This window comes from Phyllobates terribilis, unplaced genomic scaffold (assembly GCF_046119375.1).
Source record: "Phyllobates terribilis strain yellow unplaced genomic scaffold, ASM4611937v1 Scaffold_291__1_contigs__length_2406647, whole genome shotgun sequence".
In the NCBI taxonomy this organism is placed as follows: Eukaryota; Metazoa; Chordata; class Amphibia; order Anura; family Dendrobatidae; genus Phyllobates; species Phyllobates terribilis.
In genome coordinates this window covers 2,161,029-2,233,117 of record NW_027363051.1, presented here as the reverse complement: position 1 = coordinate 2,233,117, position 72,089 = coordinate 2,161,029, and the positions used below count along the sequence as shown (strand labels likewise).

The 72,089-nt window shown below is 49.1% G+C and overlaps 1 protein-coding gene across 1 annotated transcript; it reads left to right on the top strand.

Moving 5' to 3' along the window:
* The first annotated feature begins 42,988 nt into the window (after nucleotides 1-42,988).
* LOC141220405 (uncharacterized) lies at nucleotides 42,989-68,181 on the top strand. The gene is made up of 4 exons (XM_073666332.1): nucleotides 42,989-43,123; nucleotides 43,443-43,625; nucleotides 45,405-45,525; nucleotides 66,447-68,181. Exons 1-4 carry the CDS (start codon nucleotides 43,040-43,042, stop codon nucleotides 67,472-67,474), a joined length of 1,416 nt encoding a protein of 471 aa, XP_073522433.1. The 5' UTR covers nucleotides 42,989-43,039; the 3' UTR covers nucleotides 67,475-68,181.
* Nucleotides 68,182-72,089: the final 3,908 nt, after the last annotated feature.

The window sequence follows — 72,089 nt, the reverse complement described above, 5'->3', positions numbered from 1 at the left end:
GGGCATGCAGAATAATGCACATCCTGTCCTAGGAGATTACAATCTAATATACAGTATACAGACTGCTCCTGAGGGCATGCAGAATAATGCACACCCTGTCCTAGGAGCTTACAATCTAATATACAATATACAGACTGCTCCTGAGGGCATGCAGAATAATGCACACCCTGTCCTAGGATCTTACAATCTAATATACAATATACAGACTGCTCCTGAGGGCATGCAGAATAATGCACACCCTGTCCTAGGAGCTTACAATCTAATATACAATATACAGACTGCTCCTGAGGACATGCAGAATAATGTACACCCTGTCCTAGGAACTTACAATCTAATATACAGTATACAGACTGCTCCTGAGGGCATGCAGAATAATGCACATCCAGTCCTAGGAGCTTACAATCTAATATACAGTATACAGACTGCTCCTGAGGGCATGCAGAATAATGTACACCCTGTCCTAGGAGCTTACAATCTAATATACAATATACAGACTGCTCCTGAGGGTATGCAGAATAATGTACACCCTGTCCTAGGAGCTTACAATCTAATATACAGTATACAGACTGCTCCTGAGGGCATGCAGAATAATGCACACCCTGTCCTAGGAGCTTACACTCTAATATACAATATACAGACTGCTCCTGAGGGCATGCAGAATAATGCACACCCTGTCCTAGGAGCTTACAATCTAATATACAATATACAGGCTGCTCCTGAGGGCATGCAGAATAATGCACACCCTGTCCTAGGAGCTTACAATCTAATATACAATATACAGACTGCTCCTGAGGGCATGCAGAATAATGCACACCCTGTCCTAGGAGCTTACAATCTAATATACAATATACAGACTGCTCCTGAGGGCATGTAGAATAATGTACACCCTGTCCTAGAAGCTTACAATCTAATATACAATATACAGACTGCTCCTGAGGGCATGCAGAATAATGTACACCCTGTCCTAGGGGCTTACAATCTAATATACAATATACAGACTGCTCCTGAGGGCATGCAGAATAATGTACACCCTGTCCTAGGAGCTCACAATCTAATATACAATATATAGGCTGCTCCTGAGGGCATGCAGAATAATGTACACCCTGTCCTAGGAGCTTACAATCTAATATACAGTATACAGACTGCTCCTGAGGGCATGCAGAATAATGCACACCCTGTCCTAGGAGCTTACAATCTAATATACAGTATACAGACTGCTCCTGAGGGCATGCAGAATAATGCACACCCTGTCCTAGGAGCTTACACTCTAATATACAATATACAGACTGCTCCTGAGGGCATGCAGAATAATGCACACCCTGTCCTAGGAGCTTACAATCTAATATACAGTATACAGACTGCTCCTGAGGGCATGCAGAATAATGCACACCCTGTCCTAGGAGCTTACAATCTAATATACAATATACAGACTGCTCCTGAGGGCATGCAGAATAATGCACACCCTGTCCTAGGAGCTTACAATCTAATATACAGTATACAGACTGCTCCTGAGGGCATGCAGAATAATGTACACCCTGTCCTAGGAGCTTACAATCTAATATACAATATACACACTGCTCCTGAGGGCATGCAGAATAATGCACACCCTGTCCTAGGAGCTTACAATCTAATATACAATATACACACTGCTCCTGAGGGCATGCAGAATAATGCACACCCTGTCCTAGGAGCTTACAATCTAATATACAATATACAGACTGCTCCTGAGGGCATGCAGAATAATGCACACCCTGTCCTAGGAGCTCACAATCTAATATACAATATACAGACTGCTCCTGAGGGCATGCAGAATAATGTACACCCTGTCCTAGGAGCTTACAATCTAATATACAATATACAGACTGCTCCTGAGGGCATGCAGAATAATGCACACCCTGTCCTAGGAGCTCACAATCTAATATACAATATATAGGCTGCTCCTGAGGGCATGCAGAATAATGTACACCCTGTCCTAGGAGCTTACAATCTAATATGCAATATACAGGCTGCTCCTGAGGGCATGCAGAATAATGCACACCCTGTCCTAGGAGCTTACAATCTAATATACAGTATACAGACTGCTCCTGAGGGCATGCAGAATAATGCACACCCTGTCCTAGTAGCTTACAATCTAATATACAATATCTGAATGTAGCTTACCGAGGGGTGGTTGCGGTGGAGCGCGGTCACAGGAGGCCGGTGTCGGCGGGCCCTGGGCTCTCATAAGATGTCTGCGCCGGTGAGCAGAGTAGCTTTTCCCATTTATTGCCCTGCAGTGGGCTTTGGGAAAATGGACGCTTGAGGCGGCGCATGTATCTCCCAAGATCTCAATCTGCACATGCGTCACCTCCAGCAGCCATTTTCCCAAAGCCTACTGCAGGGCAATCTATAGGAAAGGGGACTCTGCTCACTGGCGCCGACATCTTATGAGAGCCCAGGGCCCGCAGCATCGCCCCACTCCTGTCGCCGCCGACTGCCTAAAGCAGTGGCCCTGCCTCCTGTTACCCCGCTCCACCACCGCCGCCCCCTGGTAACCTACTGTTAAACGGACTATAAGAGGCACCACCATTTTATTTAAAAAAATGATTTTCCACCCCAAAATTTGGGGTGCGTCTTATAGTCTGCAAAATATGGCAATGGCAATGCAAGTCTATGCGCTTGTGGAAAAATTGGACCGCGCTTTGACATCGGAGTGTGGTCTGATTTTCACCGACTTGCAGAAGGGAGAAGGTGAGAAACCTTTTCTTTCTCCTCTCCATGTCCGAGAAAAACTGATACCACTCTGATGAAAGTCTGATCAGAGTCTGTCCCTCTATTATACCAGGTGCCGCTGCTTCAGTTCTGCTCTTGATTTCCTGTGGTTCCAGTTCTGGTCTTCCTGCTGCCATCAAGCCACGGCGTTCTCCGTTGTTTCTGCTCGGCCATCCTGCTGCGCCGCCGTCATCTGTCCGTGCTTCATTACTGCTGCTCATCTGAACTAGATGAGACATAACACCTATCATTACAAAAAAGAGGATTACATGATAGGTCCTATTTAAGGAATCATCCTGATGCACAAGAGAGAACACGTCGCTCAGAGATGTTTGCTGAGAATTTTTTAGGGGTAAATGATGAAGTTCTAAACTTCACCACAAACTCCCCACAGCTACACAATGTGTGAACAGGGCCTTAGTGCTAAGTGAAGAGCTACCTACATAGACTTGTCTTCCTCAAGATGCCGCCTCTGGGACACAAGATGGTTCAGGATTAGAACTTTACACATTCTGTACCAACTGTGATGTCATGTGATATCTATGATGTCATGTGCCCTGTGATGTCATGTCCCCTGTGATGTCATAATAACTGCCACTGCTGTGTTATGTATCGAGTTTCCAACATCAAGGAAGAGTTGAATTAATAAAACGAAATCGCTGGCTGCAAATAACCACCAGCCTCATTATTAATTGAGTCATGACGCAGATAATAACCGAAACATTTCCACTCTTTTATTCTAATCCGCATCATCTACTGCTCTATGACCTAAAGGGAAACACCGGCGCCATCCTGCAACTCCTGATCACCATAAACCGTCAGCTCCCGGTCACTCCTGATCCAGCAGGACCATGAGAGCGGATAATGGAGAACTGGACCCGTCTGCTATTAAATGGATGTTCTGAAAACGCTAGGTTCTGACAACATTAATGGCAAAGCTGCCCAAAAATGGAGCCAAATGGGGGGGTGTCAGCCGGCGCTCCCCTTTCTATATGCTTTTATTACAGCACATGGGTGTCATAGAGGGCAAAGCCAGCCGATTGCTGAGGGTCTTCAAGACCAGTGACACATGATCAGGTGATCTCCAGCAAGTCCTCATTCAGGGAAGGGTTGGTCCAGATTGGTAGCCCCTGTTAGGCCGGGCTCACACTGCTTTACTAAAGCCCCCAAATGATTTTCCATGGAATCTGCTCAATAACATTTTTTTGTAAATCATAGACTCATTCTAACAATCCCAGCACGGGACACAGGATCCAGCGCCATCTGCTGAGATTTTCAGGTTAATGAAGCAGTTCTGAATCCCACTACTAGCCCCCCATCTATACAATGTATGAGTGAGGTCAGAGGTGAAGAGTTCCCGACCTGGACTTGTCACCTTCCAGCAGTCAGCCTGGAATGACACAAGATGGCTCAGGAGTTACACTCTGTACATTCTATACCAATTGTGATGTCATATGATGTCTATGATGTTTATGTGCTTTGTGATGTCATCAGAACTGAGTGTTTAACCCCTTCCAACCCAATGACATACTTTGATTTTGTGAACAGGTTATTTGGATGCAACAGCGCAGACAATGAAGGGACAATAGTAATCATCCAAAACTATAACTATAGGGACACATACACACACAGCTGAAACCAGAAGTTTCCATCCACTATATAAAAAGACGCAGGTTTTTCTCAATATCTGACATGAAATCAGAATAAACCTTTCTCGTTTTAGGTCAATTAGGATTTTACCATCATTTTTAATATTTGCCAAATGCCAGAATAATGAGAGAGAGAGAAGGTTTTAAGGCATTTTTATGACTTACTGATTCCAGTGATTCAGCTCCAGGTGCGATATCACAGTGTTCAGGATCCAGCAGGATGGATCAGTGTTCTGGTCAGTATGAGGAGTGAGCCGCTGTCTGCAGCTGGAGAGATTCAGTGACCCGTGCACTGCTCTCCCGGGATGTCTAATGCTGGGAGGAGCAGTCAGCAGCACTCAGCGCACTAGCACATGACATGCTGCAAGCACGGCAGCTCACACGTGTCACTGATTACTATTCACCGCTCCTCCCAGCATTAGACATCCCGGCAGAGTACGGGAGTCACTGGATCTGTTCTGCTGCAGTGCAGACAGCAGCTCACTTCAGGGACTGACTGATCGCTGATCAATAATGCTGGATCTCTGCCTCTGCGATACCGCACCTGGAGCAACCAGGGAGAGCGGTGCTGCTGCTGGTAAGTCTAATAGTGATCGGCAGCATCGCAGCCAATCAGTGTTAGTTTTGTTTGTGGCCTCTTCCCCGTGCTAACAGCAGAGCTGAGGTAATGAGCCATGATGTGCTGAGTAACAGCGCTCCTCCCTAACTGTGTCACAGGCTGACAGTGAGAAGCACAGGGAGATGGATGGCCGCCTGCTACATCACTCACCAAACGTCAGATATATGTAGCTGAGCAGGATTATCACATAACTAAGTGACCCCCATCAACACCAACAGTGAGGGGCTTTACTCATTGGTGATAGAGGGTGAGAGGGCTCAGTCACTAAGGGAGGATTTCCCTCAATGTTTTGTTTCACCCCTGACTGACTGAACCTCCCCTGTATTACCCCGGAGTGCCCCTGTATCAACCATGACTGATGCCCACCCTGTACCACCCCTGACTGATATAATGTCCCCATTTTGGTATAATGTCCCCCATCCTGGGCTCCATGCTATAACCATGTCCCCCTTCTGGTATAATGTCCGCCATTCTGGTGTAATGTCACTCATCCTGGTATATTGTCCCCATCTTAATATAATGTTCCCAGCCTGGTATCTTATCTCCCATCCTGATATAATGTCCTTCATTCTGATAGAATTTCCCCATCCTGATATAGTGTCCGCCATCCTTATGTAATGTCCGTCATCCTGATGCAATGTCCGCCATCCCAGTGTAATGTCCACCATCCTGGTATAAGGTCCGCCATGCGGGTATAAGGTCCGCCATCCTGGTATAATGTTCCCCAGCCGGTAGCTGACTTCTGCGGGCCGCCAGCACCTGTTGCTTGCCTCTGATTGGCTGGCCGCATGTCTTGAAGTGCAGGGAGCCGGCGGGTCTCTGCGTCACAATACATTTCAGCAGAATGTGTGTCAGAGAATGCACATCCAGGTGAAATTGGTGTCGTCGGGCCACGCACAAGCATGGGTCTGGTCCCGGTTGTACCCTCTATGACCGCGATCATTACGCCCCTGCTTGTTTTGTATGTTTTAATATAACAGTAACAGTATTGCAGTATATAGTGGAAATAATGATCCCATATGAATCCAGCCTAATGCTGGATATCACAGGAGTATCAAGATGGGTGCGCACAGCTGAATGGTCACCATACCGGCACATGCCCGCTGTATGTTGCGTGTGCACAGCTGAATGGTCACCATACCGGCACATGCCCGCTGTATGTTGTGTGTGCACAGCTGAATGGTCACCATACAGGCACATGCCCGCTGTATGTTGCGTGCGCACAGCTGAATGGTCACCATACCGGCACATGCCCGCTGTATGTTGCGTGCGCACAGCTGAATGGTCACCATACCGGCACATGCCCGCTGTATGTTGTGTGTGCACAGCTGAATGGTCACCATACAGGCACATGCCCGCTGTATGTTGCGTGTGCACAGCTGAATGGTCACCATACAGGCACATGCCCGCTGTATGTTGTGTGTGCACAGCTGAATGGTCACCATACAGGCACATGCCCACTGTATGCTGCGTGTGCACAGCTGAATGGTCACCATACAGGCACATGCCCGCTGTATGTTGCGTGCGCACAGCTGAATGGTCACCATACAGGCACATGCCCGCTGTATGTTGCGTGCGCACAGCTGAATGGTCACCATACAGGCACATGCCCGCTGTATGTTGTGTGTGCACAGCTGAATGGTCACCATACAGGCACATGCCCGCTGTATGTTGTGTGTGCACAGCTGAATGGTCACCATACAGGCACATGCCCGCTGTATGTTGCGTGTGCACAGCTGAATGGTCACCATACAGGCACATGCCCGCTGTATGTTGCGTGTGCACAGCTGAATGGTCACCATACAGGCACATGCCCGCTGTATGTTGCGTGTGCACAGCTGAATGGTCACCATACAGGCACATGCCCGCTGTATGTTGCGTGTGCACAGCTGAATGGTCACCATACAGGCACATGCCCGCTGTATGTTGCGTGTGCACAGCTGAATGGTCACCATACAGGCACATGCCCGCTGTATGTTGCGTGCGCACAGCTGAATGGTCACCATACAGGCACATGCCCGCTGTATGTTGCGTGCGCACAACTGAATGGTCACCATACAGGCACATGCCCGCTGTATGTTGCGTGCGCACAGCTGAATGGTCACCATACAGGCACATGCCCGCTGTATGTTGCGTGCGCACAGCTGAATGGTCACCATACAGGCACATGCCCGCTGTATGTTGCGTGCGCACAGCTGAATGGTCACCATACAGGCACATGCCCGCTGTATGTTGCGTGCGCACAGCTGAATGGTCACCATACAGGCACATGCCCGCTGTATGTTGCGTGTGCACAGCTGAATGGTCACCATACAGGCACATGCCCGCTGTATGTTGTGTGTGCACAGCTGAATGGTCACCATACAGGCACATGCCCGCTTTATGTTGCGTGTGAAGTGGTCTCCACTCCTGAGCCAACTCCACACACGTGGACCCTGCTGTGGACGTACTGGTACTGTATGTTCATCTGTGCCAAGGGATTAATATATTTCTAATTGATTTTATGTATGTGCCTGGGGACAGGAGCACCCTGGCACCGGCTGTCTTAAAAAAGGCACGGAACAAATGCATTTATATTAAAACCATTTTTACATGCAGAAAAAGTTGCAATTTGTACAAAATTATATTACTATGCGACATTTGACCCACTGGATGTCAGCTCTTTTTTAACATTGAGACGTGTGCTACCATGCTTAAAATGTTCTGCTTAAATAATTTGCACCAAATGTATCATTAGTGACGAAATGTGATAAATATGGAATAATGGAGTTGAAGTGAGTATAAAGGATTTTGCTCAAATTCTGCCATTTTTGATAAATGTGAACCATTGTGTTTTTATGTTACACCACAATACTAGCATATTTTATCTCACAATTGGTGGGCTTGTATTATTTCTATGTAGTTACATATTGGGCCCCAGGAATAATTTCCTCTGGTGGGCCCAAGGCTCAGCAGTACGACGCTGCACCTGAGTATGGAGCTAGCATTGAAGAGCCCCCCTCTGCTCTGCAATCTTGCCCCTCTGTCTGATACACTGTGACTGGCAGCCGCCTACAGGCCTGTGTCTAGAGTCTCTGAGGGGGCAGCAGCCGCCTACAGGCCTGTGTCTAGTGTCTCTGAGGGGGCAGCAGCCGCCTACAGGCCTGTGTCTAGTGTCTCTGAGGGGGCAGCAGCTGCCTACAGGCCTGTGTCTAGTGTCTCTGAGGGGGCAGCAGCCGCCTACAGGCCTGTGTCTAGTGTCTCTGAGGGGGCAGCAGCAGCCTACAGGCCTGTGTCTAGTGTCTCTGAGGGGGCAGCAGCCGCCTACAGGCCTGTGTCTAGTGTCTCTGAGGGGGCAGCAGCCGCCTACAGGCCTGTGTCTAGTGTCTCTGAGGGGGCAGCAGCTGCCTACAGGCCTGTGTCTAGTGTCTCTGAGGGGGCAGCAGCCGCCTACAGGCCTGTGTCTAGTGTCTCTGAGGGGGCAGCAGCCGCCTACAGGCCTGTGTCTAGTGTCTCTGAGGGGGCAGCAGCCGCCTACAGGCCTGTGTCTAGTGTCTCTGAGGGGGCAGCAGCCGCCTACAGGCCTGTGTCTAGTGACTCTGAGGGGGCAGCAGCCGCCTACAGGCCTGTGTCTAGTGTCTCTGAGGGGGCAGCAGCTGCCTACAGGCCTGTGTCTAGTGTCTCTGAGGGGGCAGCAGCCGCCTACAGGCCTGTGTCTAGTGTCTCTGAGGGGGCAGCAGCCGCCTACAGGCCTGTGTCTAGTGTCTCTGAGGGGGCAGCAGCCGCCTACAGGCCTGTGTCTAGTGTCTCTGAGGGGGCAGCAGCCGCCTACAGGCCTGTGTCTAGTGTCTCTGAGGGGGCAGCAGCCGCCTACAGGCCTGTGTCTGGTGTCTCTGAGGGGGCAGCAGCCGCCTACAGGCCTGTGTCTGGTGTCTCTGAGGGGGCAGCAGCAGCCTACAGGCCTGTGTCTAGTGTCTCTGAGGGGGCAGCAGCAGCATTCTGCCACCCCTTTCACACAGCTCCAACAAGCGCCTGGGGCAAGATGCTCATCTCACCTCATGACAGAAGCAGCCCTGGTTGACATATAGAGAATGAGTAGAAGGAATGATGGTGCAGAGAACCGCTACAGTACAGACCAAAAGTTTGGACACACCTTTTCATTTTAAGATTTTTCTGTATTTTCTTGACTATGAAAATTGTACATTCACACTGAAGGCATCAAAACTATGAATTAACATGTCTTGAAGCTCATCAAGAGAATACCAAGAGTGTGCAAAGCAGTCATCAAAGCAAAAGGTGGCTCCTTTGAAGAACCTAGAATATAAGACATATTTTCAGTTGTTTCACACTTTTTTGTTAAGTATATAATTCCACATGTGTTAATTCATAGTTTTGATGCCTTCAGTGTGAATGTACAATTTTCATAGTCATGAAAATACATAAAAATCTTTAAATGAGGTGTGTCCAAACTTTTGGTCTGTACTGTATATACAATGTGTGTACATTTCAATTCCACTACATTGCAGTCTATGAGGATCCGGGAATCTGCTCCATTCTGGACATTGGAGATGATTTTTTGAGGAACATCACTGTAGAAACTGAACTGTCTAGAATGGAGAAGCTGCAGAGAGATCATCAAGAGATCCACTCCGATCCAGTCACCTCCCCAGTGATCAGCGAGAGGGAGACGCTAAAATGAGGTCCTCAAAAACTCAACTCCAATCCAGTCTCCTCACCAGTGAACCGTCTAGAGGGGAGATGCTGGAATGAGGACCACAAAGTATCCCCCCGATCCAGCCACTTCCGGGGTGAGCCGTCTAGAGAGGAGCTGATAAAATGAGGCCTCAAAAAATCACCTCCAAACTAGACGCAACCATAAACTATAAAGTTATTATAATGGTGAAGGAGCTGTGATGAGGCTGCGGTCATGTGACAGTGATGATGTCACCGCAGCTCCTCCCCCTCAGGGGTGATTGCCCCGCCCAGATCTGCAGATGATCCCGGCGCAGTCGCTCCTCCGGCTCCTCCTCCCTCTGACGTCACATAGTGGCCGCTTTCTCCAGTGATGAGGATTTCTCCGCTCCCGGAGGTTCTGTAAGTCCAGTAGTCTCATCAGGTCCACATCAATAGTAAGTTCATCTGTTTCCCCAGTCAGGGCTCGCTCTCACTTGTGATTAAATCGGATGAATGAAATCAGATAAAACATCAGACTCCATTGTTCCCATTTAGTCCTATGTTTCTCTGCTCAGTGTTGTTTTTTTTTCCAGCTCCGATCGGATTGCGATCAGGCTGGAAAAAAATTGCAGAATGGTGGATTCGGATCGCACGCATCTATATAATCTACGGGTGCGTGTGAAACATCGCACTGCACTCAGATACCACCCGAGTGCAGTGCGATTCCCGCCAATGCCAGCAACAGAGGAGATGGAGATAGTGATTTCCCCGTCCCCTCCGCAGCCGTGCGAGAGGATCAGAGCATGGAGCACTGACATTCAGCTCCCGCTCGCAGCAGAGCAGCAGCGAGTGTCATTAGCATATCGCATCGGGGGGTCTCGCATCGCATACCGTACACTAGTGGGACCCCGGCCTAAGAGATACGTCTGTGTCTTGTATAGCAGAGCGGAGTAGTACAGATACCTGTCTTTACGTAGGCTCAGGTTCTTCCGGGTGCGACTCAGCCTCAGCATCCTCCCGCGCCATCTCCTCCTCTCCATGTTGTTGTGCAGAGTTCTCGGCGCCATCTTGTGATCAGGGTCTGGAGAATTTTTAATATTTTATTTATTATTATTTTCATTTTAAACTTTATGTAAATGTTCTAATGCTGATAATTTAGTCGTCCGTTCAGATATTAAAATATTCACCCAATGACAAATGAAAGCAATTCTAAATCCATAACCCTTCTATGACCTGATCACTGTCTACATACTGAAAAAACAATGAGTATACCGACATTATCACAACATAAGAACCGAAGCCACAAATAGTAATGTGAAAGCTTCTTCCCCGGAATCCAATGTTGCTCTATCCATAAAAAACCTTCATCAAATCTCAACTTCATTCCTGACCCCGATCATTTCTATAACCATAGATGTGTTAGTGCACAATGCGGTATCTGCGCTCCAGCGAGACCACCGTGTCTGTACTGTCTGCAAGAAGAAAGAAGAGAAAGGGAACATTTGTCCCCCAGCTCTACTGACGGACTCACATTATACTCTAGATTTAGGCCTTTAGGAGACAGACGATTTACAGTCAATATCCAGAAGGCTTCGCTCCTTAATAACCTTCTCTTAATGCCGCCTCCTCTCCTAGGAGCACTCACTTGTTCTATCACCTGGGATTTTGTCTCAGACAACGATATCTACGGACTTTCTCAAAATATCCACAAGTGAATTCAGGAGACGTGACTGGGAAAAGAATCCAAAAGGTGAGTCTCCTATGAACTTCATGCTGCAACTTTAATGGAATACTGTGGAGAAAAACGCCTATCGCGAGGACTGCGAGTCCATCTGCGCCCCACTCTGTTTTCAGAGGATGGGACTTTCTGCGATCAATTCAAGCAGATTAATAAGTGTTCCCTGGATTTAATCTTGTTGACTGCTGATAGACTGCAGGCAGCAGATACAGATTTAAAAGTGGAGATTGCGAAAAATGTAAAATAAATAATATATAAATTAGGTCAATAATTTTTCCTTCCCATTTATGATATACAGAGGAGAATTAGAATGTGTTGTGGGTGAATTATGATATATGTTTTTTAGACTTTGGTGCGTATAGTTAAATGGTACGATGATTATTATCTTACTTGTTTTAACTTCTGCTTTCTCACATCTCGCCCACCCTTTAACACATTCTATGCACTCTCTCCATATCCACCCCTCCCTTCTCCCCTCTCCCATGTATAACTCTGAGGCTCTACTGATATTTCTCACCCACTCCAAACCATCCACTACCTCCATACAGCATTCAAAACGTTCATACAAATCATTGCACCACCTGCTCTTTCTCTTTTTTTTCTCCTTCTCCTAGTTGCTGGTGACATCTCCCCCAATCCTGGGCCTCCCTGCACTAGCATATATCACTCTCCTCCAGCTGCATATAGAAATCCTGCTAATCTTATTAACATCCAGTACATGCCCTCTCCTATTGCTTTCCATTGTGCTCTCTGGAACGCACGGTCTGTGTGTAACAAACTAACTTACACTCACGATTTTTTCCTCTCTAATTCCCTTAACCTTCTGGCTATTACAGAAACCTTGATCCAGCATTCAGACACCACCGCAGCTGCTGCTCTCTCATTTGGTGGGCTGAAATTTTCACATATGGCCAGACCTGAGAATAGACAGGGTGGAGGTGTTAGTTTGCTCCTTTCACCACAATGTGCTTTCCAGGTCACCCCCACCCCGGTTCCCTCACTTATATTTCCTTACTTTGAAGTTCACACTGTCAGACTCTTCAAACCCTTCTCCCTGTGAGTGGCAGCTGTGTATCGCCCTCCAGGCTCCTGCCACCAGTTCCTGGATCACTTTGCCAACTGGCTTCCGCACTTTCTATCCTGTGACATCCCCACCATCATCATGGGAGACTTTAACATCCCCATCAATGATCCCCTCTCCCAATCTGCCTCTCATCTACTTTCTCTAACCCCCTCATTCGGCCTCTCACAGGTTACTAACTCTCCTACACATGAAGACGCGAATACTCTGGACCTGGTTTTCTCCAGTCTCTGCTCGCTGCATAACTTTACTAACTCCCCTCTCCCGCTCTCAGACCACAACCTTCTTTCCTTCTCTGTTAAGAATTGTCTCCTCACCCGGGACACCCCCACTTACACTTATAGGAATACATGTACCATTAATACCCAGCAGCTTATGGACAATCTCCACAAATCTTTAGCCCCCATCTCCTCCTTCTCCTGTCCAGACTTGGCATTGTCACACTACAATAATACACTGAAGAGCGCCCTAGATGAAGCAGCACCTTCTACACGCAGAAAGACCCGACACAGACAACGGCAGCCCTGGCACACAATGCAAACACGTTTTCTTCAGTGTTGCTCAAGGTGTGCTGAGCGTCAGTGGAGAAAATCTCTTTTAGCAGAGGACTTCATCCACTATAAATTCATGCTCAAAACCTATAACTCTGCCCTTCATCTGGCCAAACAATCCTACTTCACCACCCTCATCACTTCACTGTCCAACAATCCAAAATGACTTTTTGAAACCTTAAACTCCCTCCTGAAACCTAATGCACAGGCCCCCACCACCAACCTCAGCGGGGAGGATCTGGCCACTTATTTCCTAGAAAAAAATCAACCACATCCATCAGGACATCTCAGCCCAATCTCCTCAGTGCCTGGATCCCCTTCCCTGACGCACTTCAAGCTCACTAGCCATCTTTGAGCCTGTTACAGAAGAAGAAGTTACTCAGCTTCTCATTTATTCTCGACCTATAACCTGCAACAGTGACCCCATTCCTTCACCTCTCCTGCAGTCTCTCTCCCCGGTTGTCACCACTCACCTGACTAAAATATTTAACCTCTCTCTTTCTTCAGGTATCTTTCCCTCCTCATTTAAACATGCCATCATAACCCCTTTACTTAAAAAGCCATCCCTGGACCAGAACTGCACTGCTAACTACAGACCTATCTCTAACCTTCCTTACATCCCTAAACTCCTGGAACGCTTGGTCCACTCCCGTCTAATCCGCTATCTCTCAGATAACTCTCTACTCGACCCTCTCCTCTCACAGGTTACTAATTCTCCTACGCATGAAGACGGGAATACTCTGGACCTGGTTTTCTCCCGTCTATGCTCGCTGCATGACTTTACTAACTCCCCTCTCACGCTCTCGGACCACAACCTTCTTTCCTTCTCTGTCAAGAACTGTCTCCTCAGCCGGGACACCCCCACTTACCACACTTATAGGAATACAGGTACCATTAATACCCAGCAGTTTATGGACAATCTCCACACATCTTTAGCCCTCATCTCCTCCCTCTCCTTCCTCATTTAAACATGCCATCATAACCCTTTTACTTAAAAATCCATCCCTGGACCAGAACTGCACTGCTAACTACAGACCTGTCTCTAACCTTCCTTTCATCTCTAAACTCCTGGAACGCCTGGTCTACTCCCGTCTAATCCGCTATCTCTCAGATAACTCTCTCCTCGACCCTCTACAATCAGGTTTCCGCTCCTTACACTCCACTGAAACTGCCCTCTCTAAAGTCTCTAATGATCTACTAACAGCTAAATCCAAAGGTCACTGCTCCCTGCTGATTCTCCTGGATCTCTCTGCCGCATTTGACACTGTGGATCACCAGCTCCTCCTCACTATGCTCTGCTCTATCGGCCTCAAGGAAACCGTTCTCTACTGGTTCTCCTCCTACATCTCTGACCGCTCCTTCACTGTATCTTTTGCCGACTCCTCTTCCTCTACTCGTCCCCTTACTATCGGGGTCCCGCAGGGCTCAGTCCTAAGCCCCCTCCTCTTCTCTCTATACACTGCCCCTATTGGACAAACAATCAGCAGATTTGGGTTCCAGTATCATCTCTATGCTGACGACACCCAACTATACACTTCTTCACCTGACATCACCCCTAACCTAATACAAAATACCAAGGACTGTCTGTCCGCTGTCTCTAACATCATGTCCTCCCTCTATCCTAAACTGAATCTCTCCAAAACTGAACTTCTTGTGTTTCTCCCCTCTACTAACCTAACTCTACCTGACATTGAAATTACCTTGGATGGTTCAACCATAACTCCCAGCAGCACGGCCGCTGCATGGGGGTCATATTCGACACTAACCTTTCCTTTACTCCCTATATCCGATCACTCACTCGCTCTTGTCACCTGCATCTTAAAAACATCTCCAGAATCCGACCTTTTCTCACCTTTGAAACTGCTAAAACTCTTACTGTCGCTCTTATTCACTCTCGTCTGGACTACTGCAACTCTCTTCTGATCGGTCTCCCTCTTACCAAACTTTCTCCTCTCCAATCTGTCCTGAATGCGGCAGCCAGGGTCGTATTTCTGTCCAGCCGCTTCACCGATGCCTCCACCTTGTGCCAGTCATTACACTGGTTGCCCATTCGCTACAGGGTCCAATATAAACTCATCGCTCTCACCCACAAAGCTCTCCACAGTTCTGCACCGCCTTATATCTCCTCTCTCATCTCTATCGCCCTACACGTGCCCTCCGTTCTACAAATGACCTAAGACTAACATCCCTCATAATCTGAACCTCGCACCTCCGTCTCCAAGACTTCTCTCGTGCTGCGCCAGTTCTCTGGAATGCTCTGCCCCAAACGATCCGACTGATGCCTAGCCCCCATGTCTTCAAGAGCGCTTTAAAAACCCATCTCTTTAAACAAGCCGACCACCTCAACTACTCAGTAAACCAACTTTCCCCTGTTCCCTCCTTCTAAATATTATTCAGAATCTGTTCCCTACTCTTCATCTGTCTCCACACCCTCCATGCACAAGATAACTGCACTCGATACTTGATTATTACACTTATATATACGGGCTGATGACCGGATCATGCAGCTTTATATGAAAGTCCCTATTTATTATAATTGTCAGACCTGAAATAACAAGCACTTTACACCTACTGTGTCCCCCCCATTCCCTTGTAGATTGTAAGCGGCCGGACCCTCGCTCCTAATGTAACTGTTTACACTGTCTTACCTTGTATTGAATTTATTGTCTGTACATGTCCCCGCTTAATTGTAAAGTGCTGCGGAATATGTTGGCGCTATATAAATGAAACGTATTATTATTATTAGGAATTGGGTACAGTGTAGTGGTGAACGCAATAGTTTAGGATAGAAACAGTTACTGTGTTCAGCAATAGCTGCAGAGCAGGAGGAGCCGGGGTAGTTACCAGGAGGTTTAGTGACTGCAGCAGGGGAGTAACGGGGAAGTCTGCCCAGCAACCGAAGGAGGATTGGTGATTGGCCCAGTCAAAAGGGGAGGAGATTAGGCCAGGGCTGAGCAACGTTTTTTCCTATCTGTTAGTTCTGAGGGAGGGATGTGACAGAGCAGTAGCTGGAGGTCCAGGGGGCACAGAAACCCGGTCCGACCAGCAGCAGAGGAACGTTAGTCAGGAACTCTAAAACGACTTTCCCTTAATGTTCGGGGCCTACGGTCCACAGGAGTCAGCAGAGTAACTTGTCTCAAAATCTTCCCAGAAGGGGAAGTCGGACGGGGAATAGTACAGAGGAAATGGAACGGGACTGTAAAAACTGCGAGGGTCTCAGAGGCCAAAGAGGTCGACTATGGAAGGGACATCTCAGGAGAAACAGACGGTGAATATTAACATATGCTGTGCAATGAACTGTGCACCTGGAAAAGGATGTGTCCAATACTGCGTGTTCCCTCATGGTGAAGTTGGACGGTTAAGTAAAGTTCTTTTTTATAAAGCGGAGTGGAAGTCCCCTATCGTGTGTGCGGCGGTTACTGAAGAGGAAAAACCGAAGACGGCAGAGATCTGCGACCAAAACGTGAGTGTTCTGCACCACACGCACAGCACAGGAGAATGGGGACATTTGTCTTTGTCAGGGAGCCAGGGTGTAGGAACACAACAGTCCCTCGCCACTACTACCACCCTCACAAAAAATGCATAGGCCTGATGTAATCCCAAGGAATCAAGAAGGTGTAGCTACAGTCACCACTGGCAGCACTGTGAGCGACAGCTGTAACTGCGCCCCGACACTGAGTGACGGTCGCTCTGTACTGATGCACTGCTGAGCCGGCTGCCAGTCTCAGTCCCGGGCGCAGTTACAGACGCCGCTCAGTGCTGCGTACGGTGACTGTATCTGCGTTGGCGCCTGCATGACTGAAAGCCGGCGGCTTCCGGGTGCCGCACACTCAGTACAGCAGCCGGGCACCTCCCTAATGCTATTAACCAGCAGATTAACCCCATATGTGCATGTTACTGGCGATATCCAACCACACAGGTTCCCTGTAAGGAACAATGCACAATAAATGTAAATCACTACAAATCTGAGACCTCAGAGACGTGTAACATCTTATTCTGGTCATGTCCGATACGAAACTCCTTCTATTCCCCTGTAACATGTAGACTGTGAGCAGGGCCCTCCCTTATATTGTACCATACTGATACCGGGGGGGACATCACCGGAGTAACCGTCCAGTGTGGGACGTCGGATCAGGGGACAAAGGACCCCATCAGTCACCAGAACAAGTCCTGAGACCCCAAAAAGCTCAGGAGGAACGACCCTTCATAACCCTCATTACTGATCGGCCATTATGTCATGAAGCGATGAATCTTCCTAATGTTTCTTCTGCTGTCGCCTTATGAGGCTTCGTTGTCCTCCAAACACAATCAGAAATCTGCTGATTTATCCACAGAATGTAAAATCAAACGCTGCTGACAATCACTCTCCTGTGTGAGCGATGGGGAAGGGGAGCGGAGAAGACGAGACAGTGAGGGAGTGAGAACAGCAGCACAAGAGTCACATGTACAAGGCAAAAAAAGAGGAGAAAAGCCGAAAATGGGAGATTCATCATTACACGTCATCTACAGCGAACCTGGTGTAAGAGGCCGGAGCTCCTCCATCATCACCTCCTGGTACCGATCCTGGTGTCCTTCTAGATACTCCCACTCCTCCATGGAGAGATAGACAGCGACGTCCTGACACCTTATAGGAACCTGACAACAACGACACCGTCATCACCCAGAATCCTCCAGTGCTGTCCTGTATAATGTCCCAGCAGCCACCTCTCCGCTCATCACCCAGAATCCTCCAGTGCCGTCCTGTATAATGTCCCAGCAGTCACCTCTAGGCTCATCACCCAGAATCCTCCAGTGCTGTCCTGTATAATGTCCCGGCAGTCACCTCTCCGCTCATCACCCAGAATCCTCCAGTGCTGTCCTGTACAATGTCCCAGCAGTCACCTCTCCGGTCATCACCCAGAATCCTCCAGTGCTGTCCTGTATAATGTCCCAGCAGTCACCTCTCCGCTCATCACCCAGAATCCTCCAGTGCTGTCCTGTATAATGTCCCGGCAGTCACCTCTCCGCTCATCACCCAGAATCCTCCAGTGCTGTCCTGTACAATGTCCCAGCAGTCACCTCTCCGGTCATCACCCAGAATCCTCCAGTGCCGTCCTGTATAATGTCCCAGCAGTCACCTCTCCGCTCATCACCCAGAATCCTCCAGTGCTGTCCTGTATAATGTCCCAGCAGTCACCTCTCCGCTCATCACCCAGAATCCTCCAGTGCTGTCCTGTATAATGTCCCAGCAGTCACCTCTCCGCTCATCACCCAGAATCCTCCAGTGCTATCCTGTATAATGTCCCAGCAGTCACCTCTCCGCTCATCACCCAGAATCCTCCAGTGCTGTCCTGTATAATGTCCCAGCAGTCACCTCTCCGCTCATCACCCAGAATCCTCCAGTGCTATCCTGTATAATGTCCCAGCAGTCACCTCTCCGCTCATCACCCAGAATCCTCCAGTGCTGTCCTGTATAATGTCCAAGCAGTCACCTCTCCGGTCATCACCCAGAATCCTCCAGTGCTGTCCTGTATAGTGTCCCAGCAGTCAACTCTCCGGTCATCACCCAGAATCCTCCAGTGCCATCCTGTATAATCTCCCAGCAGTCACCTCTCCGGTCATCACCCAGAATCCTCCAGTGCCGTCCTGTATAATGTCCCAGCAGTCACCTCTCCGGTCATCACCCAGAATCCTCCAGTGCCATCCTGTATAATCTCCCAGCAGTCACCTCTCCGGTCATCACCCAGAATCCTCCAGTGCCGTCCTGTATAATGTCCTAGCAGTCACCTCTCCGGTCATCACCCAGAATCCTCCAGTGCTGTCCTGTATAGTGTTCCAGCAGTCACCTCTCCGGTCATCACCCAGAATCCTCCAGTGCCGTCCTGCATAATGTCCCAGCAGTCACCTCTCCGGTCATCACCCAGAATCCTCTAGTGCCGTCCTGTATAGTGTCCCAGCAGTCACCTCTCCGTCATCACCCAGAATCCTCCAGTGCGGTCCTGTATAATGTCCCAGCAGTCACCTCTCCGTCATCACCCAGAATCCTCCAGTGCCGTCCTGTATAATCTCCCAGCAGTCACCTCTCCGGTCATCACCCAGAATCCTCCAGTGCTGTCCTGTATAATGTCCCAGCAGTCACCTCTCCGGTCATCACCCAGAATCCTCCAGTGCTGTCCTGTATAGTGTCCCAGCAGTCACCTCTCCGGTCATCACCCAGAATCCTCCAGTGCCGTCCTGTATAATGTCCCAGCAGTCACCTCTCCGTCATCACCCAGAATCCTCCAGTGCCGTTCTGTATAATATCCCAGCAGTCACCTCTCCGGCCATCACCCAGAATCCTCTAGTGCCGTCCTGTATAGTGTCCCAGCAGTCACCTGTCTGGTCATCACCCAGAATCCTCCAGTGCCGTCCTGTATAATGTCCCAGCAGTCACCTCTCCGGTCATCACCCAGAATCCTCCAGTGCCGTCCTGTATAGTGTCCCAGCAGTCACCTCTCCACTCATCACCCAGAATCCTCCAGTGCCGTCCTGTATAATGTCCCAGAAGTCACCTCTCCGTCATCACGCAGAATCCTCCAGTGCCGTCCTGTATAATCTCCCAGCAGTCACGTCTCCGGTCATCACCCAGAATCCTCCAGTGCCGTCCTGTATAATGTCCCAGCAGTCACCTCTCCGGTCATCACCCAGAATCCTCCAGTGCCGTTCTGTATAATGTCCCAGCAGTCACCTCTCCGGTCATCACCCAGAATCCTCTAGTGCCGTCCTGTATAGTGTCCCAGCAGTCACCTGTCCGGTCATCACCCAGAATCCTCCAGTGCCGTCCTGTATAATGTCCCAGCAGTCACCTCTCCGGTCATCACCCAGAATCCTCCAGTGCTGTCCTGTATAATGTCCCAGCAGTCACCTCTCCGCTCATCACCCAGAATCCTCCAGTGCGGTCCTGTATAATGTCCCAGTAGTCACCTCTCCGATCATCACCCAGAATCCTCCAGTGCTGCCCTGTATAATGTCCCAGCAGTCACCTCTCCGCTCATCACCCAGAATCCTCCAGTGCTGTCCTGTATAATGTCCCAGTAGTCACCTCTCCGGTCATCACCCAGAATCCTCCAGTGCTGTCCTGTATAATGTCCCAGCAGTCACCTCTCCGGTCATCACCCAGAATCCTCCAGTGCTGTCCTGTATAATGTCCCAGCAGTCACCTCTCCGGTCATCACCCAGAATCCTCCAGTGCGGTCCTGTATAATGTCCCAGCAGTCACCTCTCCGGTCATCACCCAGAATCCTCCAGTGCTGTCTTGTATAATGTCCCAGCAGTCACCTCTCTGCTCAGCAGCTCATTCATCTTGTTGCTGAGCTCTAGGATCTTCCTCTTCCTCTCATGTATCGGGGGGTGCGGGGGAGGCTCTGTGATGGGGTCTGGGCTCCGCCCTCCTGACTCCTGGAGATGGATGATGGGAGTCACACCCTCCCCCGGTGTCTTCCTCACTATTGTGTAATCCTGTGTATGGAGAGAGACACTTAGGGAGAAGAATTCCTTCCCGACTCCAGATCTGACAATCAGTAGAAATCCCGGGATCAATAACCGTCTCCAGTAATCTGGGGCCATAACCTGGAATATTATTACACTCAGGACAGACATCCAGGCCCCTCTACAGCTCTTATAGGGAATCCCCATGACAACTCCTCCTGGCAGAGAGCTGCACACAATCACTGCTCTTACAGTAAAGAATCCTTCTCTTCCTCTTCTGGATTTCCTCTTCCCGATGTCGGACTTGTTACATAACACAATAAAGCTGATAGAAATGTAGAGGAGTTACCTCTCCGCTCAGCAGGGAGATGATCTCCAGGGTGAAGTGTAATAATCTTCTGGTGGTCTCGTCCTCGTCCATCCTCGGGGTCATTCAGGAGAAGGAGGGATGAACACTGGATCAGCTGGAGGGATCTCGCCCTGCCGGCGTCTTAATGATAAAGAAGAAGATGGAGATCACAGGGGACGATATAACGACAATCACTGAATTCTGCCCCAAATATCCGACATTTATCAGGAAGAATCTGGAGGAAAAGACACAAACTCCACCGCGGCCTCCTCCACCGATCTGACCGCACATTATCAGCCTTGTAGGAGGACAGTCACCGTGGTAACTACACAGCCAGCGGGGGGCCGTCACCGTGGTAACTACACCTCCAGCGGGGGGGACGGTCACCGTGGTAACTACAGCGCCAGCGGGGGACGGTCACCGTGGTAACCACAACTCCAGCGGGAGACGGTCACCGTGGTAACTCCAGCTCCAGCGGGGGACGGTCACCGTGGTAACTCCACCTCCAGCGGGGGCGGTCACCGTGGTAACTCCACCTCCAGCGGGGGACGGTCACCGTGGTAACTCCACCTCCAGCGGGGGGCGGTGAGGTGAGGAGGAGCCGCTGCACATCCCCCATACAACACTGAGGAGCCGCAGTCACATGGAGCAGGAGCCTCCACAGGAACAGCTCTGATCTCACCCCACACTCTCCTCTCACAGATTCACCACAAACCCTCCCTATAATCTCACCGGAATGGCGGGAAGCGGAAACCTGCTGCTGGCTGATACCAGAGAGCAAGAGCTGCGCACAACCAGGACGGAGCTGCTGCACTGAGAGCGGGACGACCTGTGGTGACGTCACCGCCATGTGATCAGGGGGGCGGGGCTCAGGAGAGAGGTGGTGAAGGACCTGTGGTGACGTCACCGCCATGTGATCAGAGGCGGGACTGCGGAGATAACTTTAGGCCATGTGATATGATGACGTCACCGCAGCTCCTCCCGCTCGGTGTAGGTCTGTGTTGCGCTCTGTTGCTCTCTGGTGTCAGCCCCAGTGGTGATGGATGGAGTCACAGCGGAGGCTGCTGTCTGTGTACAGGGCGGGGACTCCAGCACTGAGCCCTCAGCATGTGGGGCTCCGGGCCACGAATAAGACGCCGCAGCTCAGAGAGGAGCCGCGCCCTGTGTGTACAGAGGCCAAGAAACTGCAGCAGAACCAAGACCCTGAGCCGGAGGAGACGCTGCGGAGTGTAGTAGCGCGTTCACACTGCGCCGCTTCACAGCCAGAAACCGAGAGAAAGACAACAAGGAAGTAACAAGCAGTGCTCGGCCACGCCCCCTCCTCGAAGCTCCGCCCACGCCCCCTCATCAGAGCTCCGCCCACGCCCTCGTCAGAGCTCCGCCCCCTACTCAGAGCTCCGCCCACGCCCCCTCCTCGAAACTCCGCCCACGCCTCCCCTCAGAGCTCCGCCCCCTCCTCAGAGCTCCGCCCTCCTCAGAGCTCCGCCCCCTCCTCGGTGTCACTGCAGAGTAGTGATGGGTAAAATGTGATTTTTGGGGAGCCGGCTCCTCATTTCCTGTTCCCTTTGGCTTTACGTTTGACGCCATATTCTGGGATGTTTTAGCCTTTTAGTAGAATCTCCACATCTGCCAATTTCTGACATAAAACAGAATAGTTTCCAGAATAACCGGATTTTACATTATTTGCTGTAAAAACTTTAACAAACACAAAATGAAGATGCAAAATAGCAACAAGCTAGTAATGATCAGCGCCACATTGTAAAGCTGCGTTCACACTGGGCAGGTTGGCTGTGGGCCGTCTGCAGTGTGAACTGTGGCATCTGCATCCAGGCGGATTCACCCGTCCATTGACTGCAATGAATTCCGCAGCTCGGATATTCGGCACATATTCACACGCTGCTGCTGAAGACCATTTCACACCTCATGGCAGATTCTGAAGTTTTCCAGGAAGTGAGAATGTGTTTTGGGTAGAGACCATGGCCGCTGTCGGCTTCTGTAAATGCCGTGGAACGTCCACGCTGATGATCTGCAGGGAAACTGCGCTGCAAATCCACACAGTGTGAACGCCGCCTAGAATTGTCTGCAGGGCCCATTGGATAAACTCAGTGCCATCGCTGGGATGGACTGACGCCGTTTATTTCCTCTGTTATTATCTGTTTTTTTGGGGTCCCATCAAGGAGCAATGTCTTTTGCCATCACTAATATAATGTCATTAAAGGGGTTGGATCACATGGGCATTAGTGCCATTAATTGAAGAGAACTTTGTACAATAGGTTTATTCTCCATAGACTTATTTTAAAATTCTGCTTCAATCCTGCTGGTATTCCATAAAACCCTATGGAACTGTTTACACGGGTTTCCATGGAAGTCGTCCTGTGCCGGAGCCCTATTCAGGATGCGACCATGTTGTCGGGCAGCGCTCGCTGACTGAGCGCATGGAGCATGCAGCCCCCGAGCCTGCGCTCCAGTGATGCTCCATCCAGCCATGGTGTGTCTGCAGAGAGGAGGGGCGGGGCCAGAGGGGAGGGAGGGGCGGGGCCAGAGGGGGAGGGGCCAGAGGGGGAGGGGCGGGGCCAGTGGGGAGGGAGGGGCGGGGCTGTGAGTCAGTGCTATGTGCGGCAGCAGGAGGAGCAGGCATCCTCAGGATCAGAGTGACTACTGCCGGGAGGGCGGGGCCGGAAGGGGCGGGGCCGGGAGGGGAGGGAGGGGCCAGAGGGGAGGGAGGGGCCAGAGGGGAGGGAGGGGCGGGGCTGTGAGTCAGTGCTATGTGCGGCAGCAGGAGGAGCAGCATCCTCAGGATCAGAGTGACTACTGCCGGGAGGGAGGGGCCGGGAGGGCGGGGCCAGAGGAGGGAGGGGCGGGGCTGTGAGTCAGTGCTATGTGCGGCAGCAGGAGGAGCAGCATCCTCAGGATCAGAGTGACTACTGCCTGGAGGGCGGGGCCGGGAGGGGCGGGGCCAGAGGAGGGAGGGGCGGGGCTGTGAGTCAGTGCTATGTGCGGCAGCAGGAGGAGCAGGCATTCTCAGGATCCTGGATAAGATCAGAGTGACTACTGCCGGGAGGGGCGAGGCCAGAGGGGAGGGAGGGGCGGGACCAGAGGGGAGGGGCGGGGCTGGGAGGGGCCAGAGGGGAGTGAGGGGCGGGGCCAGAGGGGACTGACTGTGGAACGTGAACTGGCAAAGAGCCGTTTACATTTCAATTGGCTCCCTGCCAGGAGACGACTCATATCATTCACTATAAAGAGCCGGCTCGTTCAGGAGCTACCCATCACTAGCTCTCAGTGCAGCAGCCTCTTCCTGTGTTGTTGTGATGCTCGGTGTCTCTCTCCCCCCCTCCGTCGTCTCTCTCCCCCCCTCCGTCGTCTCTCTCTCTCTCCCCCCTCCGTCGTCTCTCTCTCTCTCCCCCCTCCGTCGTCTGTCTCTCTCTCCCCCCTCCGTCGTCTCTCTCTCTCTCCCCCCTCCGTCGTCTCTCTCTCTCTCCCCCCTCCGTCGTCTCTCTCTCTCTCCCCCCTCCGTCGTCTCTCTCTCTCTCCCCCCTCCGTCGTCTCTCTCTCTCTCCCCCCTCCGTCGTCTCTCTCTCTCTCCCCCCTCCGTCGTCTCTCTCTCTCTCCCCCCTCCGTCGTCTGTCTCTCTCTCCCCCCTCCGTCGTCTCTCTCTCTCTCCCCCCTCCGTCGTCTGTCTCTCTCTCTCTCTCTCCCCCCTCCGTCTGTCTCTCTCTCTCTCCCCCCTCCGTCGTCTGTCTCTCTCTCTCTCCCCCCTCCGTCTGTCTCTCTCTCTCTCCCCCCTCCGTCGTCTGTCTGTCTCTCTCTCTCCCCCCTCCGTTGTCTGTCTCTCTCTCTCTCTCCCCCTCCGTCGTCTGTCTCTCTCTCCCCCCTCCGTCGTCTCTCTCTCTCTCCCCCCTCCGTCGTCTCTCTCTCTCTCCCCCCTCCGTCGTCTCTCTCTCTCTCTCCCCCCTCCGTCGTCTGTCTCTCTCTCTCTCCCCCCTCCGTCTGTCTCTCTCTCTCTCCCCCCTCCGTCGTCTGTCTGTCTCTCTCTCTCCCCCCTCCGTCGTCTGTCTCTCTCTCTCTCTCCCCCCTCCGTCGTCTGTCTCTCTCTCCCCCCTCCGTCGTCTGTCTCTCTCTCTCCCCCCTCCGTCGTCTGTCTCTCTCTCTCTCCCCCCTCCGTCGTCTGTCTCTCTCTCTCCCCCCTCCGTCGTCTGTCTCTCTCTCTCTCTCTCTCCCCCCTCCGTCGTCTGTCTCTCCTGCTGTCTCTTTGTGTTTCTCTGTCTCATAGTCAAGATCAGACGATGTCTCTGTGTTGCTGCCCTCTGCTGGTTGTTGTAGGCTCTTCGTGCAGCCTTAGATACCCTGATAAGGGCAGACAGGAACGTGCTGGGCCGGGTGGCAGAAGGGCAGATGCCCCCCGGGCCGGTCCTCCAGCAGAGGTTTTGGGCCGCCTGGGCGTCAGCCATCGTCTTAATACTGCCGCGGCCACTGTCCTCTGCACGTGCCCTCCCATCGGATCGTGCGGACTGACGGGAGGTCGCGCACAGAGGAGAGTGGCCACGGCGCTAGTGAAAGGGAGATGGCCTGTGGGCCCACAGGTAGGTAGGGATCAGTGTTGGAATGGCAGAGGTGATTTTTATTTATTTTTTAATCTGGGGCCATTATACTGGGAGGAGCACCATGCGGGGCCGTGTATACGGTACGGAGCACCGTGCGGGGCCGTGTATACGGTACGGAGCACCATGCGGGGTCGTGTATACAGTACGGAGCACCATGCGGGGCCGTGTATACAGTACGGAGCACCATGCGGGGCCGTGTATACAGTACGGAGCACCATGCGGGGCCGTGTATACAGTACGGAGCACCATGCGGGGCCGTGTATACAGTACGGAGCACCATGCGGGGCCGTGTATACAGTACGGAGCACCATGCGGGGCCGTGTATACGGTACGTAGCACCTTGCGGGGCCGTGTATACAGTACTGTATGGAGGGCTATGTGGGGCCCATTATACTGTATGGAGGGCTCTATGTGGGGCCCATTATACTGTATGGAGGGCTATGTGGGGCCCGTTATACTGTATGGAGGGCTGTGTGGGGATTACAGTTGGAGAATCATACTGTGATGGGGTCACCATTCTTTGTTTGGGGGATTGAGGGAGAGGGGTACAGTAGGGTCATCATACTGTGAGTGTGGGGTATCATACTGTGTTTGGGGGCACTTTTGTTTGCATCATACATTATCTATTTCATTCAAGGATTTTTATCCTCTATTAAATTACATATATAAATGAGGCCATTGGGCCATGTGCTTTTTATTGCTTTTACATAACATATTATAATATTCCACTATAATTTTTAAATTAGTCGTTTTATTTGATAAAGAAAAATTTCCTCATTTGTAGACATATTTTTTTTATAAATATCCAGGTTGGTCGGCGACTTTGTCCGAGCTTTGACCTTTGGCCTCTGTGTATTTGAATGTGACATCCCTGGCTGTAAAGGGAACCTGTCGCGTCCTGGCTGCGCTCTACACGGCCCCCATTGCTTTGTTAGTAATGCAATGTGCATCACACTAACAAGCTTTTTTCATTAAATTCGGTGGTAGTATAATGATTTTATAACATTATATATACATTGTCCTACCTGCTCGTTTTCAGTCATAGGGGTGTGATCCTGCTATTCAATCAGGGGTGGCGCTGCATACAGTCACTGCTGGCGCCGTCCATGTATTGGAATGTTGCTCCCAGAAAGCTCTGATATTGTGGGGCGCATGCGCATTTCTACATGTCCGGCCGCTGGTCCCGCGCCTGCGCAGTGAGGCTGTGGCTCCACAGATAATATTTCTATACTGTACATATATTTTGTGGAAGCATCATTGCCGTTTATGTTTTGTCAGGAGCAGCTTTCTTATTACAACATTACCTGATCACAGTATTTACATATGATCCACAATGGGTTAACCTCAAATGGTCTATTGTAACCGTACAATGACAACTAGTCTAGTGCTGCTGTCAGATTACTCTGGGCCAGGGGCTCCTTCCCTGTCTTAACTCTAGGGGCACCCTAGTCATCCCTGATCCCCAGGTTATTTCTGATGGTGAAGATGCTGGGGCCACCGACCTTGCTGTACTCCTGAATAAACCCTTTTCTGTCCCCTCCCCCACCCAGGGAAGTGGGGGGAGAATAATGTATATACACTGTGTTCCAAATTATTATGCAAATAATATTTTCTCAGATTTTCCCAAATTACCTATATGAATTGCAGTCATTGTAATTTTCCAGTCAAATAACTATTAGAGGACAACTGAAAGGTTTTTGTACAAACTGCCTATGATAACAGGATATTTGTAAAAAAATAAAAAAAACTCAAACTGCACTCAAAATGCATGTTCCAAATTATTATGCACAGCAGAGTTTTCAACCTTTTCATTTTAATAAAGAACAAAAAAAATGGTCATTTTTGAAATTATAAGCATTAGCAGGTTATTACACACTGAAATCAAACAGTTTTCAACTCAAAACTTTATTCTAGGTGATGTTACATTTGCACATAGGACCGCTTGTTCGAAAGGAGCGTCTGAACTCTCTCGTCCATTGAATTTGTCAGGTTTTGGATGGTTTCTGCTTCAATTGTTTTGCATGAGGACAGAATACCCTCCCAGAGCTGTTGCTTAGATGTGAACTGCCTCAAGCCATCATAGACACTCCTTTTGATGATGCTCCAGAGGTTCTCAATGGGGTTAAGGTCAGGGGAGCATGGGTGCCACACCATAAGTTTGTCCCCTTTTATGCCCATAGCAGCCAGAGATGCAGATGTGTTATGTGCAGCATGAGACGGGGCATTATCATGCATGAAAATGATCTTGCTGCGGAATGCACGGTTCTTCTTCTTGAACCATGGAAGGAAGTGTTGTTTGAGAAACTCAACATACATTAAGGAGTTCATCTTTACCCCTTCAGGGATCCTAAAAGGGCCGACAATCTCCCCATGATTCCAGCCCAAAACATTCCTCCACCTCCTCCTTGTTAGCGCCGTAGCCGTGTTTGCATGGGGTGTCCATCAACCAGCCATCCTCCACTCCATCCATCTGGACCATCGAGATCATTTCATGCATCCTTTCAATTGTACTCTAATAGTTATTTGACTGGAAAATTACAATGACTGCAATTCATATAGGTAATTTGGGAAAATCTGAGAAAATATTATTTGCATAATAATTTGGAACACAGCACAGGGATAATAAAAATACCAATCATACAGATATGTACTGACAGACAACAGAGAGGAACACCGGGGAGGAAAGGAAGGAAAAACCAAATAGGAGAGGATGGGACAATGCACACAACCGAAACACCAAGCAACAGTCAAAGATCAACACTCCATATGCCTCTACCGAACACCGAATCCTGCACTCCTCACCAGGCAGTACAAGACTTACACTGGCAATGCAGATAGCCAGAGCAAAGACTATATAGGAGAGGGGAGTGGCTGATGCTGCACAGCTGAGAACCTCCAAGAAGGAAGCTACAGAGACTCAAAGCTGAGCAGTTTAACTCCTGCACTGCTGACAGAAACCTGAACTGTTTAATATGAAGGAGAAGTGCTTCTTTTCGATGCAGGAGTACTTGAACTCAGACGCTGCTATCTTCTGACCCCGCTCTGTCGCGGTAAACCTGTGACAGCTGGGTTTTCTGTTCCATGTCTGTTCTCACTTGTTTTAAATGAGTAACTTTGCTATTTAATTAAGATACCGGTGTGTTAACTGGAACTCTGTATATAAGCAGCTGCTCACCATTGTCGATCATCATGATTAAGGGTAGATATCACCTGTCATGTGAGCTGTATCGCTGATGGCTTGTTTTATCCTCCACTGAGCACTTTGTGAATAAAGCCATTTCACAGTCCGTTGAGCTGGATTCCCCTCTCTTCTTTGGGTAACAGATATTCCCTGGACCCACTTGAAGTTGCTTCTGAGCCCATCCACCACATCACTGTAGCTGTCTTGAGGTCCACGTTAGAGGGTCCAGAACTTTTTGCAGTGCACCTCAGGAGTCAGCTGTTATTTCCCTATCAGGGCCTATATGGTGGCCTCATAGTCTCCGTCTTGATCTCGAGGGAGTGAGGCGAACACATCCAGAGCTTTGCTTCGTAGCAGTTACATATCGGGCTCACTGGTAATCAGGCAGTTGGTATTGTCTGCAGAATTTTGCAAACCTTCTCAAAAATGTGTCCCCATCAGCGTCTTTCTCCATGCTCAGGACTGGGTTTAACCCTTACTGACATTGTAAGTAATAGTACGTCCCTGTGCCCTTGGCCTTATGGACCAAGTACGTACTATTACGCACAATGTCATCGTGCCTGCACAGAAGCTGTGCGCGGTGATCGCCGCCATGTGTCGGCTGATTCTCAGCTGACACACTGTGCTATATGCCAGGAGCAATCCCGCACCGCTCCCGACACATTAACCCCCGAAATGCTGCACTTGAAGTCGATCATGGCATTCTGGGAGCAAGCAACGCCCCTCTTACCTTAAATGGGGACTCCGTGATGTGTGCTCAGGGTCCCGATCAATGCCATGGTGACCTAGCGACATCTGGGTCGCCAGACATCAGGAAGTTAGGTAGATTGTGCTCAGTGCACGTTCTACTTAACTTGTGTCTGCAGGGCTAACAGCCTGCAAAGCATAGAGATGCTGCTACTGCTGCATCTGTATGCTATGCAAGCGATGAGCCTGCAAAAAGTGAAAGTCCCATAGTAGGACAAAGTGTAAAAGAAAGTGTCAGAAAGTGAAAAAAAATATTAAAAAGAAAAAATAATTTAAAAAAAACAACTTTATATATACTGTACTAATAAATATTATGAAAAATAAATAAAAGTACACATATTTGGTATCGCCACATCCAGAACGACCTGAGCTATAAAACTGTCCCACTAGTTAACCCCTTTAATGAACATTGTAAAAAACAAAACATGAAGCAAAAAACTATGCTTTATCATCATACTGCCAAACAGAAAATGGAATAAAACACGATCAAAAAGACGAATGTAAATAAAAATGGTACCTCTGAAAACGCCATCTTGTCCCGCAAAAAAACAAGCCGCCATACAGCTCCATCAGCCAAAAAATAAAAAAGTTATAGCTCTCAGAATAAAGCGATGCAAAAAAAATTATTTTTCTATAAAATAGTTTTTATTGTGTAAAAGCGCCGAAACATAAAAAAGATATAAATGTTGTACTGCTGTAAAAGTACTGACCTGAAAGATAAAGCTGCCTTATCAATTTTACCACATGCGGAATAGCATAAAAAAAATAAAAAAAATTCCTGAATTGTTGTTTTTTGCTTATTCTGCCTCCCAAAAATCAGAAAGCGATCAAAAAATGTGTGCCCGAAAATGGTAGCGAAAAAAACATCAACTCGTCCCTCAAAAAACAAGCTGTCACATGACTGTTGGCCAAAATATGGAAAATGTATGGCCGATATATGGAAAAATGATTGCAAAAACTAGTCTTTGCAAAAAATAGCATCTTTTAGTGTGTGACCGCTGCTAAACATAAAAACCCGAAATGAATCCAGTATCGTTGTAATCACACCGACCCGAAAAATAAAGTCGTCTAATCACTTATACCGCACGAGGAACAGCGTAAAAAATAAACTCTAGGTTTAGGGTTGTGCTAGGGTTAGGGTTATGCTAGGGTTCGGGTTGTATTGGAGTTGGGATTTTTTAAAAAGTAAAGAAAAAAAAATAATGACGATATAGCGACTAGTGTTGAGCGCAAGTGCTTTCTTCTTGAGTTTGCATCGCGTGCTCGGGTATGCACCGCGTATTGCGGGTGCTCGAGTGTCATGCTCGAGTCTCCACCCCATATGTTTTGCGGCTGTTATACAGCCAAAAAAGCCTTCCGAGGATTGCCTGCCATGCACGAGCGATTCCCGGATTCCAGCGAATTTTCCATTCAAAAAGTCACACAGTGTTCTTTCCCTTCTGAACCCTGCTGTGCGCCCAGTGTATTTTTCCCACATATGTGGTATTGGCGTTCTCAGGAGAAATTGCTCAACAGTTATTGGGGTCCATTTTCTCCTGTTACCCTTATGAAAATAAAAAAATTGGGGCTAAAAAGTAGTTTTTGTGGAAAAAGTTTATTCTACCTTATAAACTTCTGTGAAGCACCTGGGGGTTCAGGGTGCTCACCACACATCTAGAGAAGTTCCTTGCGGGGTCTAGTTTCCAAAATGGCATCAGTTGTGGGCGGTTTCCACAGTTTAAGCACATCAGGGGCTCTTCAAACGCAACATGGCGTCCGCTAATTATTCAAGCAAATTTTACATTCAAAAAGTCAAATGGTGCAATTTCTCCTGTTACACTTATGAAAATGCAAAATTGGGGGCTGAAAAACATTTTTATGGGAAAAATGTGAAAATTTTATTTCTAGGACTCATTTTTATAAACTTCTGTGAAGCACCTGGGGGTTCAAGGTGCTCAGCAAACATCTAGATAAGTTCCTCGAGAGGTCTAGTTTTAAAATGGTGTCACTTGTGGGGGGTTTCCACTGTTTAGGCACATCAGGGGCTCTCCAAATGCGACATGGCGTCCGCTAATTATTCAATTAAATTTTACATTCAAAAAGTCAAATGACGCTCCTTCCCTTCCGAAACCTGCCATGTGCTCAAACAGTGGTTTTCCAACATATATGGGGGATCGGCGTGCTCAGGAGAAATTGCACAATACATTTTGGGGTCCATTTTTTCCAGTTACCCTTGCGAAAATAAGAAAAATTGGGTCTGAGGTAACATTTATGTGAAAAAAAGTTAAATGTTCATTGTTTTCTTTCACATTCCAAAAATTCCTGTGAAGCACCTGAAGGGTTAATAAACTTCTTGATTGTGGTTTTGAGCACCTTGAGGGGTGCAGTTTTAGAATGGTGTCACTTTGGGGTATTTTCTGTCATAACGGCCCCTCAAAGTAACTTCAAATGTGATGTGGTCCCTAAATGGTTTTGTAAATTTTGTTGGAAAAATGAGAAATCGCTGGTCAACTTTTAACCCTTATAACTTCCTAACAAAAAAAAATTGTGCCGATGTAAAGTAGACATGTGGGAAATGTTATTTAACTATTTTGTGTGACATATCTCTCTGATTTAAGGACATGAAAATTCAAACTTTGAAAATTGCGAAATTTTCTACATTTTTGCCAAATTTCCGATTTTTTTCAGAAATGAACGCAAGTGATATCAAATAAATGTTGCCACTATCATGAAGTACAATATGTCACAAAAAAAACAATCACAGAATCAGTGGGATCCGTTGAAGCGTTCCAGAGTTATTACCTCCATAAAGTGACAGTGGTCAGAACTGTAAAAATTGGCCCGGTCATTAACGTGCAAACCAACTTCAGGGGTAAAGGGGTTAAAGGTGTGGACATTACTGGACTCGCTGTTCAGTGGGGTGGATGGCTCCGTCTGGAGTTGGGCTAACGCCAGCTGGTGCTCTTGTTCGAGTTGGGACTGTTGCTCGGCTCTCTCAGTCTCTCACTCTTGATGTTGCTGAATCTGCATTAGTCGTCCATCACAATCGTCTGTGTCGAGTTGCAGGAAGGCCATCTGCAGGTGGTGGTCCATGCTAGGCTTACCAAGTGACAGGTTAACAAACACAGCTTATCAAGGAAAATACCAGCCAAAATATAACCTTTATTAGATCATATAATTAAAATAGTCAAAGACCAGAAAAAAAACACCCCATATGGGACAAATACGCGCAATAACACTTTTAGATAATATAAAACAAGCTGCCCAAAAAATAGGTATGGAATGATAAATCTCTATCTCACCCTAGTGATACCTTGAAAAGTGTCCCTCCCTGGCCGCGGAGGTTGGCACCCTAGCTTTGACGTAATGTGGCGCCCCTGCCCACTGACGGCTAGCCCTGGTAGACCACTTATTTCCACCAGAAACACCAGTTGACCGGAAGTCCGTCACCCACCAGACAAAATACAATGCTCTACTAATATGAAGGTAAGTCAGAGGAAAAACCAAATAGTTAGATAAACCTTAGTATGCTTAAAAGGTATATCGCGAGTGAGAGTATCACAAATAATTAAAAAGTCACATTTACCAGGCATTAAATGCTCGAAACAAGGCATAGAAATTGGCATCAATTTGTTTCAGCCTCGGTGAAGTAAACATAGTCTCTATAGGCCGTGGGATTATTATTATTATTTATTATTATAGCGCCATTTATTCCATGGCGCTTTACATGTGATAGGGATATACATAACAAAAGCATTTACATAATCTTAACAAAACGAGTCAGCGACTGGTACAGGAGGAGCGAGGACCCTGCCCACGAGGGCTCACAGTCTACAAGGGATGGGTGAGGATACAGTAGGTGAGGGTAGTGCTGGTCGTGCAGTGGTGTTTACTGCAGGTTGTAGGCTTGTCGGAAGAGGTGGGTCTTCAGGTTCCTTTTGAAGGTTTCCACGGTCGGCGAGAGTCTGATATGTTGGGGTAGAGAGTTCCAGAGTAGGGGGGAAGCACGGGAGAAATCTTGTATACGATTGTGGGAGGAGGAGATAAGAGGGGAGTAGAGCAGGAGATCTTGTGAGGATCGGAGGTTGCGTGCAGGTAAGTACCGGGAGACTAGGTCACAGATGTATGGGGGGGGACAGGTTGTGGATGGCTTTGTATGCCATGGTTAGAGTTTTGAACTGAATTCTCTGGGCAATAGGGAGCCAGTGAAGGGATTGACAGAGAGGAGAGGCCGGGGAATAGCGGGGGGACAGGTGGATTAGTCGAGCAGCAGAGTTTAGGATAGATTGGAGAGGTGCAAGAGTGCAATAATATCGGTCGATAAAAGAGTTTATTGCCTAGACAAGCGAATGATATAGTAACCTAACTTGCCCTATTAAGTCGCTAATAGGTGTCCCTGCCTTGCTGCGTAGGTTGGCACCCTAGCTTGAAGGTAACATGACGCCCCCGCTCACCAATGACTCCTAATACAATCTGATATGTGTCCTATGCTGAAGTATACCCAAATAACCACATAGCATCCATGAAGTGAAGTCAATCAGTCTGACTGTACAGACGGCAGCAAGAGCCTCCTTATTCAGCTGTCTGTACCAGACCTCCTCAACTGTAGCCATGATTGCCAAATAGAAGATTGGCGAGAAAAACAAGAAAGGGTGCAACTGCTACACGTACACTATTGTCCCGGGTAAAAAATAAAACATTGAGTCTGATCCTCAAAACTCTGCACAGAATCCTCGCAAGGACCGTGCAAGTTTTAGTGACAGGAATGATTGCTCAAACCAGATCATTGATGTTCTGTAATGTCCCACCCCTGACACCAATTGAGAGATCACCCAGATCACACTGCTGTCACCAGTTTGTCAGGGCACGCAACTCCGTCGCCTCCAATCGTCAGGACAATTACACAGTTGACTGACTAGTGATGGACGATGCTGCAGCTGCTTCCACTGCTAGGCCGGTTATTGGGCAACTAACAATGAGCGTATGGTATATACACCTCCATTTCCAATGTTTGGATATATGTTTTAGATACACCCTTACCCCTTACAGTCACTGCCAACTCCACGATAATAAAAAAGGAACCACTACTAGCTGCCACTGCCAATCGTTTATACAGGCCAATTGGATACCCGTTACAGGTAGCATAAGGCAGGCTCGGACTGGCCTGGCGGGGTGCCGGGAAATTTCCCGGTGGGCCCCGGGCCCCCTGCAGAGAAGGCAGAGCAGAATTTAAAAAAAAAAAAAAGTGGTCGCGGGCCCTTTAAGGGCGCGCGCACGCACTCTCACCGCCGCGATGCCCAGGACAGTAGCAGGAGGGGCCTGGGAGCAGGAGAGCCGAAGAGCAGAGCAGGAGCCGCACTGCAGCGTCACACTCAGCAGACAGGGTCGCACATCTGCTGAAAGTGACGTCACATCGCGCCGTGCACTGCAGTCTCCCACCTTAGGAGCGCATCTGTACTGTACAGGTAGTGAAATATTTGTGGGTGTTTGTATGAGTTTGATGAATTTGTGTGTATGTGTGTGTGTATATATATGCCTATGTGTGTGTGTGTATGCCTGTGTGTGTATATGCCTGTGTGTATATGCTGCCTGCATATGTGTGTGTGTGTGTGTGTGTATATGCCTGTGTGTATATATATATATGCCTATGTGTGTGTGTATATATGCCTGTGTGTGTATATATATGCCTGCCTGCGTGTGTGTGTATATGCCTGCCTGCGTGTGTGTGTATATGCCTGTATGTGTGTGTGTGTATATGCCTGTGTGTGTATACATATGCCTGTGTGTGTATATATATATGCCTGTGTGTGTGTGTGTATATGCCAGTATGTGTGTGTATATATATACCTGCATATGTGTATATGTGTGTATATGCCTGCATGTGTGTGTGTGTATATACCTGCGTGTGTGTGTGTGTATATGCCTGCGTGTGTGTGTGTGTGTATATGCCTGCATGTGTGTGTATTTGAGTGCCTGCATGTCTACGTGTATATGTGTCTTCACACGTGTGTGCGTACTTCCCTGCGTGTCTGCATTTTTGTGTGTGATTGTCTGAGTGTGTCTGTGCATGATTGCGTGTGCATTTCTGTGTGTGCTTGCCTGCGTGTGCACATGTCCCCATTTCTGTGAGTATCTGTATCTGCGTGTATATATTAGGGCTCTTTCACATGTCCTGATATTTACGGGACTGGAGATATGTGTCCACCTATGTGTCATCCATGTGACACGTACCGGCGCTTGGGAATCAGTGTACAGTTAGCGCTGTTCCCAAGAGCCGGGTGCTGAGGGCTGCCCTCATCATAGATCCCTGCCGGCGCTGCGATCAGCAGCAGCAGGGTCAATGATGAGAGTAGTAGTCTACTCCCGCCGTGTCCAACTGTAAAAATAGGAATAAAATAAAAAAATCCTTATACTCACCTCTCCTAAGTGTCACCCGCTGTAATCTGTGCGAGCGCTCACGCCGAGGAGAATGACTTCTGCAGCGAGCGGGCCTCGGAGCTGCGCTTAGTGATTGACAGGCCACCGCTTGTTGAGCGCAGCTCCAGGGTCCACTCGCTGCAGGAGTCATTCTCCTCGGCGTGAGTGCTCGCACGGATTACAGCGGGTGACACTTAGGAGAGGCGAGTATAAGGATTTTTTTATTTTATTCCTATTTTTACAGTTGGACACGGCGGGAGTAGACTACAGTACTACTCTCATCATGGACCCTGCTGCTGCTGATCGCAGCGCCGGCAGGGATCTATGATGAGGGCAGCGCTCAGCACCCGGTGCTTGGGAAGAGCACTAACCGTCATCAGTGTGCGGGACGTTTTGCGGCCTGTGCAGCAGGTAAAAAACAGACCACGGACACCACATGGTCTGTGGAAAGTGGAAACACACTGACGTGTGCACATTCATTTGAATGGGTCTACATGTACCAGTGTCTCTGGTACATGTGGAAACTGTCACCGCACGTACTGACGTGTGAAAGAACCCTTAGTATGTGTCTGTGTGCGCTTGTTTTATTGGGTGTAAGCTCGCTTCTGCATGTCTGTGTGGTCTTCCGAAGATTTATTCTATTTGGGGAGAGAAATTTTAGGAGACAGAATGGGGAGATGTGTGAAGAAACGGTATGGTGAACTAGGGGAGGGGTGGGAATAAGTGCAGGAACAGAATGGGGAAGGGGGATGTATAAGGAAACAGTATGGAGAGTGGGGGAATAGTGTGAGGAGACAGTATGGAGGGAGAAAAGTGTGAGGTGACACAGCACAGAGACTAGGTAGTGAGGGGGAAGGTATAGAGATGCGGCAGTATGGGGGGGAACAGTGTGAAGGCACAGAAAGGAGGGAACAGTATGCTGAGGAGGGGGGAGTGTAATGAAGGGGCACAGTATAGAGACTGGGCAGTATAGGGGGGACACAGTGTGAGAGGACAGTGTGAAGAGGGGGCCCAGTATGGTAAGGAGAGGACAGTGTGGAGAGCAGGTACCATAAGAGGGGTAGGGTGTATGTCATGTTTTGTGCAGGGAGCATTGTAAGAGTTAGGTTTATTCAGGGGCTCAGTGTAGATATTTTTATTCAGGAGCATTATAATGACACTGCTATCTTTAAGGGCATCGTGTGGGGATGAGCTGCAGAAGACCGGAGAAGATGGAAGTCTGCAGAGACGAGCTGTGGATGACAAAACTCATCATGGAGTCTGGACAAGAGGAAGAACAAAAAGAGAACAACTGTAATCAGAGATGACGTCTCAAGTAAGATCCCTGGATGTAAATGTTCATCTGTGATCCTCCCTGTGTCTCATCAGTACTGTGGTTCCTGTATGGTCCGCAGTCTGATGATGACTGATAACAACTCCCAGTATCTCTATTGTTAATTACATACTGAGAGTTGTAGGTTTATGCGATACAAAGATATATGGGGCTGACCTTACAAATGATGGTGGTTCAGATGATGTATTCATGTACTGATGTGTTTGTGCGCGTCTGCGTATCTGGAATAATATGTATTTTGTAAGATGCGTGTATGTAACTGTGCATTGTGGTGTGTAATAACATTCATATGCTTGAGGCACCTTTACTAAATCTATTAGGTACCTTTCACATGTGTTAGGGAATTCCATTTGTCTTTCCACATTTAGGAACAAACAAGTGAAATTTGCTAACCTTGTCATAACTGTCACCATTGGGATGTGCTTGTATGGAGCGGGTTCAGGAGCTGAGCCTGCTCCATACTGGGCAGATGTCGGCTGTGTTACATAGCTGGCGTCTGCCTGTAACAGCAGTGATCAGAGCTCGCCTTGATTGCTGCTGTTTTGAGTATTTAAGTGCCCATGTCAATCACTGACACCGGTATTTAGATAGCACAATGGCCGGTGCATGCAGTCAACTGCCCCCTTCAGCCCCCTGTGATGAAGTTGCAGGTTGCTGATGGGTTGCCAGTAGTGCTGAGTGAGTGTGGTCGGATAAGAGACATTACAGTCACCGCGAACTACACAGTGAGCGTGCTGCAATAACGTCCGGCATCTTGATTGTGACATCTTCTATGGAGCCCGACCTCAGGCTGAGCTTCAGTGAATGACTAACATGGCAGCCGTACCTGGCAACTAGTGCTCAGCGAGCGTGGTCGGATAAGGTGTGATCCCAGCATGCTCGGGTGTTGTCTGAGTATCTTGTAGTGCTCTGCTGATATGCTCGAGTCCCCGGGGTAGCATGTTTTGCGGCGGTAGACAGAAGCAACACATGCAGGGATTACCTAACAAACAGGCAATTCCTGCATGTGTTGCATCTGTCTACCGCCGGAAAAAATGCTACCCCGGGGACTCGAGCATATCAGCAGAGCACTACAAGATACTCAGACAACACCCGAGCATGCTGGGATCACACCTTATCCGACCACGCTCGCTCAGCACTAGTTGCCAGGTACGGCTGCCATGTTAGTCATTCACTGAAGCTCAGCCTGAGGTCGGGCTCCATGGAAGATGTCACAATCAAGATGCCGGACGTTATTGCAGCACGCTCACTTTGTAGTTCGCGGTGACTGTAATGTCTCCCTCCTTGCACCGACCCAATAACAGGAAGCGAGTGGCGGCAGGGAGAATAAAACGTAATTTTCTCTGTGTAGCCAACGCTTTTCCAATAAGCCGTCTAACCAGGCTTTACACCCTATTTACCTGCAGATTACCCCTATATCTGCAGATAAATAGCGTATTTCAAGGTGACAAGTTACCATTCAAGTGACTCTGGCAGTACGGAATGACTGTTCAATAAAGTGCTGCTGCTTGGTGCTTCACAGCGCGGCCAATCATGTAACTATAGTGCATTATGAAGAGCATAACAAGTAATAAAACCGTTTATGGTGGGCTGTAGTGTGGGCCCCTAGAGTCAGTTCCCCTGGTGGGCCCTAGGCACCCCAGTCCGACCCTGGATGAACTTACTATAGATGTGGACCTGATGAGACTGCTGGACTTACAAAACCTCCGGGAGCGGAGAAATCCTCATCACTGGAGAAAGCGGCCACTATGTGACGTCAGAGGGAGGAGGAGCCGGAGGAGCGACTGCGCCGGGATCATCTGCAGATCTGGGCGGGGCAATGACCCCTGAGGGGGAGGAGCCGCGGTGACGTCATCACTGTCACATGACCGCAGCCTCATCACAGCTCCTTCACCATTATAATAACTTTATAGTTTATAGAATCATTACAGTCTGTGAGGAAGCACTGCGGAGCCAATCACCACCCGAAGCCCCGCCCCCTGATCACATGGCGGTGACGCCACCACAGGTCCTTCACCACCTCTCTCCTGAGCTCCGCCCCCTGATCACATGGCGGTGACGTCACCACAGGCCTTTCACTTCTCCCTTGAGCCCCGCCCCCTGATCACATGGCGGTGACGTCACCACAGGTCCTTCACAGCCCCTATCCTGAGCCCCGCCCCCTGATCACATGGCGGTGACGTCACCACAGGTCCTTCACCGCCCCTATCCTGAGCTCAGCCCCCTGATCACATGGCGGTGACGTCACCACAGGTCATTCACCGCCCCTATCCTGAGCCCCGCCCCTGATCACATGGCGGTGACGTCACCACAGGTCCTTCACACCTCCTGGGCCCCGCCCCCTGATCACATGTCACATGGCGGTGACGTCACCGCAGGTCCTCCCTCTCTCAGTGCAGCAGCTCCGTCCTGGTTGTGCGCAGCTCTTGCTCTCTGGTATCAGCCAGCAGCAGGTTTCCGCTTCCCGCCATTCCGGTGAGATTACAGGGAGGGTTTGTGGTGAATCTGTGAGAGGAGAGTGTGGGGTGAGATCAGAGCTGTTCCTGTGGAGGCTCCTGCTCCATGTGACTGCGGCTCCTCAGTGTTGTATGGGGGATGTGCAGCGGCTCCTCCTCACCTCACCGCCCCCGCTGGAGGTGGAGTTACCACGGTGACCATCCCCTGCTGGAGGTGGAGTTACCACGGTGACCGTCCCCCGCTGGAGGTGGAGTTACCACGGTGACCGTCCTCCGCTGGAGGTGGAGTTACCATGGTGACCGCCCCCGCTGGAGATGTAGTTACCACGGTGACCGCCCCCCGCTGGAGGTGGAGTTACCACGGTGACCGCCCCCCGCTGGAGGTGGAGTTACCACAGTGACCGTCCTCCGCTGGAGGTGGAGTTACCACGGTGACCATCCCGCGCTGGCGGTGTAGTTACCACGGTGACCACCCCCCCGACAGTGTAGTTACCATGGTGACCGTCCTCCACTAGAGCTGTAGTTACCACGGTGACCGTCCTCCACTAGAGCTGTAGTTACCACGGTGACCGTCCTCCACTAGAGCTGTAGTTACCACGGTGACCGTCCTCCACTAGAGCTGTAGTTACCACGGTGACCGTCCTCCACTAGAGCTGTAGTTACCACGGTGACCGTCCTCCACTAGAGCTGTAGTTACCACGGTGACCGTCCTCCACTAGAGATGTAGTTACCACGGTGACCGTCCTCCACTAGAGATGTAGTTACCACGGTGACCATCCCCCGCTGGCGGTGTAGTTAGCACGGTGACCTTCCTCCGCTAGTGGTGTAGTTACCACGGTGACCATCCCCCCCCCCCCCCCCGCAGTGTAGTTACCACGGTGACCTTCCTCCTCTGGAGGTGTAGTTACCACGGTGACCACCCCCCGACAGTGTAGTTACCATGGTGACCGTCCTCCACTAGAGCTGTAGTTACCACGGTGACCGTCCTCCACTAGAGCTGTAGTTACCACGGTGACCGTCCTCCACTAGAGCTGTAGTTACCACGGTGACCGTCCTCCACTAGAGCTGTAGTTGCCACGGTGACCGTCCTCCACTAGAGCTGTAGTTGCCACGGTGACCGTCCTCCACTAGAGATGTAGTTACCACGGTGACCGTCCTCCACTAGAGATGTAGTTACCACGGTGACCATCCCCCGCTGGCGGTGTAGTTAGCACGGTGACCTTCCTCCGCTAGTGGTGTAGTTACCACGGTGACCATCCCCCCCCGGCAGTGTAGTTACCACGGTGACCGTCCTCCACTAGAGCTGTAGTTACCACGGTGACCGTCCTCCACTAGAGCTGTAGTTACCACGGTGACCGTCCTCCACTAGAGCTGTAGTTACCACGGTGACCGTCCTCCACTAGAGCTGTAGTTGCCACGGTGACCGTCCTCCACTAGAGCTGTAGTTGCCACGGTGACCGTCCTCCACTAGAGATGTAGTTACCACGGTGACCGTCCTCCACTAGAGATGTAGTTACCACGGTGACCATCCCCCGCTGGCGGTGTAGTTAGCACGGTGACCTTCCTCCGCTAGTGGTGTAGTTACCACGGTGACCATCCCCCCCCGGCAGTGTAGTTACCACGGTGACCGTCCTCCTCTGGAGGTGTAGTTACCACGGTGACTGTCCTCCGCTGGAGGTGTAGTTACCATGGTGACCGTCCTCCGCTGGTGGTGTAGTTACCACGGTGACCGTCCTCCGCTGGCGGTGTAGTTACTACTGTGACCGTCCTCCGCTAGCGGTATAGTTACCACGGTGACCGTCCCCCGCTGGCGGTGTAGTTACCACGGTGACCGTCTCCCGCTGGCGGTGTAGTTACCACGGTGACCGTCCCCTGCTGGCGCTGTAGTTACCACGGTGACCGTCCCCCGCTGGCGGTGTAGTTACCACGGTGACCATCCCCTCCCCCCCCCCCCGACGGTGTAGTTACCACGGTGACCGTCCCCTACTGGCGGTGTAGTTACCACGGTGACCATCCCCTCCTTCCCCCCGGCAGTGTAGTTACCACGGTGACCGTCCTCCGCTGGAGGTGTAGTTACCACAGTGACCGTCGTCCACTAGAGATATAGTTACCACAGTGACCGTCCTCCACTAGAGATGTAGTTACCACTGTGACCATCCCCCGCTGGCGGTGTAGTTACCACGGTGACCGTCCTCCACTAGAGATGTAGTTACCACGGTGACCATCCCCCACTGGCGGTGTAGTTAGCACGGTGACCTTCCTCCGCTAGTGGTGTAGTTACCACGGTGACCACCCCCCCCCCCCGGCAGTGTAGTTACCACGGTGACCGTCCTCCGCTGGAGGTGTAGTTACCACGGTGACCGTCCTCCGCTGGCGGTGTAGTTACCACGGTGACCGTCCTCCGCTGGCGGTGTAGTTACTACTGTGACCGTCCTCCGCTGGCGGTGTAGTTACCACGGTGACCGTCCCCCGCTAGCGGTGTAGTTACCACGGTGACCGTCCCCCGCTGGCGGTTTAGTTACCACGGTGACCGTCCCCCGCTGGCGCTGTAGTTACCACGGTGACCGTCCCCCGCTGGCGGTGTAGTTACCACGGTGATCATCCCCCCCCCCGACGGTGTAGTTACCACGGTGACCGTTCCCCACTGGCGGTGTAGTTACCACGGTGACCATCCCCTCCTTCCCCCCGGCAGTGTAGTTACCACGGTGACCATCGTCCACTAGAGATGTAGTTACCACGGTGACCGTCGTCCACTAGAGATGTAGTTACCACGGTGACCGTCCTCCACTAGAGATGTAGTTACCACTGTGACCATCCCCCGCTGGCGGTGTAGTTACCACGGTGACCATCTCCCCCCCCCCCCGGCAGTGTAGTTACCACGGTGACTGTCCCCCACTGGTGGTGCAGTTACCACGGTGACCGTCCCCCGCTGGCGCTGTAGTTACCACGGTGACCGTCCCCCGCTGGCGCTGTAGTTACCACGGTGACCGTCCCCCGCTGGCGCTGTAGTTACCACGGTGACCGTCCCCCGCTGGCGCTGTAGTTACCACGGTGACCGTCCCCTGCTGGCGCTGTAGTTACCACAGTGACCGTCCCCCGCTGGCGCTGTAGTTACCACGGTGACCGACCTCCGCTGGCGGTGTAGTTACCACGGTGACCAACCTCCGCTGGCGGTGTAGTTACCACGGTGACCGACCTCCGCTGGCGGTATAGTTACCAAGGTGACCGTCCCCCGCTGGCGGTGTAGTTACCACGGTGACCGACCTCCTACGAGGCTGATAATGAGCGGTCAGATCGGCTGAGGAGGCCGCGGTGGAGTTTGTGGCTTTTCCTCCAGATTCTTCCTGATAAATGTCGGATATTTGGGGCAGAATTCAGTGATTGTCGTTATATCGTCCCCTGTGACCTCCATCTTCTCCTTTATCATGAAGACGCCGGCAGGACGAGATCCCTCCAGCTGATCCAGTGTTCATCCCTCCTTCTCCTGAATGACCCCGAGGATGGACGAGGACGAGACCACCAGAAGATTATTACACTTCACCCTGGAGATCATCTCCCTGCTGAGCGGAGAGGTAACTCCTCTACATTTCTATCAGCTTTATTGTGTTATGGAACAAGTCCGACATCGGGAAGAGGAAATCCAGAAGAGGAAGAGAAGGATTCTTTACTGTAAGAGCAGTGATTGTGTGCAGCTCTCTGCCAGGAGGAGTTGTCATGGGGATTCCCTATAAGAGCTGTAGAGGGGCCTGGATGTCTGTCCTGAGTGTAATAATATTCCAGGTTATGGCCCCAGATTACTGGAGACGGTTATTGATCCCGGGATTTCTACTGATTGTCAGATCTGGAGTCGGGAAGGAATTCTTCTCCCTAAGTGTCTCTCTCCATACACAGGATTACACAATAGTGAGGAAGACACCGGGGGAGGGTGTGACTCCCATCATCCATCTCCAGGAGTCAGGAGGGCGGAGCCCAGACCCCATCACAGAGCCTCCCCCGCACTCCCCGATACATGAGAGGAGGAAGAAGAAGATCCTAGAGCTCAGCAACAAGATGATTGAGCTGCTGAGCGGAGAGGTGACTGCTGGGACATTATACAGGACAGCACTGGAGGATTCTGGGTGATGACCGGAGAGGTGACTGCTGGGACATTATACAGGACAGCACTGGAGGATTCTGGGTGATGACCGGAGAGGTGACTGCTGGGACATTATACAGGACAGCACTGGAGGATTCTGGGTGATGACCGGAGAGGTGACTGCTGGGACATTATACAGGACCGCACTGGAGGATTCTGGGTGATGACCGGAGAGGTGACTGCTGGGACATTATACAGGACAGCACTGGAGGATTCTGGGTGATGACCGGAGAGGTGACTGCTGGGACATTATACAGGACAGCACTGGAGGATTCTGGGTGATGAGCGGAGAGGTGACTGCTGGGACATTATACAGGACAGCACTGGAGGATTCTGGGTGATGAGCTGAGAGGTGACTGCTGGGACATTATACAGGACAGCACTGGAGCATTCTGGGTGATGAGCGGAGAGGTGAATGCTGGGACATTATACAGGACAGCACTGGAGGATTCTGGGTGATGAGCGGAGAGGTGACTGCTGGGACATTATACAGTACAGCACTGGAGGATTCTGGGTGATGACCGGAGAGGTGACTGCTGGGACATTATACAGGACAGCACTGGAGGATTCTGGGTGATGACCGGAGAGGTGACTGCTGGGACATTATACAGGAAAGCACTGGAGGATTCTGGGTGATGACCGGAGAGGTGACTGCTGGGACATTATACAGGACAGCACTGGAGGATTCTGGGTGATGACCGGAGAGGTGACTGCTGGGATATTATACAGGACAGCGCTGGAGGATTCTGGGTGATGAGCGGAGAGGCGACTGCTGGGACATTATACAGGACAGCACTGGAGGATTCTGGGTGATGACCGGAGAGGTGACTGCTGGGACATTATACAGGACAGCACTGGAGGATTCTGGGTGATGACTGAAGAGGTGACTGCTGGGACATTATACAGGACAGCACTGGAGGATTCTGGGTGATGACCGGAGAGGTGACTGCTGGGACACTATACAGGACCGCACTGGAGGATTCTGGGTGATGACCGGAGAGGTGACTGCTGGGACATATACAGGACACCACTGGAGGATTCTGGGTGATGAGCGGAGAGGTGACTGCTGGGACATTATACAGGACAGCACTGGAGGATTCTGGGTGATGACCGGAGAGGTGACTGCTGGGACATTATACAGGACAGCACTGGAGGATTCTGGGTGATGACTGAAGAGGTGACTGCTGGGACATTATACAGGACAGCACTGGAGGATTCTGGGTGATGACCGGAGAGGTGACTGCTGGGACATTATACAGGACGGCACTGGAGGATTCTGGGTGATGACCGCAGAAGTGACTGCTGGGACATTATACAGGACGGCACTGGAGGATTCTGGGTGATGAGCGGAGAGGTGACTGCAGGGACATTATACAGGATGGCACTGGAGGATTCTGGGTGATGAGCGGAGAGGTGACTGCTGGGATATTATACAGGACAGCACTGGAGGATTCTGGGTGATGAGCGGAGAGGTGACTGCTGGGACATTATACAGGACGGCACTGGAGGATTCTGGGTGATGACCGCAGAGGTGACTGCTGGGACATTATACAGGATGGCACTGGAGGATTCTGGGTGATGAGCGGATAGGTGATTGCTGGGACATTATACAGGACAGCACTGGAGGATTCTGGGTGATGAGCGGAGAGGTGACTGCTGGGACATTATACAGGACAGCACTAGAGGATTCTGGGTGATGACGGTGTCGTTGTTGTCAGGTTCCTATAAGGTGTCAGGACGTCGCTGTCTATCTCTCCATGGAGGAGTGGGAGTATCTAGAAGGACACCAGGATCGGTACCAGGAGGTGATGATGGAGGAGCTCCGGCCTCTTACACCAGGTTCGCTGTAGATGACGTGTAATGATGAATCTTCCATTTTCGGCTTTTCTCCTCTTTTTTTGCCTTGTACATGTGACTCTTGTGCTGCTGTTCTCGCTCCCTCCCTGTCTCGTCTTCTCCGCTCCCCGCCCCCATCGCTCACACAGGAGAGTGATTGTCCGCAGCGTTTGATTTTAGATTCTGTGGATAAATCAGCAGATTTCCGATTGTGTTTGGAGGACAATGAAGCCTCATAAGGCGACAGCAGAAGAAATATTAGGAAGATTCATCGCTTCTTGACATAATGGACGATCAGTAATAAGGGTTATGAAGGGTTGTTCCTCCTGAGCTTTTTGGGGTCTCAGGACTTGTTCTGGTGACTGATGGGGTCCTTTGTCCCCTGATCCGACGTCCCACACTGGGCGGTTACTCTGGTGACGTCTCTCCCCCGGTATCAGTATGGTACAATATAAGGGAGGGCCCTGCTCACAGTCTACATGTTAGGGGGGAATAGAAGGAGTTTCGTATCGGACACGACCAGAATAAGATGTTACACGTCTCTGAGGTCTCAGATTTGTAGTGATTTACATTTATTGTGCATTGTTCCTTACAGGGAACCTGTCTGGTTGGATATCACCAGTAACATGCACATATGGGGTTAATCTGCTGGTTAATAGCATTAGGGAGGTGCCCGGCCGCTGTACTGAGTGTGCGGCACCCGGAAGCCGCCGGCTTTCAGTCATGCAGGCGCCAACGTAGCTACTGTCACCGTACGCAGCACTGAGCGGCGTCTGTAACTGCGCCCGGGACTGAGACTGACAGCCGGCTCAGCAGTGCATCAGTACAGAGCGACCGTCACTCAGTGTCGGGGCGCAGTTACAGCTGTCGCTCACAGTGCTGCCAGTGGTGACTGTAGCTACACCTTCTTGATTCCTTGGGATTACAGTCTGGCCTATGCATTTTTTATGAGGGTGGTAGTAGTGGCGAGGGACTGTTGTGTTCCTACACCTTGGCTCCCTGACAAAGACAAATGTCCCCATTCTCCCGTGCTGTGCGTGTGGTGCAGAACACTCACGTTTTGGTCGCAGATCTCTGCCGTCTTCGGTTTTTCCTCTTCAGTAACCGCCGCACACACGATAGGGGACTTCCACTCCGTTTTATAAAAAAGAACTTTACTTAACCGTCCAACTTCACCATGAGGGAACACGCAGTATTGGGCGCATCCTTTTCCAGGTGCACAGTTCATTGCACAGCATATGTTAATATTCACCGTCTGTTTCTCCTGAGATGTCCCTTCCATAGTCGACCTCTTTGGCCTCTGAGACCCTCGCAGTTTTTAGAGTCCCGTTCCATTTCCTCTGTACTATTCCCTGTCCGACTTCCCCTTCTGGGAAGATTTTGAGACAAGTTACTCTGCTGACTCCTGTGGACCGTAGGCCCCGAACATTAAGGGAAAGTCGTTTTAGAGTTTCTGACTAACGTTCCTCTGCTGCTGGTCGGACCGGGTTTCTGTGCCCCCTGGACCTCCAGCTACTGCTCTGTCACATCCCTCCCTCAGAACTAACTGACAGGAAAAACCGTTGCTCCGCCCTGGCCTAATCTCCTCCCCTTTTGACTGGGCCAATCACCAATCCTCCTTTGGTTGCTGGGCAGACTTCCCCTTTACTCCCCTGCTGTAGTCACTAAACCTCCTGGTAACTACCCCGGCTCCTCCTGCTCTGCAGCTATTGCTGAACACATTAACTGTTTCTATCCTAAACTATTGCGTTCACCACCACACTGTACCCAATTCCTAATAATAATAATACGTTTCATTTATATAGCGCCAACATATTCCGCAGCACTTTACAATTAAGCGGGGACATGTACAGACAATAAATTCAATACAAGGTAAGACAGTTTAAACAGTTACATTAGGAGCGAGGGTCCGGCCGCTCGCACGCTTACAATCTACAAGGGAATGGGGGGACACAATAGGCGCAAAGTGCTTGTTATTTCAGGTCGGGCAATTATAATAAATAGGGATTTTCATATAAAGCTGTATGATCCGGTCATCAGCCTGTATGTATAAGTGCAATAATCAAGTATCGAGTGCAGTTATCTTGTGCATGGAGGGTGTGGAGACAGATGAAGAGTAGGGAACAGATTCTGAATAATATTTGGAAGGAGGGGACAGGGGAAAGTTGGTTTACTGAGTAGTTGAGGTGGTCGGCTTGTTTAAAGAGATGGGTTTTTAAAGCGCGTTTGAACACATGGGGGCTAGGCATCAGTCGGATCGTCTGGGGTAGAGCATTCCAGAGAACTGGCGCAGCACGAGTGAAGTCTTGGAGATGGAGGTGCGAGGTTCAGATTATGAGGGATGTTAGTCTTAGGTCATTTGTAGAACGGAGGGCACGTGTAGGACGATAGGCAGAGATGAGAGAGGAGATATAAGGCGGTACAGAACTGTGGAGAGCTTTGTGGGTGAGAGCGATGAGTTTATATTGGACCCTGTAGCGAATGGGTAACCAGTGTAATGACTGGCACATGATGGAAACATCGGTGAAGCGACTGGACAGAAATATGACCCTGGCTGCCGCATTCAGGATGGATTGGAGAGGAGAAAGTTTGGTAAGAGTGAGACCGATCAGAAGAGAGTTGCAGTAGTCCAGACGAGAGTGAATAAGAGAAACAGTAAGAGTTTTAGCAGTTTCAAAGGTGAGAAGAGGTCGGATTCTGGAGATGTTTTTAAGATGCAGGTGACAAGAGCGAGTGAGTGATCGGATATAGGGAGTAAAGGAAAGGTTAGTGTCGAATATGACCCCAAGGCAGCGGCCGTGCTGCTGGGAGTTATGGTTGAACCCTCCAAGGTAATTTCAATGTCAGGCAGAGTTGGGTTAGTAGAGGGGAGAAACACAAGAAGTTCAGTTTTAGAGAGATTCAGTTTAAGATAGAGGGAGGACGTGATGTTAGAGACAGCAGACAGATAATCCTTGGTGTTTTGTATTAGGGTAGGGGTGATGTAAGGGGAAGAGGTGTATAATTGGGTGTCTTCAGCATAGAGATGATACTGAAACCCAAATCTGCTGATTGTTTATCCAATAGGGGCAGTGTATAGAGAGAAGAGGAGGGGGCCTAGGACTGAGCCCTGCGGGACCCCGATAGCAAGGGGACGAGGAGAGGAAGAGGAGCCGGCAAAAGATACAGTGAAGGAGCGGTCAGAGAGGTAGGAGGAGAACCAGGAGAGAACAGTGTCCTTGAGGCCTATAGGGTGGAGCATAGTAAGGAGGAGCTGGTGATCCACAGTGTCAAATGCTGCAGAGAGATCCAGGAGAATCAGCAGGGAGCAGTGACCTTTGGATTTAGCTGTTAGTAGATCATTAGAGACTTTAGTGAGGGCAGTTTCAGTGGAGTGTAAGGAGCGGAAACCAGATTGTAGAGGGTCGAGGAGAGAGTTATCTGAGAGATAGCGGATGAGAGGGGAGTGGACCAAGCGTTCCTGGAGTTTAGAGATAAAGGGAAGATTAGAGACAGGTCTGTAGTTAGCAGTGCAGTTCTTGTCCAGGGATGGATTTTTAAGTAAAGGGGTTATGATGGCATGTTTAAATGAGGAGGGAAAGATACCTGAAGAAAGAAAGAGGTTAAATATTTTAGTCAGGTGAGTGATGACCACCGGTGAGAGGGACTGCAGGAGATGTGAAGGAATGGGGTCACTGTTGCAGGTTGTAGGACAAGAAGAAGTGAGGAGCTGGGTAACTTCTTCTGTGATAGGCTCAAAGATGGCTAGTGAGCTTGAAGTGCAGCAGGGAAGGGGATCCAGGCACTGAGGAGATTGGGCTGAGATGTCCTGATGGATGTGGTTGATTTTTTCTAGGAAATATGTGGCCAGATCCTCATGGCTGAGGTTGTTGGTGGGGGCCTGTGCATTAGGTTTCAGGAGGGAGTTTAAGGTTTCAAAAAGTCATTTTGGATTGTTGGGCAGTGAAGTGATGAGGGGGGTGAAGTAGGATTGTTTGGCCAGATGAAGGGCAGAGTTATAGCTTTTAAACATGAATTTATAATGGATGAAGTTCTCTGCTAAAAGAGATTTTCTCCACTGATGCTCAGCGCACCTAGAGCAATTCTGAAGAAAGCGTGTTTGCATCGTGTGCCAGGGCTGCCGTTGTCTGTGTCGGGTCTTTCTGCGTGTAGAAGGTGCTGCTTCATCTAGGGCGCTCTTCAGTGTATTATTGTAGTGTGACAATGCTAAATCTGGACAGAAGAGGGAGGAGATGGGGGCTGAAGATGTGTGGAGATTGTCCATAAGCTGCTGGGTATTAATGGTACGTGTATTCCTATAAGTGTGGTAAGTGGGGGTGTCCCGGGTGAGTAGACGGTTCTTGACAGAGAAGGAAGGAAGGTTGTGGTCCGAGAGCAGGAGAGGGGAGTTAGTAAAGTCATGCTCGAGCATAGACCGGAGAAAACCAGGTCCGGAGTATTCCCGTCTTCATGTGTAGGAGAGTTAGTAACCTATGAGAGGCAGATTGGGAGAGGGGATCATTGATGGGGATGTTAAAGTCTCCCATGATGATGGTGGGGATGTCACAGGATAGAAAGTGAGGAAGCCAGGTGGCAAAGTGATCCAGGAACTGGTGGGAGGAGCCTGGAGGGCGATACACAACCGCCACTCACAGGGAGAAGGGTTTGAAGAGTCTGACGATGTGGACTTCAAAGGAAGAAAATGTTAGTGAGCGAACTGGGGGATGACCTGGAAAGCACATTGTGGTGAAAGGAGCAAACCAACATCTCCACCTTGTCTATTCTCAGGTCTGGCCGTATGTGAAAATTTCAGCCCACCAAATGAGAGAGCAGCAGCTGCTGTGGTGTCTGAATGCTGGATCCAGACTTTTGTAATAGCCAGAAGGTGAAGGGAATTAGAGAGGAAAAAATTGTGAATGTAAGTTAGTTTGTTACACACAGGGAGGCCCAGGGTTGGGGGAGATGTCGCCAGTGAATAGGAGAAGGAGAAAAAAGAGAGAGAGCAGGTGGTGCAATGATTTGTATGAATGTTTTGAGTGCTGTATGGAGGTAGTGGATGGTTTGACCAATGTATAATGTAATACAACTGACCAAGAAGCTGCATGTTTGTATGAATATCTTATGCACCTTACCTGTCTCCTGCCCTGTCCAACTGCCATTGTATAACTGCTTATTAAAAGCACTTTAAGCTATTGCACTTAGTCTGTTGCACGCGTGACCCAGCACGTGTGCTATCCTGAGCCAGAGCTGAATATATATGAATTGAAATGTCTGCTAACATGCAGCACCTATTCTAATACTCTACCTATATATACTCACCCTATAACTAACACATCAGACATTAGGTCACATACATACTCATATATAAACACAGGGTACAGCAATATGTGCAGAAAGAGGGAAGAGGCGCATGACCGTCCTGGTCACCCTCTTACACATTTCCTCCCCCGTGATATTAATATCTCACTCCTGCTACGTGTTATCTCTTCTGAAATCTGCATTGTATCTCCATCTTACTTGCAATGCTCTGCAGCTAATCCCTGGTATATACACTGCTCAAAAAAATAAATCTCATGCTACCACGAGTGTGAAAGCACAACCAACATTCAAAAGTGACCAAAACATCAGCCAGAAAGCATTGGTACTGAGATGTGGTCTGTGGTCCCCACCTGCAGAACCACTCCTTTATTGAGGGGGTCTTGATAATTGCCAATAATTTCCATCTATTGTCTATTCCATTTTCACAACAGCATGTGACATTGATTGTCAATCAGTGTTGCTTCCTAAGTGGACAGTTTGATTTCACAGAAGTTTGATTTACTTGGAGTTATATTCTGTTGTTTAATGTTCCCTTTATTTTTTGAGCAGTGTATAAATGCATTTATTGGTGCATTTTGATGCTCGTTCAGCATTTGGATCAGTTTTTAGAGCTTTCTTCTTACAGAGGTGTGCCAATTGTGGCCTTTCAGTTTTTTTTCCAATTTATTTGTTTATTTTTTCTTCACAGCTTTTACCGTATGGGTTCAATATTTTTATAGATTTAATATTTACGGATGTGGCAACACCAGATGAGGTTTCTTATGTATAATTGAGGATGGGTGATTATATGTTTTTTCTTTAGTCCCTTAGGGTATGTGAGTCTATCATCTGATTACTTTATATACTGTGTAGTGCGGCGGTGTTCACACTGTGCGGTAATGAGGCAGTGACCCAAGTAAAGTTCTACTTTAAATGTCTTTATTTGCAAAATGCCCTCCGGATCGCAGCCGGGTGATCCAAACAGTCCGTGTAAACCTGTTGCTGTTGGAGATGGCTGCGCTGTTTCAGTCTGGGGTGCGCCAGTTACGTTGCCTTCACAGGCCTGTGTTGTGCCTTCACCCAGGCTTGCATTGCACAGAGCCTCCTTAGCAAACAAACCAATGACATACCCAATCCTTTGCTGCAGGTTTTTAAATGAATTCTGTGACCATGAGCCACTTGTAAGACTCGGCTGGAGGGAGTGGACCGCCCCACTGCCACCTGTAGTTCACTCCAAGAATAAAAGCCCAAGCCAGGTTTTCTTAAATCCAACTTGGTCAAATAGTTTGACCAAGTACAAAACTTTACTTTTATTTTGCTCTGCAACCACAGGTCCCTCGCATATAATTCCCCTCACTGCCTCGCATATCCCCCACCCTCTGTTCAAACTTGTGGGGTTGAACACTTGTCACCATACAGGGTGCCCGTGACAGGGCATCCGCATTCCCTTGCAACTTCACAGCTCGCCCGAGCAAATAATAACGTAGGGACTCCAAGGCCCACTTAATGGCCAGGCACTCCTCCACTACGCTATAATTTTTCTCTGCCGGGGTAAGTTTCCTGCTCAAGTAGGTGACTGGATGTTCATCTCCGTTCACCTCTTGCGACACTACCGCTCCTAGGCCTATCTCTGAGGCATCTGTCTGCACAATGAAGCTTTTCTTGAAGTTGGGGCTGATGAGGACCGGCTGTCCGCACAATGCCAACTTCATGGATTGGAATGCTTCCTCCGCATGAGGGTTCCACCGAACCATGGCCGACCTCTTTCCCTTTAAGAGATTGGTCAGGGGTGCCGATCTCCCAGCAAAATTAGGTATAAACCGTCGGTAGTACCCAATAATGTCAAGGAACGCTCTTACCTGTTTAGTAGTCTAAGGCTTAGGCCAGTTTTGAATGGCCTCAATCTTGTTTATTTGGGGTTTAATAACCCCACGGCCCATCGCGTACCCCAAGTACCGGGCTTCGAGACCTATCGCACATTTTTTTGTGGTTCACTGTTATTCCTGCGACTCTGAGTGAATCCAGCAACGCTTGTACCTGGGACAGGTGGGTCTGCTAGTTGGTATTAAAGATGATGATATTATCTAAATATGCTGACGCATACTTCTGATGAGGCTGCAACACTATGTCCATCAGCCTCTGGAATGTAGCCGGGGCCCCATGTAATCTAAAAGGCAAGATGACATAGTGATAGACCCTCCGGTGTTATAAAGGTTGTCTTTTCTTTCCCCGATTCTGTCAGAGGCACCTGCCAGTAACCCTTGGTGAGATCAAGCGTGGTGAAGTTCTGGGCCTACCCCAGTCTCTCGATCAGCTCGTCCACCCGGGGCATTGGATAAAGGTCAAATTTTGACACTTCATTCAATTCTTTGAAGTCGTTACAAAACCGTAATGATCCATCAGGCTTCGGAATCGGAACAATGGGGCTAGCCCATTCACTCCTAGATTCCTCAATGACTCCTAACTGGAGCATTTGTTTTACCTCAGACGCGATGGCTTGCCTCCGGGCTTCTGGTACACAGTACGGTTTCACTCGTACCCTTACTAGGGGCTCGGTGACAGTGTCATGTCGGATCACAGATGCATGGCCAGGCAGTACTGAGAATACGTCTGTATTCTGCTGCATCAAATTCCGAGCCTCCCATCGCTGCTGTTTAGTGAGAGCATCACTTATCTTAACCTCACACCCGACCTCGTCCCTGGCTGGTGTCAGAGGGTTCCCAGACGGTACGACTGGCGTCTCATCCATAATCAAACATTCCCGGACTTTCCAGGCTTTTAGCAGGTTCACATGATACAGTTGTTCCGGTTTTCTCTTTCCGGGCTGGTACACTCGGTAATTCACCTCCCCCACCTTTTCCCGGACTTCATTTGGCCCTTGCCACTTGATCTCCTTGGGTAGCCCAAGGCGGCAGAACATGGCAAACAGCTCGCAGGGGATACGTATTGCCTCCGGGTAACGGGTGGCATAATCTACTACCACCAAAATATGTTGGTGGCCACGGGAAGATTTTACTATAGGCCACACCAGATTCATCGCAATCCGCTGAAAAGGTACCTCCTATAATGGGTAGAGGTACCAATGGAGTCCGGAAATTTGCAGTGGGTGTGGTAAGTTGACACTTGGGACACGACTCACAATGCCTCTGTACCTCGGCATAAATCCTGGGCCAATAGAACCGCTGCAAAATATGTTCTTGCGGGTTTTTTTAACCCCTAGGTGTCCACCCAGCGTGTGTTTGTGTGTGTTTGTGTGTGAGCCATCTCCAGCACCGCCCAGCGGTACGACTGTAGTACTGCCAGCTATTCCACCACTTCATCCCAGATTTTATCAACTCTATATAATAGATCCTGGTTGATAGCCATGCGCGGGAAAACCACCTCTGCACCTGGTTGTTGAGGCACCCCATTTATTTCTACCACCCTTTCTCGTGCGCTGGCTAGAGTGGGATCCTGCAGCTGAGCTGTCCCAAAAGTACCAGGGGACACTTCCAGCTCTGGGATCGATGGGGTCTCCTCAACCTCTCCTGCCAATACCTCTAGGGGAACCTATCGGGGTTACACTCTGTCCCTAGGTCGGCGACCCCCTACGGCAGGTATCCCAGACTCGGAATCTTTGGGTTCCGTGCCCGGACATTTACCCTGGGAGGGTTAATTTTGTTCTCCCATAGGGACCAGTACAGGGGCAAGTATCTTCCCAAAACAGTCCGATCAGGAAGGGTCTTGACCACTCCCACCACATGTTTCATCTCCCCACACGGGGTGGAAAAAGTAACCTCTGCTGTCGGAGGTCCCCATGTATGCAAACAACCCCGACTTTCCGTCCACTGGGGTTCTCCTTGGCAACCAGTGACCCATGGACCAGAGTCACTAGGCTCCCTGAGTCCAAGAGAGCCTCCTTCTGGTACCCTTTGATGAGTACATGGCACAATTGGGTTTTGCTGCCCGCAGCGTCTGCAGTCACGGTGCAGACTGTCTGGGCATACATTAAGACTCTGCGCGTGAACCCACAGTCCCCAGCAGAGGGACGCAACCATTTCACCGGCTCCTGGGCTTGCAGAGTCCGGCGTGATAGTCGCAGTTGGGCAGAGTCCCGTATGAAGTCCTGAGTGGCCGTGTACCGCCCGATCAGGCTAACTACCTGGTCTAAAGTGCCCGAGTCCCCTTGCCACACCCAACTCTGTATAGCTGCTGGCAGAGTTCTCTCTAGCCGATCACCCACGATCCTCTCCACCATCTGGGCCAGAGTCAAAGTCTCAGGCTGGAGCCACCTTTTAACTAGCTGCAGCAAGTCATATGCCTGAGACCTGGCGGGCCCGGCCTCCACAAAGGTCCATGAAAACACCCGTTGGGTTCTCAAATATGTATTAACTCCCAGTAGGGCAAGGATCTCACCTCTCAGCTTCCCATAGTCCTGGTCATCATCGCAACTCAGGCCAAAGTAGGCCTTCTGCGCATCGTCTATCAGAAACTGAGCCACCACGTCAGCCCACTGGGAAGTTGGCAGGTTCTCCCACTCCGTGATGTGCATGTAGATGGTGAGGAAGGCTTCTACGTCATCCTCCGGACTCGGCTTCCTCAAGACTGAGCGGACCTTGTCCCGGGCCTCACAACTTTCCGGGGTCGGTGCTGGCGGCATCTCTCACAGAGCCGCAATCTGCTGCACGATTAAGTCATTAGTGCGCTGCTGTTGCTGATCCTGCTGTTGCCTCTGGAGATGCTGGTGCTGCTGGGTGAGTACTAACTGCTTTAGTAGCTCCTGCTTGTCAGCAGGCTTGAGCTGTAGCTTTGCAGACTTGATCACAGACATGCTGGTTTTGGGGTATGCCTCAGTTCACACTGCCCGCATTCTCCACCATATTGTAATGGGGCAGTGACCCAAGGAAAGTTCAACTTTAAATGTCTTTATTTGCACAATGTCCTCCGGATCGCAGCCGGGTGATCCAAACAGTCCGTGTAAACCTGCCGTTTCACTCGGGTGCGCCAGTTACGTTGCCTTCACAAGCCTTTGTTGTACCTTCACCCAGGCTTGCATTGTACAGAGCCTCCTGCTCTGCAGCTTAGCAAACAAACCACTGACACACCCAAACCTTTGCTGAAGGTTTTTTAATGGATTCTGTGGCCATGAGCCACTTGTAAGACTGGTCAGGAGGGAGTGGACCGCCCCACTGCCCCCCTGCAGATCACTCCCAAAATAAAAGCCCACGCTGGGTTTTCTTAAATCCAACTTGGTCAAATAGTTTGACCAAGTCCAAACTTTACTTTTATTTTGCTCTGCAGCCACAGGTGTTTCTGTGACTCCAGTGCACTCCAGCGGGTTCAATGTGTCTCTATGAGCATCCTGGGGGATACATACCGTCCCCCGCATATAATTCCCCTCACTGCCTCACGACTGTAATACAGAGATAAAAACCTGTGATCCCAATGTATTACCTGTGACAATACAGCTTTTCTTCTTAGTTATTCCAGACAATTAGATTTGTTCAATCAAGAGAAATGGCATTTATAGAAGGGCCGGATGATTGTCTCACAGTGAATGTCATTGTAGGTTAAAATAATTGAAAAAGAATGTAGAACTTGTGGAGACCGGTTGGACTTGATGGACCTGAGTCTTATTTAAACCTATATAACTAAATTGGAGTGCCCAAAGTCAGGCCGCTGCTGTAAGGGCAAACAGGGTAATGGGATGTATCAGAAGAGGTATAGCTGCAAAGGATGAGAACATTGTTCTTCCACTGTACAAAGCACTGGTCAGACCACACTTGGAATACTGTGCTCAGTTATGGGCCCCAATATATAGAAAGGATATAAACGAGCTTGAAAAGGTACAAAGGAGGGCAACAAAATTAATAAAGGGAATGGAGGGACTTCAATACCCAGAGAGGTTGGCAAAACTAGGACTATTCAGCCTGGAAAAGAGAAGGTTGAGGGGGGACATAATAAATGTGTACAAATATGTTAGGGGACAGTATAGAAATCTTGCCCGGGATTTGTTCAAAAGGAGGGATATTACGGTAACAAGAGGGCATTCACTAAGACTGGAAGAGAAAAGGTTCCAGCACCAGCATAGGAAGGGGTTCTTTACGGTAAGAGCAGTGAGAATATGGAATTCACTGAGTGAGGAGACGGTAATGTCAGATTCACTACACCAGTTCAAGCGGGGACTGGATGCATTTCTAGATACCAGGCAGATTTCAGCGTATACTTAAAAATAAAATAAAATAGTAGGTTGATACAGGGATTTATTCTGACTGCTGGTTTCAGAGTCGGGAGGGAATTTTTCCTCAGGTGAAGATTGGCCAAATCATTTGGGGTTTTTGCCCTCCTCTGGATCAACTTTAGCAATTACAGAACTAACAGGTCGAACTTGATGGACGCAAGTCTTTATTCGGCTTTACTAACTATGTAACTATGATTGGCATGTGACTATGATTAGTGACGTGTGATGATGATGACTGGCGTATGACGATGATGATTGGCATGTGACTATGATTAGCGGCGTGTGATGATGATGACTGGCGTATGACGATGATGATTGGCATGTGACTATGATTAGCGGCGTGTGATGATGATGACTGGCGTATGACGATGATGATTGGCATGTGACTATGATTAGCGGCGTGTGATGATGATGACTGGCGTATGACGATGATGATTGGCATGTGACTATGATTAGCGGCATGTGATGATGACCGGTGTGTGATATTGTATGAAGTCTCCGGTGCAGTGAAGCTTTATCCGCCGTCCACATCACAGCAGAAGCGTCCGGTGATGGCGCGGCTGCTCTTGTACAGAGTCCGGTTGCGCACCGATGAATAACTGGGCCGCATTCACACCTCTTCTTAATGATTTAATAAGCACATTTTTAATTTTCCTAATTGTGTTTTTTAATATTACTTCCATCTTTTATTTTCATATTATTCTTACACAAGTCTCATGCTGCCATATAAATGACTGAGCTTGCGATTCAGGCAGAACCCCGGGGGAAGATTCCGTATAATGAGGCGCTGTGGACGCCGTCTGGCCTATGATCCAGTGATGTCCATCTTTTTCAGCGTGCATAAAAGCGCAGTCGACCAGAGGCTGGACGGAGTCCGGTGTAACTCTGCTGCCTCATTATTCTGAATGGATCCCTCGGGGGTGTCATCTGAATCATGTATTTTGTAGATTTAGATGGAAACCCTGATGTACAGTGGGTACGGGAAGTATTCAGACCCCTTTACATTTTTCATTCTTTGTTTCATTGCAGCTATTCGGTAAGTTCTAAAAAGTTCATTTTTTTTCTCATTATAGTCCACTCTGCACCACATCTTGACTGAAAAAAAACAGAAATGTAGACATTTTTGCAAATTTATTAAAAAAGAAAAGCTGAAATATCCCATGGTCATAAGTATTCAGACCCCTTGCTCAGTATTGAGTAGAAGCACCCTTTTGGGCTAGTACAGCCATGAGTCTTCTTGGGAATGATGCAACAAGTTTTTCACACCTGGATTTGGGGATCCTCTTCCATTCTTCCTTGCAGATCCTCTCCAGTTCCGTCAGGTTGGATGGTGAACGTTGGTGGACAGCCATTTTCAGATCTCTCCAGAGATGCTCAATTGGGTTTAGGTCAGGGCTCTGGCTGGGCCAGTCAAGAATGGTCACAGAGTTGTTCAGAAGCCACTCCTTTGTCATTTTAGCTGTGTGCTTAGGGTCACTGTCTTGTTGGAAGGTGAACCTTCGGCCAAGTCTGAGGTCCAGAGCTCTCTGGAAGAGGTTTTCATCCAGGATATCTCTGTACTTGGCTGCATTCATGTTTCCTTCAATTGCAACCAGTCATCCTGTCCGTGTAGCTGAAAAATACCCCCATAGCATGATGCTGCCACCACCATGTTTCACTGTAGGGATTGTATTGGGCAGGTCATGAGCAGTACCTGGTTTTCTCCACACATACCGCTTAGAATTATCACCAAAAAGTTCTATCTTCGTCTCATCAGACCAGAGAATCTTATTTCTCATAATCTGTGAGTCCTTCATGTGTTTTTGAGCAAACTCTATGCGGGCTTTCATATGTCTTGCACTGAGTAGATCCTTCCATCTGGCCACTCTGCCATAAAGGCCCGACTGGTGGAGGGCTGCAGTGATCATTGACTTTTGTGAGCTTTCTCCCATCTCCCTACTGCATCGCTGGAGCTCAGCCACAGTGATCTTGGGGTTTTTCTTTACCTCTCCTACCAAGGCTCTTCTCCCACGGTTGCTCAGTTTGGCTGGACGGCCAGGTCTAGGAAGACTTCTGGTGGTCCCAAACTTCTTCCATTTAAGGATTATGAAGGCCACTGTGCTCTTAGGAACCTTGAGTAATGCAGAAATTCTTTTGTAACCTTGGCCAGATCTGTGCCTTGCCACAGTTCTGTGTCTGAGCTCCTTGGGCAGTTTCTTTGAGCTGATGATTCTCATTTGGTCTGACATGCACTGTGAGCTGTGAGGTCTTATATAGACAGGTGTGTGTCTTTCCAAATCAAGTCCTATCAGTTTAATTAAACCCAGCTGGACTCCAATGAAGGAGTAGAACCATCTCAAGGAGGATCACAAGGAAATGGACAGCATGTGAATTAAATATGAGTGTCTGAGCAAAGGATTTGAATACTTATGACCATGTGATATTTCAGTTTCTCTTTTTTAATAAATTTGCTAAATTGTCTGCATTTCTGCTTTTTTTCAGTCAAGATGGGGTGCAGAGTGTACTTTAATGAGAAAAATAAATGAACTTTTTAGAATTTACCAAATGGCTGCAATGAAACAAAGAGTGAAAAATTTTAAGGGGTCTGAATACTTCCCGTACCCACTGTAAGTGTTCAGCGTACAGCACAGGATAAATATGATCCAAAATGTTCTGTACCCCAGAATGCCACCAAGAGCTTCTACTCAACCCACAAAAAACAAGTCCCCACTCAGGTTCATCATCTGTAAACAGTAATATAGGGGGTGTCCATATTACTGGTAGCACAAAGGCTCTGGAAAGTGACTTGGCTCCCACTTAAAGAAATCCAGTGACATCCGCGCTCCCAAATCCAAATGCCCCCTCCTCCCGGGCCCCACCGTGTGCAGTTACCATCCACATGTTTGGCATTACTGTAGCGAGGAGAGCCAATTTATTTCTCCAGAAAGCACTAGCTGGGAATCATGTACTGGTCGCTACAACGTAAGGGCACTGCAATGTACCGAACACTACAATGTACTGGCCACTATAATGAAATATTTGCATTTTCACTTCACAACATCCATTACTGCTCGTTTCTGGAAAGCACCCATGGAGTCAAATTCATCACTAGTCCTGTAGATACATTTCCATAGGGGTGTAGTTTGCAAACTGGTGTCACTTGAGGGGGGATTCTGCTCTTCTGCCACTTCGGGGCTCTGTATATGGAGTCTGCAAACTGTTCTACTAAAGTTTGTTCTCCAAGAGTCAAATAGCGCTCCGTCCCTCCCGAGTCTCACCATGTGGCTAAGCAGTACAGTACAGCCACATATGGGGTATTGCCCCGTTCAGCTGAAATTGTATAAAATTATGTGGTCATTTTTACCCAGTTTCCCTTGTGAAAATGTAAAATCTGGGGCTAAAACACCAAGGTTACTTACCGGTAGCCGGTTTTTCCTGAGCCCATGACAGCACACCTTGAGAGAGGATCCGCCCCACCAAGGACAGGAAACCGTCTGAAATAAAAGGGCGGTACCTCTCCCTCGCTTCAGTTGTTTACAGAGCATTGAGAGGACCTCCCTAAACAGGTTAGGCACATAACCAACACCACAATATACATATACACACCACCCCACACAGTGCACACCAGGGTGTGAGAAACATAGAAAAAATAAGGGGGGGAAACTACGGGTGCTGTCATGGGCTCAGGAAAAACCGGCTACCGGTAAGTAACCTTGGTGTTTTCCCCTCCCCCATGACAGCACACCTTGAGAGAATTTTGGAGAATTTATGAGCACCCTAGGGAGGGACCACCGCCTGAAGTACCCTTCTCCCAAAGGTGAGATCAGAAGAGGATAGATCCAACCGATAGTGCTTAAAGAAGGTGGATGGTGTAGACCAAGTAGCAGCCCTACATATCTGCTCGATCGAGACGTCTGCTCTCTCTGCCCAGGAGGTTGCAACGGCTCTGGTGGAATGAGCCCTCACATTGTCCGGGGCTGGAACCCCTGTGGACGTATAGGCTAAGCAAATGGCCTCCCTGAGCCACCTAGAGATGGTACCCTTGGACACCCCATGACCTTTCCTACACCCTTGAAAGGCCAGGAACAGAGAACAGTCTTTCCTCCACAGACTAGTCATGTGAATGTACTGTAGCAGGGACCTCCTAACATCTAGGCTATGGAACCTGACTTCCCCTGGGTTCTTGGGATTGCTGCAGAACGAGGGTAGCACAATCTCCTGACTACGGTGAAATCTAGATACCACCTTGGGAAGGTATGCTGGATCTGGCCGCAAGGTGACCCTATCCTCAAAGATTTGTGTGTAAGGAGGATTAACCGAGAGGGCCTGCAGATCCCCCACCCTACGGGCTGATGTTAAGGCCACTAGAAGGATGGTCTTAAGGGTGAGAATTTTTGGAGAAACCTTGTGTAGGGGTTCGAATGGTTCACTAGTAAGAGCGTTCAAGACTAAATTCAGGTCCCAAGGAGGAACACCCATGGACCTAACCGGTCCAGCTCTGGCACAGGACTTGATAAACCTCGAGATCCACCTATTCCCAGCCAGATTACAATTGTAGAGTGCTCCCAAAGCTGAAACTTGAACCTTAAGGGTCCCTGTAGCTAGACCCAGGTCCCGCCCCTTTTGCAGAAATTCCAGGATCCCTCTGATCGGAGGTTTGCTCGATAGCGGAATATCTATAACCTTTAGGAATTTACCCCAAACCCTGCTATAAATCTTAGTTGTAATCGGTTTTCTGCTCCCCAATAAAGTAGAAACTAAGCCTGGTGAAAACCCCTTGCTACTCAATAGCGACCTCTCAAATTCCATGCCGAAAGATGGAACCCCCTGGCCTGGGCATGGAATACTGGTCCCTGCATGAGAAGGTCCGGCCTCTCTGGTAGAATCCAGGGATCTGACACCGACATTAGCCGAAGCAGAGAGAACCAAGGCCTCTTGGGCCAAAAAGGGGCTATCAAAATCACCCTGGCGCCTTCCTCCCGGATCTTCCTCACCACTACTGGAATCATCACTAATGGCGGAAAGGCATAGGCCTTCCTGAACCCCCAAGGAATCTGGAGGGCATCTATGGCATGGGGATTTTCTGCCGGATTTAGGGAGCAAAATCTCTGCACCTTTCTGTTTGCCCTTGTGGCGAACAGGTCTATGTCTGGCTGCCCCCATAACTGGACAATCTGATGGAAGACCTCCGGGTTCAACCCCCACTCCCCCTGTCTTAGGGTATGGCGGCTTAGAAAATCTGCCTTCACGTTTTCTATCCCCTTTATGTGAAGGGCGCTGAGGGATAGGAGGTTTCGCTCTGCTAGACCAAGGATCCTGTCTGCCACCACCATCAGAGGGCGTGACCTTGTCCCTCCTTGGTGATTCACATAGGCTACTGCTGTCCGGTTGTCGGACCTGACCTGGACATGGTGATTTTGGATGTGAGGGAGGAAGCCCCTGAGGGATCTTTCTACTGCCCAAAGCTCCTTTAAGTTTGAGGATGATCCCCTCTCGTGGTAAGCCCAGTGACCCTGTATTGAGAGTTCTGCCAGATGACCCCCCCATCCGGAACTGCTTGCGTCGGTCGTAACTACCCGATCTATCGATCTGGACCATTGAACGCCTGTGGTCAGATTTCCCCTGACTGTCCACCACGAAAGAGAATCTACTACTTCTGGGGAGAGAGAGAGCCTGCCTTCTAAACGCCCGTTGCAGGACCTCTGTGCTGACAGGACCTCCCACTGAAGCCGCCTCATATGCCCCTGGGCCCACATTACTGCTGGGAGACAGGCCGTCATAGAACCCAGGAGGGACATTGCCTCTCTCAGAGACATCTCTGGAGCTTGAATGGCCTTCGAGACTAATGCAATTAACCTGCAGATTTTGTCCTCTGGGAGGAAGCAGGTTTGACGACGAGAGTCTAGGATTAGACCCAGAAAGGTCTGAGTCCTGGAGGGGGTTAGTCTTGATTTTTGGAAATTTACTAACCACCCCAGCTGATGCAACACTTCCGTGACCACTAGGAGCTGACTGGAGCAGTGGGCTTCTGTTTTCCCTATTATCAAGAAGTCGTCTAAATATGGCACGATCACTACATTCTTGATCCGTAGGAAGGCTGTGACTTCTGCTATTAGTTTCGTAAATATTCTCGGGGCAATGGAGAGGCCAAAGGGTAGGGCAGCAAACTGAAAATGCCTCAGCTTCCCCTGAATAAACAGGGCTACTCTCAGATACTTCTGATACTCCGGATGGATTGGGACGTGATAATATGCGTCCTTCAAGTCTATTACAGCCATAAAGCAGTTGCGATGTAAGAGCTTCACTGCCGAGCCTACTGACTCCATCTTGAAAGTCTGGTTTTCTACTACTTGGTTCAGACTCCTGAGGTTGATGATGGTCCTTAAGGACCCGTTTGTTTTTTTTATCATGAATAGTGGGGAATAGAACCCCCTCCCTCTCTGTGTTGCTGGTACTTCGAGAAGGACCTGCTTTCCTACTAACTCTAACACTTCTGTTTCCAGGGCTAATTGTTCTTCCTGGACCTTTCGTAGGGGGGTAACCACAAAGGTCCGCCAGGGGGTCTGGCTGAACTGGATCTTCAGGCCCCCACTGATAATTTTCAGAATCCATGGGTTTGTTGTTATCGCGTCCCAAGCTGGAAAAAAGTGGGAAAGCCTTCCACCCACTTCCAGCCTGGCGTCATTGGGAGGATCTCTTCGAACTCGAGGATGGTCCTCCAAACATGTAGCCCGATTCTTTTTTGGACTTGGCTTCCCACTTCTTTTTGTCTCCCGGAGGACGACCCCGGTTAAATTTTCTCCTCCGAAAACTAAATCTTCTTGGTTCCCCCGAAAATCCCGGGAACCCTTTGGTTTTATCGCCTGCTTTTTCTAACAAGTCCTCTAACTTTTGGCCAAACAGGAGTCTACCGTCACACGGGAGGGAGCACAATTTCTGTTTCGAAGGTAGGTCGCCTGGGCAACCCTTGAGCTACAAGGCCCGCCTGGCTGCGTTGGATAGTCCCGCTGCCCTAGCTGACAGTCTGACCGAGTCAGCTGAAGAGTCGGCCAGGAAGGCCGATGCTGTTTGAATTAAAGGTAGCTCTGCAAGTATTGCCTGTCTGGAGACCTTTTTATCTTTAAGCTGGTCTTCCAGCTGTTGAAGCCACACCATCAAGGACCTCGCCACACAGGTGCTAGCCACCGCTGGTTTTAGGCCACCTGCTGCCGCCTCCCACGTGTGGCGCAGGAAGGAGTCAGCTCTTTTATCCAGGGCATCTTTTAGGACGCCAGAGTCCTCCAAGGGCAGGGAAGATCTCTTTGATGACCTTGCCACAGTCCCGTCCACCTTGGGGATCTTATCCCAAGGTTCCGCATCCTTCTCTTCGAAGGGGTACCTTCTTTTGGAGAAGGAGGGTAAAGCCCCTGATCTCTCAGGTCTCCTCCACTCCCGGTCAATGAGGCCCTGAATCTTACTGTTCACCGGAAATGAGCGTCTCTTCCGCTCTCCCAAGCCCGCAAACATGATGTCCTCCCGGGATTTAGATGCTCTCTCTTCCTCCAGACCCATGGTTGATCTTACTGCCCTAACCAGTCTGTCTGTATTCTCAATGGGGAAGCAGGGTCTACCGCCCCCCGATGAGGAAGAGGACGATGAATCCCACTGCTCCTCGGACTGGGAGGAATCAGAGACGGAGGAAACCTCTCTACGGGGCCTTTTCTTCCCTCTAAGGAACCCCTTCAGGGACCCCTGAACTTCTGCATGTACTATGGACTTTAAATTTGCAGCAAAATCCTGGGAATTCTCAGCTATGGTTTTGGTCACACAGCCCTGGCAAAGTGGTTTCTGCCACTCTACTGAGAGAGAAGCTTGGCAAAGGGCACACATCCTATGCTTTAGCTTGGCACTACTCTTCTTAGGCTCCTAAAAAAAGGAAGCACATAAGAGACTTCCCGTTACTAATCAGTGACATTCACGAAGCTCACTCACCCTCAGAGGTCACAAACGGGTACCGGATTCGGAGGCTGTCGCGGAACTGATGATTCCATTCTGGATGGTCCCGAGGCACTCGAAGCCTTACTCCTGCGGCTGCCACTACGATTACTCGAGCGGCTGTCTGTATACGATGCATCCCTCTGCTTCTGTTGCTGAGGTGGGGGGGTAAGCTGCTGCTCCTGGCTATCTGGATCAGCCATGTCTCAGAAGCGCACCACGCTTCCAGGATAGCTCCCCCCCCTTAAATATAGGGCCATCCAGCCTCCTCCGGTCTGTGGGTCCTCCCCCTTCCTCAGGCCGGAGCTCCGTTGAAAAAAACCGGCCTGGGACGCTCCGATGGGCGCCGCCATCTTGGATCGGCGCCGCCTCCTGACGTCACCCAGCGCGCCGCTCCCAGCGTGCCCTGCGCCGTGACGTCAGGCGCGTCACACCCGGAAGCGTTCCACACTGCAGGGGGGAGGACGGCGCCGCGGTCTCCGGGAGGACAGAGCCTGCCTCACCGCGTGCGCCCCGCTCGGCGCAGAAACCCCAGGGGAAGCTGCGGACGGCGCTTCTGGGATACTGAACCCGGTGCACAGGCCAGTGCCCGCTCTTCCACACCGGGACAGCCCCAGGTAAGTCTTCTTTCTTCCAGACAGGTTCCCCATCAAGGACAGGAAACCAACTGAAGCGAGGGAGAGGTACCGCCCTTTTATTTCAGACGGTTTCCTGTCCTTGGTGGGGCGGATCCTCTCTCAAGGTGTGCTGTCATGGGGGAGGGGAAAATAATATTATAGTGGAAAAATTAAATTTTTTCTTTCTTCACCGTTCAATTGTATAACATTTTGTGAATCACAATTACCTTGCATTCATTGGGAAAGTGCGCGGTGGATGCTGGATGTGACGCGCGGGGTAACCCCACCCACAGCCCGGCATCCACCGCGGGGATCGCATCACCGAGTCACGCCTCACTTGACGTGACATCAGCGGAAGCAAGAGCCGGCTGCAGCCGGGGGTCGCGTGATGCCGGTGAGTGGCCAGCGATAGTGCCGCTCACAGGTAATAAAGACAAAGCTAGGTAATTAAAAGAAATCTTCTCTCAACGGGTTAATTACATTGGGGGCATTTTTAATAGTAGTGGACATCTTCTTTAATTACGTGGACACTTTTCTATACTAAGGCCAAGATATGAAGCTTGAGAGAGTGAAATGGCACCGGAGGTACATTAAGGGAACCTGTCATCAGTAATTACCACTTAAAGAACTATTTGCTGTCTAATCTCTGCCACCCCTGACTTGTGCCAATGTCACCAGATTATAAGTGTCATTCACTTTACCCGTCATTGTGTTAATGTTATGGCATGTAGTTGTCCTCCTTATTACCGGTACTTTCACTGACGAGGGTCTTCATTGTGAGATCCAGAAAATACATTCAGAAATCTCGTTTGTGTTGAAGAAAAAACTCACATCTAATTTATCTTTCATCCTGATAGGAAATCCTTGTGAGAATAAAGGTTTATCACTAAATTGTAAAAAAGATCTCAAGAAGCACTCTAATGGAGAAAACCTCATCACCCTTCCTGCACCTCCTGGACTTCACAGCACTTCACTTTCTTATAATCCTCCTAATCATGAGGAATCATCTCCTGAGCAATCTCCCATTATTACCAAAAGTCCAGGTGGCAAAGTGGATTCAAGATTTCAGTGTGACAAGCAATTTACAAAAAGCTCAGATTTTTTAACACACAGAAAACACAAAGGAAAAAAGCCATACTCCTGTTCAGAATGTGGGAAATGCTTTACATATAAATCACAATTTGTTATACATGAGAGAATTCACACAGGAGAAAAGCCATTTTCATGTTCGGAATGTGGGAAATGTTGTAGAAGTAAATCAGACCTTGTTATACATCAGAGAATTCACACAGGAGAAAAGCCGTATTCATGTTCGGAATGTGGGAAATGCTTTACATTTAAAGGGAGTCTTATTACACATCAGAGAAATCGCACAGGAGAGAAGCCGTATTCATGTTCAGAATGCGGTAAATCTTTTATGCGTAAATCAAATCTTTCTGCTCATAAGAGAATTCATACAGGAGAAAAGCTATTTTCTTGTGCGAAATGTTTTATATGTAAATCAGAGCTGGTTATACATCAAAGAATTCACACCGGGGAGAAACCGTTTTCATGTTTACAATGTGGAAAATGCTTTACAGGTAAATCAGATCTTGTTAGACATCAGAGAATTCACACAGGAGAGAAGCCGTATTCATGTTCAGAATGTGGGAAATCTTTTATGTATAAATCAGTCCTTGCTGCACATGAGAGAATTCATACAGGAGAGAAGCCATTTTCATGTTTAGAATGTGGGAAGTCCTTCACAATTAAAGGAAGTCTTAATATACATCAGAGAATTCACACAGGAGAGAAGCCGTATTCATGTTCAGAATGTGGGAAATCTTTTATACATAAATCGCACCTTGTAAAACATGAGAGAAGTCATATGGGAAAGAAAGTGTAATTATGTTCACTGTGTTTTATAAAGTTTAATAAACATTGTTCAGCATAAATGAGTACACCCCCTTTGATGAGTAAGATTTTGTTTAATAGCTCACTGAACACAAGATCAATTTCTACAATTTTGCCAACACTAAGTTTCATAGAACATTTTTTTGTAATCAAAACATGAAAGTAAGGGTAATAATATAACTCATTACAAAACCTTCAGTTTTTCTCAAATTAGTTGATGCAAAAATGAGTACACCCCACATCAAAAGCACTACATCTATTATTTTGTATGGCCTCCATAATTTTAAAGGACGGCACCAAGTTTTCTAGGCCTGGAATGAACAAGTTAGTGACAATACTATATCTTTTTTCTCTCTTTCGATAACGAGCTCTTAGAGCCTGGATGCTGGATGGAGCGATGACAACTTGTCTCTACAGAATTCCCCATAGGTGTTTGGTTGGGTTCAGATCAGGAGACACTTGGCCACTGAATCACTGTCACCCTGTTCTTCAGAAATGTAACAGTGGCCTACCAAGGGAACAGAGTGATGGCAGCATCTTTTCTTTCACTACAGAGCAGAACATCTGTGAATTCAAGATACCATCAATGAAATGTAGCTCCTCATGCAGCCGCACATAAGGACACGGCCACCACCAGGTCTCACTGTAGACTCCATGCATTCTCATTGTATTCCTCACCTCTTCAATGTCATACAGTTTTGAAGCCATCAGTTCCAAGAAAAACATTTATCTTGGTCTCATCACTCCAGAGTATAAAGTCCCAGGAGTCTTCATATGTTTCCGCATGTGTCCTGGCAGATTGTAGGGCGGCTTTTTTGTGTATGGGATTTAGGAGAGGCTTTCTATGTGGACAACACCCATGTCTGCCATTCCTCTATAGAAAACATTGTCTGCTTTCAGCTCATCTCTCAATGCTTGGATGAAAAAGCACAGTTGGGAAGGAATGGACGGGACAAAGAAAGTTACTGATAATCCAGCACTTGTTTTCCAGTGTGAATAAAAACAAAAACTTTTATTGAACAAATCAAATTAAAATCATAGAAACATTAAAAAACAGATAGGAGCAAAACATCTCTGCGTTTCTACCTGGTATTTGTGTTCAGTTCTTCTTCATGACATAATAAATCACCAGTAAACGGCTTCTTATACACATCATAGGGTCTAATGCACAGCGGAGACCCCCAGCCCCAAATGGACATGTGCAAGTATGTCTACATTACCCCTATGGATGATCATATGTCCCCAACAAAAAGCATCCGTGCAATACAAGAATGAAGTGTCTGCATCTATAATGTGTATATTATGTATAATTACTATAAAAGAGGAAAAAACACAATTCAGTAAATGGATACAAGGTCTGAATGAAGATTCATATCACTGGAGAATCTGGAGTCCAATTCCAGAATCCACAAGGCTTCTCTGGGGTGTACTTTTTATACCAATCTCCCCCCTTAGCTGGTCTGGTGACATATTCAATACCCACAACTGTAAAGTGATTAATTCCTATTGTGTTGTATGAGATGTTGTGATGCTGCAGATGTATTACGTGTTGTGGGGCCAAGAACGTCCCTAACGTGTCCCCCAATGCAGTGACGTAAGGGTCTGACCGTGCCCCCCACATATTGCAGCAGACAAGCTTCACATTGTATGGTGTCAATGACGTGTGGAGCTACAACTAATGAGATGTCGGATATTATAGGGTTTATTATGGTTAGTAGATGCAGACATTTTTGCTTTGTGCACAGACTTGCACAAACCACATTTATTTCTCCCACATTCAATGAAACCTTTGGTGTTTGTCCTCCACGTGTCAGTTGTCTTTCTTGTTGCTGGATCCTTGTCAGTGTATAACATAGGTAAATGTTTTCTGGTAATAGTCACTATATTATAGGAATCTTCTCTGCAGCCAGTATTGAATGTATCTCTAGACTGATGGATGTTTCCTTCTTTGTGCGTTTTCGGTAATGTATGAAATATTGGACATTGTGGGTGATTTTCCTTTAATCGTTCTATTTGTTTGGCATTAAGTACAGCCGATACCAAACCCTCCTCCAAAACACAATGTAAGGGGGTATTGTATGAATTAGTAGAATCTCCATCTAGAGTGCGGCATATATTAGTATCGTCGTCCATGTTCATAACCTCCGGCTCTTACAACCCACTATCCAGAGCTGTGATCGAGCCCCCTTTATCTGCAGCTCTAATGACTTTATTAGGGCTGTGCTCAGGGCCGTATCTGGCATTCATGCTGCCCTAGGCACTTTAAGTGGTCACGCCCCCTACTGGTAATTCATACTAAAAGTGCTCACACCCTTTAGGCCCCCTTCACACGTACCGGAGACACACGTACACCCATTATAATCTATAGGCAGCGCACATGGTCACACGGACCGGACATGTCCGTTTTTTGCCGGCAGCTCGGACGTCAGTACGTCCTGCACACAGATGATATAAAGTGTGACATCCGCACACACGTCTGTGTGACATGTGCTGGAAGAGAGCGCAGAATAGAAATGACAGATATTTAGGTGTTAGATGTGCAAAGATCGAGATAGATGATAGATATCCGTGAGATATATAATTAGAGCCCTGTGTGTGGAGTTTACTGTACTTGTGTTTAGCTAATAAATTAAAAAGAGATGTGGAGTCCTCCCTATTTTTGATAACCAGCAAAGGTAAAGCAGACAGATGTGAGCGGATATTATCAGGGTGGGAAGGTCCTCGGTTACTGGGCCCTTCCCAGCCTAAAAATACCAGCCCTCAGCCGCCTCAGAAATGGCGCACCAATTCAGGTGCTTTGCACGGCTCTTCACGATTGCCCTGGTGCGGTGGCAATCGGGGTAATGGTGGTTAGGGTTGATGACAGCTGTGATTTGTCAAAAAACATAGCTGTCTTCAAGCCCTCAGGTTAGTAATGGAGAGGGAAAGGAAAGAGATCCCGGCACTCACCTGTAGTCAATCATTTATTCCACATCCACAAATCTGCAAAACGTTTCAGCTCCTCCAGAGCTTTTGTCAATTGTGGGCAATCACATAGAAATACAACATTTATATAGAAAAAAAACAAGGAAATGACATCACCATTTTTTATTTCATTAAGAAAACCACAAACAGTCATATAATCATATTAGTCTCATTATATAAAATATACACTGCTCAAAAAAATAAAGGGAACACTTAAACTACAGAATATAACTCCAAGTGAATCAAACTTCTGTGAAATCAAACTGTCCACTTAGGAAGCAACACTGATTGACAATCAATTTCACAAGCTGTTGTGCAAATGGAATAGACAATAGATGGAAATTATTGGCAATTATCAAGACACCCTCAATAAAGGAGTGGTTCTGCAGGTGGGGACCACAGAACACATCTCAGTACCAATGCTTTCTGGCTGATGTTTTGGTCAGTTTTGAATATTGGTTGTGCTTTCACACTCATGGTAGCATGAGACGGACTCTACAACCCACAGAAGTTGCTCAGGTAGTGCAGCTCATCCAGGATGGCACATCAATGCGAGCTGTGGCAAGAAGATTTGCTGTGTCTGTCAGCGTAGTGTCCAGAGGCTGGAGGCGGTACCAGGAGACAGGCCAGTACACCAGGAGATGTGGGGGGCCATAGGAGGGCAACAACCCAGCAGCAGGACCGCTACCTCCACCTTTGTGCAAGTAGGAACAGGAGGAGCACTGCCAGAGCCCTGCAAAATGACCTCCAGCATGCCACAAATATGCATGTGTCTGCACAAACGGTTATAAACCGACTCCATGAGGGTGGTGTGAGGGCCCGACGTCCACAGATGGGAGTTGTGCTCACAGCCCAACACCGTGCAGGGCGCTTGGCATTTGCCACATTACACCAGGATTGGCAAAGTCGCCACTGGCGCCCTGTGCTCTTCACAGATGAAAGCAGGTTCACACTGAGCACATGTGACAGACGTGACAGAGTCTGGAAACGCCGTGGAGAGCGATCTGCTGCCTGCAACTTCCTTCAGCATGACCGGTTTGGCAGTGGGTCAGTAATGGTGTGGGGTGGCATTTTTTTGGAGGGCCGCACAGCCCTGCATGTGCTCGCCAGAGGTAGCCTGACTCCCATTAGGTACCAAGATGAGATCCTCAGACCCCTTGTAAGACCATATGCTGGTGTGGTTGGCCCTGGGTTCCTCCTAATGCAGGACAATGCCAGACCTCATGTGGCTGGAGTGTGTCAGCAGTTCCTGCAAGATGAAGGCATTGAAGCTATGGACTGGCCGCCCGTTCCCCCAGACCTGAATCTGATTGAGCACATCATGTCTCGCTCCATCCACCGTCGTCACGTTGCACCACAGACTGTCCAGGAGTTGGCGGATGCTTTAGTCCAGGTCTGGGAGGAGATCCCACAGGAGACCATCCACAACCTCATCAGGAGCATGCCCAGGCGTTGTAGGGAGGTCATAGAGGCAAGTGGAGGCCACACACAATACTGAGCCTCATTTTGACTTGTTTTAAGGACATTACATCAAAGTTGGATCAGCCTGTAGTGCGTTTTTCCACTTTGTACATAACAAAGTATTCAATGAGAATATTTCATTCATTCAGATCTAGGATGTGTTATTTCAGTGTTCCCTTTAT

What these genes read in the sequence shown, in the direction of transcription:
- LOC141220405 (XM_073666332.1), top strand. Translation starts at nt 43,040, where the DNA reads ATGACCCCGAGGATGGACGAGGACGAGACCACCAGAAGATTATTACAC. An exon ending in TCTCCCTGCTGAGCGGAGAG is followed by an intron (nt 43,124 to 43,442) that starts GTAACTCCTCTA and finishes CTCCATACACAG; the next exon opens with GATTACACAATAGTGAGGAA. An exon ending in GCTCCGGCCTCTTACACCAG is followed by an intron (nt 45,526 to 66,446) that starts GTTCGCTGTAGA and finishes TCATCCTGATAG; the next exon opens with GAAATCCTTGTGAGAATAAA.